The sequence below is a fragment of the Chanos chanos genome, chromosome 8 (assembly GCF_902362185.1).
Source record: "Chanos chanos chromosome 8, fChaCha1.1, whole genome shotgun sequence".
NCBI lineage: Eukaryota > Metazoa > Chordata > Actinopteri > Gonorynchiformes > Chanidae > Chanos > Chanos chanos.
Window position 1 is genome coordinate 17,026,974 of NC_044502.1, and position 72,089 is coordinate 17,099,062.

The 72,089-nt window shown below is 41.9% G+C and overlaps 2 protein-coding genes across 2 annotated transcripts; one reads left to right on the plus strand and one right to left on the minus strand.

Moving 5' to 3' along the window:
* The first annotated feature begins 9,409 nt into the window (after window positions 1-9,409).
* Window positions 9,410-29,690, plus strand: LOC115818800 (N-lysine methyltransferase SMYD2-like). Its single transcript, XM_030782286.1, has 12 exons — window positions 9,410-9,582; window positions 13,824-13,887; window positions 15,460-15,570; window positions 16,829-16,889; window positions 19,091-19,215; window positions 19,967-20,034; window positions 21,419-21,521; window positions 23,443-23,553; window positions 27,935-28,055; window positions 28,942-29,116; window positions 29,317-29,425; window positions 29,600-29,690. Exons 1-12 carry the CDS (start codon window positions 9,410-9,412, stop codon window positions 29,684-29,686), a joined length of 1,308 nt encoding a protein of 435 aa, XP_030638146.1. The 3' UTR covers window positions 29,687-29,690.
* Window positions 29,691-34,008: 4,318 nt separating this feature from the next.
* LOC115818625 (tyrosine-protein phosphatase non-receptor type 14-like) lies at window positions 34,009-57,378 on the minus strand. Its single transcript, XM_030782047.1, has 19 exons — window positions 57,202-57,378; window positions 54,218-54,387; window positions 49,183-49,280; window positions 48,465-48,532; window positions 47,379-47,449; window positions 47,093-47,180; window positions 46,857-46,945; window positions 46,322-46,409; window positions 45,209-45,291; window positions 44,697-44,748; window positions 43,962-44,040; window positions 42,071-43,071; window positions 41,465-41,980; window positions 39,725-39,871; window positions 36,509-36,727; window positions 35,215-35,343; window positions 34,724-34,958; window positions 34,452-34,615; window positions 34,009-34,228 (listed from the first exon to the last, which is right to left on the minus strand). Exons 1-19 carry the CDS (start codon window positions 57,376-57,378, stop codon window positions 34,100-34,102), a joined length of 3,603 nt encoding a protein of 1,200 aa, XP_030637907.1. The 3' UTR covers window positions 34,009-34,099.
* Window positions 57,379-72,089: the final 14,711 nt, after the last annotated feature.

Consider the following 72,089-nt stretch of genomic DNA (forward strand, 5'->3'; position numbering starts at 1 on the left):
TAAGGCAGATGATGATACCAAAATATATTACCAGCTACCTCAGAAACTACCGGTAGTTAACCACTTAATCTGATATATCATTTTTACTGTGTAGGCTGTTCCAACCAGAATTGGCTACACTGTTTTCTAATTAAAGGCTGATAAATTATGCCTTTAACTGTATTCATACTTTGCACTAGGCTATTGCATTGAAAATAAAGTAATGAAAGGACTGTGATGTTTGTATTTTTATGTGGTAGATTGGGGAATTTGAAGTTTTACAGAGTAAATCAAAAGTAAAGTAATGAGTAGTGTAATTGCTTTTCAGAAGGAGTAAGTAAAGTAATCCCGTTACAATTTAAAGAAGTAAGAAGTAATTAGTAACTTATAACTAATTGCTTTTTTTGAATAATTGCCCCAACACTGCACATGACCTACTTAACCAGTCACATCTGCATATGTATTAGCTAGAACATTAACCTCTTAAGCTAAATCTTTTACAAGCTCTTTCTACCCCCCCCCCCCCACACTTTTTTTTGGTCTTTTTCAGGCATCAAGCAACATCTAATTAGCTAATGAGAGAAAGTCCTAATATAGATGCCTTTCTGATGGATTTGCAGGAGCAGCATAGACGTTTCAAACACGTATGTGTGTTGTCTGGGTGGTACATCATTCACACACCTGGGGGTGTCGGCTGAGAATCAGGCAACGTTGTGCCAATGAACAACTGACATGACATAGACGCTTTGACGATGGATTTGCCAAAGACGTCTCAACCAGGCCCGGCATCTGGGGGGGACAACCAGTGAAGTTGTCCCGGACCCAGCCCAGGGGGGGGGAAGGGGGGCGTCAGGAGAGAGAGTGATCCTCACTCATCGGGGTTGGGGCGGGGGGCCCATTGAAATAATTTTGTCCCTGGCCCAGGCATCATGCACACCGGCCCTGGTCTGAACGATGTCAGTTCAGTGTCAGGCAATGATGTCTCGGTGATATTGTGTCAGTAAGCAAACGGTCCGCTGAGGCCCCATTTCCAATTTGCAAGCCTCACGGAGACGTCTGCATATATGGTGCAGTGAGATTTTGTGTCGATTTTTGATGCTAAATTCTGACCAGCCAACGTTACTCTGCTATTTAAGGAATGCTGTTTTGACGTTGTAGCGATGTAATGGAGATGACTGTCCTTCTCTCTTTTTAAATCGATTGTGCAATTGCTAGACTACTTTCAAAAACAGAAAGCGATGTTGTGATGGACGACATTTTTGCTGTTCTGCTGATGTCTCTGGGACGTACCTGTGCTGTCTGAGAATGCATGAATAGAGGTTCAGACCACTTGTGTTCTGTAAGAGTAATGGTTTGTGAAGCATTTAGAAATACCTGCGTCACTCATAGGTTATGTCCTATCTGACAAAGATTTCCTCCTAGCAATAAGACAACTGAAACATTTTAACAGATCAAATCAAGAAGATTATGGAACAATAGTGGAGATACGCCTGAACATAAGTGTAGATGATGAATTCTTAATACATCTCTATGAAGAACAGTAGTCTGAAAGATCATAAAAGCGAGGGAAGTTTAATCTGGATAGTGTTTTTTTCCTTCCCAGTCCTCTCTCAAGAAGATTACCTTGACCATTTTAAAACGGGGCTGAACAGAGGGAGTGTTCTCAGTAATACGGCAGTAAAACATTAATACAATAAGCATGCAGAAATAATGTAAGGATGTTTTCATAAACTTAATCCACCCAGATGAAGCAGACTCAACCTGCGGGGCGTAATCCCAAGGAAGTCTCCAGGGTTTGCGTAACACACTCTATTCAATCTCTGACCACTTTTATTAAAGCAACATGCTAAGTACGCAAGAGTGTGTTGTCACTTAATCAAATCTCTATCCGTGACCTTTTAACCACAAAATGACTTATAATAACTGAGAGAGAGAGAGAGAGAGAGAGAGAGGGAGAGAGAGGGAGAGACGGGTGGGGGTGGTTGGGGGGGGGGGGCTTCATTCCTCTAATTAATTTCCAGTAGAGAGGATTAAATGGAGAAAGCAAGAGAAATAACCACAGCAGTATGTATCTTGACTCAACAGTGCCTGGACATTTTGGGGTTAAGTTTGAGCAGTTGCCCAGTTTGAAGACAGTCGGTGTGCCCAAGACACAATTTTTCCTTGTGACACATCACGTCTTTCTCCACCGAAAATGTTTATTGTTCCACTTGGTATGTCAAACTGTCCCTAGGCATATGTTACAGCCAACGCTCCAACGTACAGATGTCTCTCTCAATCTCCATTAGAACTGTAATTACAGCAGTAATACGGAATGAGGTAAAAGGCTTTTTATTTTTCAGCTAAAGACAATGTGATCGGTGCCAGTTGGCATAAAGAGGGGGGAGGGGGATGAAAGATGGATTATAACACATCTCTAACCCGTTGCAAGCTGTTACACTCCACGAAAATATCAGTAATGCTCGCATGCCCTTGGCCTCTCCTTCGTTAAACACTCGGAGTGACCAACGGAGCCTCGTGCTGCTGATCTTTCGCCAATAGAAACCTTTCTGTCATCTCCACAACACAATGTGCTCTGGCCTTAGAGTCGTGGATAGATTAGACACACACATACACACACACACACACACACACACACACTCACACACAAATGCACACACGCACGCCCACCTGCCTGCACACACCCACACGCACTCACACACACACATACACACAAACACACACACACACACACACACACACACTAAACACAAAACAGCGCATGAACACAACTGTCAAATATGGGAGCAAAGGGGAAGGAAGGGGAATTTGATGACACTGTTCGTTATAAGTATCAAACTATTTGAGTATTGTGCTCCTCACATATGCGCCCCCCCCCCCCCCAACACAGACACACACACACACACACACACACGTGCCTGACTTTCCTTACTATCTTCTGATGGACAAGTGGAGCGCTGATGGAATTGTTTTCTGCTGGAGGCTGGTGTGAGGTAGTGGAGAGAAGTGGGTAGCGTTTAGATAATATCTCTCATTAGCACAACGTCATATGACTGTAAACAAAACAATGATGGCATAAAAAAAAAAACCACACACAAATTGCCCTCCTCATTGTAGATTGTTAAAAGCTTCAAAAGAATGAGGTCTACCTTTTTTTTTTAGAATAGGCTTCTCAATATGTAAGAGATTAGAGAATGTTTCAAGACATTGACGAAAGCCACTAACAATACTACGATCTTAAAACCTCTTGTTTTGGAATCCTCGCGAAAGCAGCTTCTCAGTTTAGGCGGGCAAAAGCCATGAGCCTTGCGTGCAGACCACGTGTAAACTGCATCTAGTGCGAAACATACGGTGCTTAAGAGCTCAAAGGGAAGCAGCGTAATGCTTCATACACAGAGCGATCTTATAATCAGAGCACTATAGGATGAACTATCAGTTGAGGTCAAAAAATATACACGGTACTGTCAGAGTTCAGACGATTATCTAAAGGAACAGTGTGCACATGGAGCCTTAGGTGATCGTGCCTTTTGAATGGTCCGCTCTGTAGACGGGTCCTTACTTTACTCTGGTGACGCTTCGATCACTGACAATAGATGTTTCACCATCTAAAGTCACAGTAGCATTATGTATTCCTTAGAAGCTCACATTGGCCACTCTGCCAGTGCACGCGCACACACACACACACACACACACGCATTCACATGCCACACTAAACATAGGACAAAGGAAAGTATGTGTATTCTTGGCAGGCCAACTTCCTTTGATTGCTTCACCGTTACAGTAGGAAAAAATGTAAAGGGCCTATTTTTATAACCGGAGGAACAAAAAAAAAAAAAAAAAAAGGAAAAAAGAAAAAAAAAAACTTCCTGTTGAATGGCACCAGAAGCTTAATAGTGAGGTGTCAAAATATTCGGTGCTCGTTGATTGGACCGCATCACATATCTTCCAAAATGCTTTATTTGAAATTGTTTATTCTGTGGAAGTTTTAAAAACCGAAGAATCCTTTCCACGTCCCTCACTATCAACAAATACATTTCTAAAAATAAAAATCATCATTTACAGTTTATTTCATCAGTTCTCTGTACACGAAAGAAATCATTTAGGTGCTGCGCAAAAGAGCCGTATCCTGGCTTATCTCGCAAACTCGTGTTCGTCAGAACGGCTTCTCCAGACCTGAAGAACAACAGAGGGCTGAAGACAATAGCAGTCTATTAAGAGGGCAGAGAAGGGGCGACCTATTGTTGTGTCCCGATATAGGCTCTGAATCAGTCAGGCAACTGTTGTCACGTCTATGTTTAGCTGGCGCTGGGGCCAGTTGTCCGCTCATAAGGAGGCTGTGGAGTTAGGTGTTAAGCCACGCGGTGAAAGCAGAGCTTACCGAACAGGCACAGGGCACTACCCAGCCTACCTAGCCCCAAAGCCAAACCAAAAACAACAGGGATAAGCAGCCCAGAGACCAAGGCCCTCCACTGATCTAAGACAATACTGACACCTGTGTGTGCGTGTGAGAGAGAGAGAGAGAGAGAGTGAGAGAGAGAGAGAGAGTGCATATGTGTGTGTGTGTGTGTGTAATGGGGAGTTTGACCATGAACAGCTGTCGAGGAACAGCTCCAGAGTAAATAGATGGTTAGGCCATTGTCTGTCAGAGGCCTTTGAGTTCACAGGTGAGAGTTCTTGTGTTTTTCTTGTCTGTATATGTCTATGCACACAAACACATAGATTCCTTAAGCATAAAGCTTAAGCACAGCACAGCAGAGGAATTCTTATATGCATGAATAGAAGTTTTGTGAATCAATGAGATGCTGATTGGAAACATAATGAAATGTGTTCGACTTAAATTTATTATGCATTTTGCTCATTTACATTGTCAGGCACCAGACATGAGCTTAAAATAGTGTTAGTCTACTCACCACACACACTCACACACACACACACACACACACACACACACATACATTAATTCCTTTGCCCAGTTTGGCCATCACTCCTGTTAAAACAAGGTGTGGAGAGACAGGCTCTGTGTGTGTGTGTGTGTGTGTGTATGCGTGTGTGTGTGTGTGTGTGCATGCGTGTGCGTGTGCGTGTGCGTGTGCGTGTGTGTGTGTGTGTGCATGTGCATGCGTGTGTGTGTGTGTGTGTGTGTGTGTGTGTGTGTGAAAGAGAGAGAGAGAGAGAGAGAGAGAGAGAGAGAGAGAGAGAGAGAGAGCAACAGTTATCAGATTCTTCATAGCGATGAACCAACACCATTTTTAACCTAGTGAAAGTGTCAGAGGTCAGTCAGTTCAACAACCTGCAATAAAGGCAATAACCAATGAATAAGCACAACAAATAAACATGATCAAATATGATCAAACCAGCATGTGAGCCAGTAAGTCAGAGGTTAAAAAAAGCATACGGATATGCCCTCATTCATTCTGTATTGAGTCCTCCCATCTTCAGTGTAGTATAACAGTTTATTATCTTCTCCTCTCAGGCCATGAGGTTGTCTTTTGACCAAAAGTCTGTGTCACCAGTGCAAAACATTCCCATGAATTAAGGCACCATTTCCTCTGGCAGTTTTTTATTTTTTTAATTTTTTTGTGCCATTCAGACATTTCAAAGATTTTCACAGAAAAAAAATCACCACTAATCAGTGATAAGTCACCAGTGTATTTCACAGAAGCATTGGATTCATATAAAATATTTTCTTCAGGACATAGTTCTACAGGACATATCTAGTTGCTATTCATCATGTTTCAGCATTAGCACTGAAACCTTTATGACTAATACTACTACTACTACTACTACTACTACTACTACTAATATAAATCATTTATTTCCATTATTACTTACAGGTCAGCTTGTGGCTATTCGAAGGGCACTATAGGTTTCAGGTATACACAGAAATGTTTTAATGTTTTATGGGGTTAAATTCATAACATACAAGACTGTTCAGCACAGTCTCATTACTGTCTGATAGAGATTGGGTTGAGCAAATCAAAAAGAATTTTTATGTCCCCTCTGCCCCCCCAAAATCTAAATCTTCTTATAACTCTTATGAATTTCCTTTTAAGAAGACAATAATCCACAAACATCTAATCTTTATCTCTTTTCAGAAATGATTCCTCTGGGTATGTCCCATCTCGTAATAAAAAGATTTCAATTTTTCAGCGGTGGATAAGGAAATTTAATAATACAAAACACAGTAAGAAGGTCTACCGAAGACATCAAATTGATTTAATCAAGACGAGACGATTAAACCGGACAAACAATCAGACGATGAACATTTTTTCCTCCTGTTGCGGCCTGATATTATTAAAAAAAGGGGGGAAGATGAATGCGTCTTTAGATTGACAAAGATTGGAGAAAAAAATGGAATTACTGTAATTCGTGCATCTGGGCCAAGGTAGGATAAAGCTTTCTCTGCTTCAGATACAAGCCAAGACTTATCATCTGCGTGGGAATGAATGACCAAATATGATATTTTCTGTTAGGATCAAGGAGAGGGACAGAACACGTGACGCGACGGATCGAATTTTCATGAAGATAAAAAAATGATTAGAAGAATTCGAAAACAGTTTGGGTCGAGATCAAATTTATCCTGTCCCAAATATTCCCTGTTTTTATTTTTGTCATTGCAAATTTAAAACGCACAGTGATTTTTTTTATCACAAACATTGCAAACAAAACAAACAAACAAAAAGAAAGAGTTCTGGAATACGTTCTATCAATTCCCGAGTAAAGCGAATTCTCTGGACTAATTAAAGGTCGGGTCATGAAAAATGACAGTTAGCATTCTGTCCACGGGAGGGCAGTGTACTGCGGTGAAAGGTGACATATATTTTCTGGAGCGTGTCATTTAGTTTATGGGCAGGTTACCCATATTGTTCAACCTCAAGAGATGATTACTTCCATGCCCTCTGGCTCTGCCCACGGTCATGAGTAGGCTACCTATCCTTAGGCTACCTGAGATCCTTAGCCTCAGTGTTCCCTTACACCTCATAATTGCATTACTTGACAATGTCTCTATATTACATACACCCAAACTTCTCAAACCATTCAGATTAATATCACTGACCACTGCCAAAAAGACTATATTACTGAACTGGAAAGACAAAACCAAGATATCCATAGCCCACCAGCTCCGTCTACTAACAGACCACTGGAATCTAAAACAACTCACTGCATCTTTGAAAAACAACATTGTCTGAGAACATCTGGTCCCCTTTTCTACAATAACTTCAATGCTGCTACCTCTTTCCAGAGATAGCCCCTAATTTAATTATAAGTATTACTATCTTTTTCAACTTTTATTTATTTATTTATTTATTTTTTTGTTTTCCTCTTTTTTCTGCTCTAACAAGCCCACAAGAAAGCATGTGCAGTTTGTCCCATCAGCCCATTTTGTCTGGTCTTGTCTGTCTTGTTTCTCATCCTTTATACATCCTTTATACGTATATACAAAGAATGATGTTTTTTTCATTAATTTCATTAATTTGAAATAGAAATAGTTTATTCTCATATATTTTGCATAGTTAAAAAATGATACTATCTTTAACATGATAAATCTGCGTAAACTGTGTTGTGTCAGGAGCTCAAGCTGTCCCATCATTACCAGATCAAACTACTGGTGTCCCATTACACAGTCTGAGGGCAATTGTCACCCGCTTGTTGATGACCGATGCACTTTCCACGGATGACCACTAGAGGGCATTGCACTTTCTGTAAATTGTCACTAGATGTCAGTGTTGTAGAGCAGATAAAGGCTGGGCTGGGTTTTCAGACAGAGAACAGTCCATGATTACATTGTGTACAAATGATATCTCTGTTTTCATTTAGTTTTGCTTCTCTTTCACTGTTATTTTACAGAATATGTTTTTTCAAACCACATTGGATTTGGTGACTAAATACATACAGAGATGAAGATATAATTGATAAAAGTGTACACATACTGTTTCAAGCTAATGGAAACAGCGAGGCATGCATAGGGGTAGAATTATACAAACAAATATGTGTTTTCTGATGTCAGTCCAGGCCATTTTAAACATGTTAAATATCCGTCTCCTCTGATATCAGTAAGGGTCTGGTGTTATGGTCAAACACCATGCCCCACATTTACATGTTCCAAGCTCTCCTGCCTCCTCTCCCCAGTGTACTGTTCAGGGTAGCATAGAGGTCTGAAGCACTGGGCTGCACAATCTAACACACACACACACACACACGCACACACACACACACACACACACACACACAGAGAGACAGACAGACAGACAGACAGAAAGGGGGGAGGAGGTGGCACTGCTTTCCCTATCCAAAGCTTGCCACTTGAACAAGACTTGAATAAGAAGTCAAACTCTGACTGAGCGGCTCACTGGAACAAAGACCATACTGCTTGTTTTAAGGGAGTCAGCAGAGAAGTCTTTTACTGCTTCTCTTATTTGATCTTTTAATCCACAGAGGTTTCAGTTTGTCCTTTTCTGGCATGTAAGTGGAGTGCCAGTTTTTAGAAGTTGCTGAAGTGTGTTTTGACAACTCTTGTACACTGTTTACAGAAGCCTACTGAATCCCCCCTCACACAGTCAGTTGGGTTTACTTTCACTTCTGTGTGAACATGGGCTGGGGAGTTTTATTTGAAATGTGGAGACTGTCCATCTCCTCTCCCCACCTCCCTTCACACCCCCCCCCCCCATGTGCGTGTGTGTGTGTGTGTGTGTGTGTGTTTGTGGAGATAAGGTATCTTTCTTTTGGCCAGTACTGCTGCACATGACACCAGGACAAAATGTGACCAAGCGCAAGACTGACAAATCTTTCTCTCTCTCTGTCTCTCTCTCTCTGTCTTTCTTTCTCTTGTTTCAATTTTTTAATTATTATAATAGCATATAAACGTCATGTAAGTGCAGAATCACACAAAACAGAAGATAAGCAGATCATAAGCTCCCTGAAATGTAATTCCTGATCTTTAAAAGAAGAAGAAGAAGAAGAAGACATTTCCCTTAGCTGCTGCTGTTGACAGTCTTGTAGTTAACACTGCAGAATGTGTAAAATGAGAGAAAATGTTGTGAGAAGGTATTCTAGTATTTATTATCTTTTAAACATTCAGCCCGGACAGAAACTTTGGGTGATAGTCAGTGCACCAGATTACGTAACTAAGACAGGGGCCAATAGCGTCGCTGCGACAAGTTGGTTTTGGATAAACAAATTTTAAGGGCGGACCTTAAGACCATCCGGAATGCGCAAAGGATGCCACGCCAAGGCGAGTCCTACGATGCTACCCGAGTTGTGGAGCGTTATGTAGTGGGGTGGCGCTGTATTTTTTAAGATCTCCTACCAGTAAGTTAGTCCAGTCTCCTCTTTACAGTACAGAAGGTAATTTGCAAGTAGGTATTTTTATTTATTAATTTAATTTTAATTTTCAGCATATTTTCAGCGCCCCATTAAATAAAACAGTAGGATGAAGACAGAGGGCATAGACGGTGTGGAACGGTTCGATAGTCCAGGGAAGGGAAGAGGACTTAGAGTCACCAAAGCTTTCAAAGTTGGAGATCTCCTTTTCGCATCCCCGGCGTATTCATACGTACTGTCAGTCAGCGAGAGAGGCTTTCACTGCGAGTATTGCTTCAAACGGTAGGAAAAGTGCAATCGGAGTGATTTTTTTCTTTGCTTTCCGTCACGGCTGTTTGTTTCATGCGTCATAAACACCGCACGTTAGATGATGCTGTGATACATTCTCACAGCCCAATTTAGTCCGAAGTGTTCGGCTAAAAAAACCCGGCAACGTGGGGACACTTCACGCGACTACGATTTGGCAGCGTATCGGTTAATTGAATTAGCTTCAATGTATTCCCATAATAATTCGCAAATTTTAAATGCAGTCGTGGGCTATTTGAGGGCATTCTCCTGTAGTTTATGTGTTTGACACGTTACATTTCTTTGTTTAACTTTATATTTAATCATTGATTACCCATATTTTTAATGTCTTCCAATGCAACGGTAAGATAGTAGCCTACTGATGTACAGCGTCTTATTTTCTACCATAAAAATATCGGATATATTGGATTGTAGCAGGAAGAGTTCATGCAAGCGTCTTTCAAATAAACAAAATGATAATTGTTTCATAAACTTAATTGCAAAGAGAGATTAATAGCTCCCTAAGAACTTTTTAAAAGACCGTGAAAATCCTATGGCACGCATATTGCAGTTGCATTACTGACCAAAAACAACTGAAACTTGAATTGAACTGAACTCGAACTGAAGCTTCCGTGGAGTTTTGTGGTATAGTTCACATGGTGAGATGTTGGCTCGACAGTTAAAACACCATAATTAGGGTAGTGCTGTACAGAGATCTGTGGGCAGAGGTAGTTGGACGTTTGTTGGTTCTGTGTCTACAGAACAGAATAGAATGTAATATAACAGCGGACGAGTGAGTTTTCATAAAAACTGACAAATGACGAAGGCTAATTTATTCTCTTTTATGGAAAATGCAAAGCATTCAAACACATACAAACATTTTTTTTTCATGACAAGTATTTCTTTGCCTTCTACCGTCCTATTTATTTCAGCCATTAATGATGATGTTGGTCTGTTCTTTTAGCAGATAGCTCATTTTGCAAACACGTAAATGTTAGCTAGTAGCGGCAATGGAGAGTTCGGCTCTTTGTGTCGTAAGTACGGGTACATGTCTTCTTAATGTTCTCTTATACTTTCTCTCTCTCTCTCTCTCTCTCTCTCTCTCTCTCTCACACACACACACACACACAGAGAGAAAGAGAGAGAGAGTTTTATGTTTTACATACATATATTTCCACTTGGGAAATCATATGTGGTCTATACTGTTCCATTCCAGTGGGTATCCTCGGGTGGAATTTTTAATAGCAAGCGCTGTCTGCATTTTTTTGGCTCGACAGCTGTTACTCTCCCGGGTAACTCCTGCCGTATTAATTACCCTCTAGTATTTCTCATTTAATGGTCACCCAAAGAACTTCCTCTTCCGTGCTGTCAGCCCCGTCCCATTCATTCTCAGAGTGGCTTTGAGAAATCACATTAGGTCCTGGTTTGTAATCAGTGACCTGCATACCTGTATAGTAATTCATATGAAATTTTGGATCTCAAATATACTTAATGGCTTCTTGTAAAAGAAAGTAGACACTGCTGCATGCTAATTACAGTTGAGCTTTTTTTTTTTTTTATAAACAAACAAAACAAAACTGTATATTAGCCCCTTAATGGCAAGACAACGTTTAGTCACAGAAAGGTTTAAAAGTCTATTGATATAAATAGGTTATCCCAGTCCTGTCCTGACACTTGACCTTTTTGCGTAATGAGAGGCTCCGCCCTTCAGCTCAGCATTAACAAATAGCCTTAACAAACAAACAACAAAAAATGTTTTATCTGCAATATAAATGAATTTTGAAAGTAGCCTCACTGTTGGCCCTGATCATTAGAACCAGTGTCCATGGCCTACCCCTGCATGCTATAGCTGTGGGAATTTTAGACAGTGTGAGAGATCACTCCACCTAGAGTGGTGCAGTGAACCTCAGAGAGTTTCAGAGAGAGAACAGAGGAAGAGGAGGGGGAGTGAAAATAAGGGGAGAGTGGTGCTGAATTGGGGCGCGGCCATTCCCGCGTCCTTACCTCAGAGCTTCCTCAGGAGGGAACTTGGAGCTTTGTCTTTGAGAGAAAGGATTGCTGCATTGCAGTGCCAACCTAGTTTCCCCCTCCTGCACTTCTCTCTGTTACTCCTTAGACTGCAACAGAACAGCGTAATGTGGGAATCATAGTGTATCCAGCACAACCTCTCTCTGTCTTTGAGTTTGGCTTACAGAAGGACAGAGGACCGTGTCTCCTTCAGGGAGAGGGCTCTTTGTTCCTATTGTTACTGTAAAAAGACAAGTCTCCAGTGACACCTCTGAAAACTTTGGTCTCTGTGACAAGATAAGATCTGGGATATGTCCGACCCACTGAAACAAAGCGGAGATTTGGTTGTACCTTTCACTTTAAGAATCTAAACATGTATCAATGGACTTTTTGTAATCCAGAAATGTAAGTATTTGATTGAATTATTAACCTCAGTGTTTAATGAAGAATAGATAGACTCTTACATGTTCATTCTTCCCATGGGCAGTTCAAAAGCGGTATGTCTGATATGTTCCTAGACCATGGCGATTATTAAAAGCAGCAATGTGAAGCGCCACTACAAGACAAAGCACAAATCTTTTGAGCAAACATATCCACTCAAATCTGAACTGAGGGCGTAGAAAATAGACGATCTAAGTGCCCAATATGATCGATCCACCAGATCCTAACACATTCATTCACTGCCCAACAAAGTGCGATTGGATTTTGGGTCAACATAAAAAAAAACATTTACTGACGGAAAGATTTTCAAGGAGTGCATGAGTGCGGTAGCTTAAATCTTGAGGGAAAACAAAAAGAATAAAGTTAAAAAAAGAGTACGGTAATAGCTGCCATGCAGTTGCCATAACTGTACCTTACCCCTTACAGAAGCATTTATATTGAAATTTTAAGAAAAATGAATATATCGTGATATATACCGTCACCGTCCGTGGTTCAAATTATACCGTGATATAAATTTTAGGCCACACCACCCAGTCAAGTCTGTTATGTTCTTGATGAGGTGTTTAAGTGTTTGGACAGGACACAGGATGTCTTGGACAGTGTTTTCTTCAGGAACGAACTCAGAGACATGGGATTGTAGAAATGTTGAATATTTATTTGTTGAGTTTTAAGTAAACAAGTTTCTGTAAGGAGCTAACACTGTGTGTTCTCAGACTCAATTCTGTCAGGATCTTTGGCTGACATCTTGGTTTGGAACCTTTCTGTCTGTTTCTCTCTCTCTCTCTCTCTCTCTCTCTCTCTCTCTCTCTCTCTCTCTCTCTCTCTCACACACACACAGTCTCTCTCTCTCTATTTCTCTCTCTCTCTATTTCTCTCTCTTTCTCTCTCTCTCTCTCCCCCCCTCTGTTTCTCTCTCACACACACACACACACACTGTTCCTCTATAGCAGATGGTTCTCACACAAAAGGTCATGTCTATTAATACTAGGGAATAGCTTGGAGCTTTGACTACCTTCTGTTAGGTGAAGTAAACATCATAACCAACTGGTGTTTTTGCCCAGCGTCAGTGAATCAGGATCATAAAAGTAACAATGACAAAGCTGTCATCTATCTGATGAAGTTACCAGATGCTCAGTCAGACAGACAAAACTTAAGTCACATTAAACACAACTTTACATGTCAGTCAAGCACAGGGTGAGTCTGAGTGGCTAATGAGAACCAGTGAGTGCATGCATGTATCTGGGGCATTGGCCAATCTCCAAAAGTCATGTAAAAAGAGTCAGGCCTTCACAGAGCCTGCAGTAAGAATATAGAATGAACGAGTGACATCGCAATGATTTTTTGTTTAAACTTTATTCCTCTGATCCAGATCCATCAGTGTGTTTGGTGTTACCATGGTGAAGAGGAAAGGGTTTTATTTCTGATTTTTGGTACAAATGAGAAAGAGGTGAATTTTGCCACCATCCTGTTGAAAAGAGAGCTCTGTGTTCTCATTACGAGCAATCTGTGCTCAGGGCTGTGTGTGTGTGTGTGTGTATGTGTGTGTAAATCTGGCCTCCATGCAGACACATACTGCCATGGGCAAGGAGAGCACCAATTTGCGCGTGCGTGTGTGTGTGTTTGTATGTGTGCGTGTGTGTTTGTGCGTGAGCGTGCGCACGCATGCACTTTTGTCACAGTGGTTGCTTAATGGCTACACTGAGCACGCACGTGTGTGTTTTTGTGTGTGTGTGTGTGTGTGTGTGTGTGCCATATGGCCTCTAGAATGTCTCCTCTCATGTTGTCCACAGGAAGGAGGGTCTAGCTAAGTGTGGGCGATGCAAGAAAGCCTTCTACTGCAATGTGGAGTGTCAGGTAAGATACACACATGCACCCTCTCACTCTCTCTCTGTCTCACACACTCGCACACACACACACAAACACATGAACACACACAGAGCTAAAGATGTGTTCAGATACACAAGCATACGCCCCCACACACAAACACACACACTGTTATGTCCCCGGTGTAGTGTGATGTCTAGGGGTATGTAGAGGGGACGTAGCATAAGGGAAACCCACCACCTGTGTTGGTTTGGGACGGTGCGATGGGGGGAGGAAAGACATGGCCACAGGGAATCAATGTGTAAAAGGTGCGCGATATATTAGGAATATTTACAAAGTGATATTTACAAAAGATTTACAAGTATATAATTACAAACACACACAAAAACACACGAAGATGGGAGAGGACGACAGACGGTGCCAAAGGAAAGAAACTAGGAAAAACAAAAACATCCCTAAATACCAACACCAAAAATAACACACTGCATTACAAAACAAAAAGGTGGCAGAGCCAAAGGAAACCTAACTACACTAGCTATCTAATAACAAAACATACAAGAGTGGCACCCGTCTCTAACCTAACCCTATGCAGCGTTAACACTACCGCGGGGATCCCCTACCTTACCTGTCCTTCTCCCCGCGATAACCAAAACGCCAATGCGCAATGGCAAGTTTGTTATAATAGCAGAAAAACACGAAAAGCACAGAAACAGAACGAGATCAAAATCTGAAACAGTTACACTCGGGCATGTTTAAATCTTGCCGCTCCGCTACTGGTTGGCCAAGCCGAAAAGGGCACTCTGTTCCTGGTTGGCCAGGTTGGCAGGTGGAGGCGGGACGTAACATCAGGCCAGATGGAACTGACAGCCTTTCAGGCCACCGCTGGGTACCTGGGGAGAGAGAGAGAGATACAGACGAAACAAGACACAGAAATAAAACGCACAGTGCGCCACAAGTAACACACACACACTCACACACACTCCCACTCAATAACATTATGTCTGAACTTAAAATAAATGTCCTTAACCTTCCAGCAACAGACTAGACAGACTGATGTGTCAGTGAGTGTGTGTGTGAATATGTACACATGCATGTGTGTGCTCATATTAATGTATATGTGGCCTGGACATGTCCAGGTGTGTATGTCTGTGTGTGTGTGTGTGTGTGTGTGTGTGTGTGTGTGTGTGTGTGTATGTGTGTTCATGTGCATAACATAACCTGCGTTGAGACTCTCTTCTGTGGTCCAATCATGTCATCTGGCCGCCATTGCAGTCTGACTACCGCATTAGGGCTATTTCTGTATGTGTGGCCTGCAGCATCTACACACAGACACACACACACACACACACACACACACACACAGTGGCTTAATACATGTATGTGTATGAGGAGGTACTCTGTGTGAATGTATGTTAGTGTGAGTGATTCTACATGTGCATGGGCAGGTGTGTGTATGTGTGAGCAAGGACACTGGTCCGTAGATTACATATATAAGCTGAAGCACACTTATCTCAATGCAGTATGGTCTCTCCTGTTTTATGTGTGTGTGTGTGTGTGTGTGTGTGTGTGTGTGGGGGGGGGGGGTATTTGTGTGTGTTTCAGAAAGGAGACTGGGCCATGCATAAGCTGGAATGTTCGGCTATGTGTGCCTACGGGGAGAACTGGTGTCCATCAGAGACTGTCCGACTGGTTGCCCGAGTTATTGCCAAAATGGTGAGAGTACACACACACACACACACACCATCCTAACAGCTTTTAGGCTCAGTAGAGCTGTGTGTACTTGAAAGAACATTATAGTTTTATGTATTGTTTTATTACTGTGCACTAGAAACTGAAAGCCTCTTCCAAAGATTAGATCCACAGTCATATACAAGATTTGTCTGAACTATTGAATTGACTGATGATGGAAATTATTGAGCTGATAAGTTTGAATGTCACAGATTTATTGCACATGTATACATTTCCTTTTTTATATATCTCTTTATATTACCTTTATATTTACCTTTTATTGTTTTTATTATTATCTACTTACTACATTGTGCAAGTTGAGCTGGTCCCGAGCCCAAGAATTTCATTGCTGATAGTGATGCCCACATTGTTATCTAGTAAATGACAATAAAATTTGAAACTTGAATGTGTGCACATGCTTTAGCACAACACACAAAAACACATTGTTAGTCTGTAGGGCTGTGTGTGGGTACAGAGAAGATGGACGATATTCTTTCCTTAACTCGAAATGTAGAATGGCAAAGATTCAGCTGACTAAGAGTTGTAAATTTTGGACAATATTACACTAAACTCACTGGTTTACTCACAGGTCTTTGCTTTATTGCTTTAATATATGTTTGTGTGTGGGTGACAGAGAGAGAGAGTGAGACAGACAGGCAGAGAGAGAGAGTGTGTCTGTGTGAGCGAGTTGGTGTGTGTGTGTGTGTGTGTGTGTGAGACCTACCTATCTGTCTTACAGGATAAATGGACTGTGATAATCCTCCCTGATATAGAGCAGAGAGAGAGAGACAGAGAGAGAGAGGGAGAGAGAGTGAGAGAGAGAGAGTAAGAGAGAGAGAGTGAGAGAGAGAGAGTGAGTGACTACTTGACATCCACAGTAAAAGTACAGAAAAAAACAGTTCAGCTCTTACAACATTACTGCCTTGGGCACAGTAAACCAAATCTGTGAGTGTTCATTTTACAGCAGGAGTTGTGAAGTCATTTTTGGGGTTTTCTCTTTCCACTCCTGCAATGTTACAGTTTAAGACTCTGATATGAATACTCACTCATACTCGTAACTGTATTTACGTTTTATACTGAATCAAACTGCCTCTGTTCATTTAACACTGGTGTGTTGTCATGTTCTAAGAGTCTTACTGAGTGTTTTGGGTTTTTTTGTCAATGTTAATCACCCTGATCTCAGTTGTCCCTTCTCTTTTATCTTTGTTTTATATGTGTGTTTGTACACTTGTGGGAATATTAGAAAACCCAGAAAGAGAGAAGTTCGTCGGAAAAGCTGTTGGCGATAAATGATATGGAAGCCCGTGAGTAAACACAAACAACATGTGCGAACAGCAAATGTAAACAGGTTCTAAGATGCTGAGTCGTATTCTAGTACAGTAGTTCTAGTTCTATAATACACCTCGGGGGGTACATGAGAGAATTTTTATAAAAAGGTCAAAAGAGTGTAAAATATTTGGCGTTACGGGGCATTAAGCATTAAGGGTACCACTTTTGTTTATAATTCTTTATTAATGATTTAAAGTATTTACAACCTAATTAATAACCTAATTCTAAACCATTTATAAACCCTTTATGAGGGTAGTCTTATTGTAAAGTGGTACTTGCATTAAGTAATTAAACTGACTAGACTAATTCTAGATGAATGTGCCATGAATATTCCAACACTCCAAACAAAACAGCATAATTCCTTTGCAAAACTCTCCAAAATCATTGCTTTTTGTTGTGACTGCAATCATCACTTCCCTACAGTCAGCTTGGTTTACTATTTAGAATATCAATTATTGTGAACTTTCCTTATACCTGCAAAATTGGAGCTTAGTAAAAGGTTAGCAATAAAGAGCAAAATCAATGCATACCTCTTTCAGTGGTATGCTGTGCAACCCCCCCCCCCCCCCACATCTAGGCTTAATACAATATGTAAGAGCTGTTAGTGATGAAACACAACCAGCCAAGTGTGTACACCATATGTGCTATTTTGCTAAATGTCCCTATAAGATGACATGTTTCACATCAGTATAACCTCAGTAGCTATTTTGGTCACTGGGCATACATCAGTATAAAATCTTGCAGGAGAGGTACACAAACCTGAAAAAGGTCAGGGACCATGGTTCTAGAACATTCTTTCAGTCTCATCGTAAGACTGTTTGATGGAAGATGAGTATTCGCGCTGGAAAACAGAATCCGTTATAGTGGTTTCCTCACATGAGCTTTCAGAGAGAGAGAGACAGGGAAACAGACAAAGGGGGGACTACATAACTGACATAGTGTTGATTAGTCGCCATGCTGGGTGTAACTATAACCACAGAACGATAGGGAACCTTTTCAACACTGCACAGAAGGAAAAAAAAAAAAAATCTGCAAATATTAACCTGTATATCATTGTTTTTTTCTGAACAAGAAATAAAAATACAATGTCACTAGTCGCCCAGTTCTCACTTTACGAATCGACTTCAAAGCATTTCTGACACAGAGACAAAAAAATCTCTTCAGTGTTATCTTGGTAGTCCTCTGTAAGTCTTGTTAATACTAGCCATAACGTGGATATGAACTGAGCAGTCAAATAATGACAGTAGAGCCACTTAAGCTTTTTGTGTCTGCTTCATTTTAGGTAGGTCAGCATTGCTTGTCATATTTTAATTCCTTCTCCACACACACACACACACATGCACACGCACGCACGCAAACACACACACACACACACACACACACACACACACACACACACACACACACCCATTATCTCAGGAGAGAATTCTTTGACTGTGTCCTGTGTCCTAAGAGCTATTAGGAGTCACGTGTGTGTGTATGTGTATGGGTGTTTACGCATGTGTGTGTTTGTGTGTGTGTGTGTATGTGGATATGGATGTGTATGGATGTGTGTGTGTGTACACATGTGTGTGCGTTTGTACGCACATGTGTATGTGTGTGTGTGTGTACATGTCTGTGTGAGACACTGTGACTAAGCCTCTGATTGCTGACACAGAGAAGACCACTCTCCTCTCACTGTAGAGTGACAACGCATGTGGAGGCCAGGGGAGCATAGAGGGAGAGAGAGAGAGAGAGAGAGAGAGAGAGAGAGAGTGTATGTGTGTGTGTGTGTGTGTGTGTTTGCATTTGTGTTTGGCAGTCAGTACAGTAGACCTCAGACTTGGCCCATACATCTCCCCTGGAGGGAAGAGGTTAAGTGAGGTTATGGGCAAGTCTTAATATGTCACTCACTCTGCCAAACCGAGTCTGCATGAGCTTATTTCACTTCACTTCACTTCACTTCACTTCACTTCACTCAACCCAGTACAATTCAGTTCAGATCAAGTGAAGTCGAGTCAAGTCAAGTTTTTCCCCCTTTGGATTACATTGATGTTTGTGCCATTAATTTAAGTTAAATTCAGTTTTACTCTGTTCCTTTCTTTCTTTCTTTCTCTTGGCCTCTCCTTTGGCTCTCCATTCCACTCTATCTCTTTCCCCACATTCCCCTCTCTCTCTCTCTCTCTCTCTCTCCAAGACTTGGATAAGTTGGATAACGAGAAGAGAGAGATGAACGAGACAGACATTGCTGCTCTCCACCACTTCTACTCCAAACATCTTGAATTCCCTGATCACACAGAATTACTCAGAATCTTTTCTCAGGTATGGTTAACAGGCTGCTGCTCACACACACACGTACACACACCAGAAATGTTCATTTTCATTGTCTTGAAAGAGAGAGGCTCCAGAGTCTTGCCCCTTTAAAGGCATTAGGTTTGCTGTTCCATTTAAATGTCGCAAAGACAAATTAAAGTGGCAGAGGAAATGGGAGTGGTCTCACCTGTTTAGTCTTGTTGACAGTTTAGAGAACAAGAGGGGAATTCTCTGACTGTTCAGAGCTGCTCATAGCACCAGAGGACAACAAAGACAGTGGACTAATCCATTTCTACCCAGAGATGGGGGAAGATGAATATGGCATATTAGAATAGTGCACTCATGCCCAGAATGGGGGTGGAGGAGAGGAAACATAGTTGCTGTGGATGCTCTTGCCAGCTGCTTAACCTAAATGGCTGTAGTGCTAAAAAAGGAGCACTGTTCTTTATCATGCTCTCATTCCCTCTTTCTCTCTCTTTTGATCAGTCGGTATAACTCTCTTTCTCTTACCCTTTTTCATGTCGCTCTCTCTCTTTCAATTAATTCAATTCAGTTCAATTCAGATCAGCTCATTTCAGTTCAGTTCAGTTTAGCTCAAACTGGTTTATTAACAAGACCATCACTGACAGTATTGTCAGGTTATTGATGTTAGTTATGCTAATACAGTGTAGTTATGGTCTAATATACAGTGAATTGCTGTGTGAATGTATGTGTTTGGGTGGTGATGTAAAGGCTGTGTGTCTCTGTGATTGATTGACAGGTGAACTGTAATGGATTTACAGTCGAGGATGAGGAACTGTCACATCTGGGCTCTGCCATCTTCCCTGAGTAAGAACCTCCTCCTATTCTTACAGGAACACACACACTCACTTAATCACTTAATTATACAATCACTCACTCACTTATTATTTGTCTCTCTTGCTCTCTTGCTCTTTCTGACCTACACACACACCCACAAACACGCGCGCACACACACACACACACACACACACACAAATACGGACACTTTTCTCAGTTTCCACCAATCTCCAGTCATCCTCAGACTCTCATTCTGAGAGAACTGTCTGTGCCTTTGCAAAGAATCAAAGAGGAGGTTGTAGATCCATTAAAGTGAAGACCTGTTGTAAACGGGGGCATGTGTATATGTGCATATGGGTGTGGAACAGCTGTGTAGGTGGAGTCATAGCCCTCAGCCCAACTGGAGTTGCAAAGATAAGGCTATTTATTCTGTGTTGGGCTTTTGGTAGTAAATCACTCCGAATTCTCCTTAACTGCACGCTGCTCTGTGGGGGTTCTCTCTCACTCTGCCTGCTGTTCAGTCTATTTCCAGCCCTGGACGTAACCTGTCCTACCATATTTATGGGTTCTGCATTAGCTCCCCTAAAGTAGTTTATGGGGTGCTCATGAAGCACAAATGCACAGACGGACAGACACACACACACAGACATCTACCTTGTATGCTAGAGTCTTCAGACCTTCCATTTACTTCCATTATAACAAAAGTAAAGAAAGGCAACCAAACACTAACACTGACCCTGTCCCTAACCTTAATCCTAAACAAACACTTTCGGACCTTTAGTTTTACTTAGAAAAACAATACCTTACAAAACAAAAAAAAATTAAATACAAAACAAAAAACAATATTTTACCAGTGAGGGCTATCATTTTGAATCCAGTTTGCTGATGTTTCACCAGTAGAATAGTGTTCTTTCAAAAAAATGTCTTTCTAAGTTAGCAAAAATAAATACACACACCCACCCACCGACCCACACACACACACACACACACACACACACACACACACACACACACACACACACACTTTGAAAGAAGGTTTAGAAACAGAAGGTCACAGCTGCGTGGAAATGGACTCTTCTGGGAGGTGGAGAATGTGGATTTCTCACCTCTAATCCAGTACGGGGTGATAATGGCAGTGCTGTATGTGTGTGTGTGTGTGTGTGTACGCGTATACGTCGTTTAAACATTTTGGCAGGGCAGTTTGAACATTATGTCTGGTTGCATGTCTGTATGTGTCTGTGTGTTTGAAATGTTGCAAGGGTAGTCTGAGGGGTGGCTGTCCTTTAATTTATTCAGTCTGGCTTTGCTGCGTGCCTGTCGCACCATGCCATTTATAATATATATTTCTCTACTCTTACTCTGTGTCTCACTATTTATTTGCTCTCTCTCTCTCTCTCTCTCTCTCTCTCTCCAGTGTTGCCCTAATGAACCACAGCTGTCACCCTAACGTCATTGTCACATACAGGGGAATCATGGCTGAGGTGCGGGCGGTGCAGGATATCAGTCCAAACGATGAGGTGAGCACTGCAGCTGCCTGCCTCAGGAGTCAGGGGTCAAAGGTCAATGGTCAGATGTCACTGTCTGGGTTAGGGGGGGCACAATTTCCCATTCGGAATGTTTATTCCATGAACGGGGCGGGGGTTGGGGGGAGGAATCCACAGAGACATCAAGGGCTCATCAAGAGATTCATGGCTGGCTAGATGGACAGAGAGACAGAGAGACAGACAGACACATATACATACATATAGATAGATAGTCAGATAGATGGCTGGTATATTGGGTGTGGTTTGATCCAGTATTCGGGTCATATCACATTGTTTCAGTTCAAATAATTCCTTTCAGATAAATCTGTTTTAGCACCTTTGAAAACTTCTGATACTATAACCCTTTATAATTGAACACATAAAGAAATAAGCACACTGACAAACAATCATTTACATGAACAAATTCAATAATAAAAAACAAAGTCAGAGGCTTGTGTAAGGAGTAATGACAGTGGGCGTGACAGTGATCTGACAGGCGGTCTCAAGGCTCTGAGCTGTCACTGAGGTTGAACTCTGAGTAGTGGTAACAGCAGCGTGAAGGGGTGTATGAGGAAGTGAGCATGTGTGAGTGTGTGTGTGTGTGTGTGTGTCACAGTTCTCATGGCTATTTAAAGACCTTTGAACCTACGTGTGTAGCACTGGCAAGGGCAGGAAATCATGCCAGAAAGCTGTGGGCATTAAGCGAGTGAGGCTGTGTGTGTGAAAGGGTGTGTAATATGACGCATTTGGATGACCCAGCCCTGGCCTATTTATTACTATGATATAAGTGGTCATTAAGAAGCTGTGAAACTGTATATGATATTATGTAATGGAGCCTGATGATGTGAATCAGTCAGGGAGCATTTAGAATGACCTATTTACCAGTTCAACACATATACTGTAATATGTTAGATATAACACTGTGTATTAGGCTTAGGCTTGTATTAGGATCTATTTTTTCATACCTTCATACCGTCCTGACATTTCACCGGTATATTACAGTATTTGTGTAATAAAAAAAAAAAATGACATTGCCTAGCCTACAATGCTGTGTGTAATATGCAATTAGCTTACTTAGACAAGTCTTGCTGGGTTTAAATGCTTCTGGCCCATAGAATGATGAATAGATAGGAAATACCGCCCTTTCTTCCATGGATTCAGTATACCTTGCTGGAGGACGCATTGACTCAGCCGCAGTGAATACCAACACATCAGTGGGCTGGATGGAAATGATGTGCAGGTGGTGGTGGCAGACTGGCAGTTGAATAAAATCACATGGCTAATGAACTGCTTTTGTAGTTGGAAGAAGTCATCTCAAGATAGTTATATGTGGCAATATTTTCATGATTCAGTATCTAGTCATATTTAATTGATTAGCTAGGAGACCTATAGAGCAGAAATGACCTAATTTGAGCAAAAGTGCGTTAGCCATCATGCACTGTAAACTCCGGAATCATTCGCGAGTAAACAGGGTCTTCTCCAGTGCGGAAGCTGAGTGCTAGGGAAACACGGAGACAACTTCTTGTTGAATTAGTTAAAAAGATCACCCTTCCTTTATTTCAACAACACTACTCCACCTCCTCGTTGTCGCAGAACAGCCCCTAGGGTGAATGGGAAGCGCAGTTAACCACTAACTACTAACAGTAGCGTGAATGTAAATACATAAGAACATGGGCGAGATTGCTGTGAATTATATTAAATATTAATCCTGTGTGCGTGTGTATTTTTGACAGTATTGACAGTATTTGACAGTATTGTCGGGATCTCTAAATACCTCTGTATACCGTAATACCTTGATACCACCCAATGCTATAGCTATAGATTAACTGTGTGGGTCTATGGTGTGCATAATTTGTATATGCATAGAACGTATGTGTGTAATGTTTGTGTGTGTGGGGGGGTTCTCTTTGTACAGGTATACACCAGCTACATAGATTTGCTGTACCCTACAGAGGACAGGAATGAGAGGCTGAGAGATTCCTACTACTTCAGCTGTGACTGTAGGGAATGCAGAACTAAAGAGAAGGTACATCCATCTATCCATGAGGGTGTCATTTAGAAAATGTTTATATTTGTTCTGTAGCAGCCTCTGACCAATATGGGAGCTACACCCTTACCAACCCATTCTTCACCATGCATTCCTAGTCCTATTCAGTCCTACGCCAACCTATCCCTCTCTCTCATCTCATCCAACCTTATTTTACACTATCATTTACCATCCAATCCCATTCCATCCCAGTCTATCATATCTCATCTACTTCCATCCAATCCCATCCTATCCTATCCTATCCTATCCTATCCTATCCTATCCTATTCTGTGTCATCCAATCCTAACACATTTTATTCCATCCAGTCCTAGTATATCCCAACCTATGCTATCCAGTACCAATAAATCCCATTCTATCCTATCTAATCCCAAACTGTTGCTTTGGATCTCATTCAACCCTCTTCAATCCCTACCTATTTTAGCCAGCCAGCCAGCCCCGATCAATGCTATCATATCCTAACCAGTCCCAATTATATCCTATCCTATCGAGTCCCATTCAGTTCCAGTCTCTCTGATTTGCTCTATCCAATTACATTTTACCCCATCAAATCCAATTCAGTCCCATCCCTTTTTATCCAATCCAGCTCTATCCCATTCTATAGAATTTTGTCCCATCCTATTCTGTTTGATCACATTTTATGCCATCCCATGCCATCCTCTCCCATTTCAATGCCATCCTGTCCCATTAAATCTGAATTTGTCCCATCTAGGGGTGTAATGGTACACAGAAGTCACGGTTCGGTTCACACCATGGTTTGGACATCACTGTTCGGTACAAGTTCGGTGCAATGTGAAAAAAGCAAAATAAAAAAAAAGCATAAGGCTAGGTTTCTTCCATTTATTTTGAACAGACAGTAGTGCAAGTTACAGTTTGTTCCAGCGACTGTTGTATATCCCCCCCTTAGATACTGGTACAGCCTGTTGTGCATTACAGGTGCCACAGAATGGAAATCATGATTTTCCTTGCCCCTTTGAATTCACTGAGATGATTGTGCTATGGAAACATTGTCAAAGTATGAAAACATTCATTCTCCTCTTACAGCCATATGCTCTATGTGAAGAAGACAAGACTTTCTACAGTCCGTTCTGAATACCGTATGTTTGTGACGTGACAACTACACTTGGCCGTCTACAGCGGCATGTAGCCAATCGTAGGCTATTGACAGCCAGCATTACTATCTATTATTCATTAGGAAACACGGTCTGCTTCTTATTACAATGTACCGGTAAATGAAAAGGTCCTTGAAAACATATGTTGTCATTTGTTTGTACCACAATCAGTTCCCAAATCTTAGAGAGAAGAGAAATTTGGTTCCACATTATGTTCATAAATCTTCACACATAGGCCAACGTGTATTCCCTGTACAACTGCATGCACCAAACCGTAATGTCCATACTGTGATGGTTCAGGACGAATACACATACTGTTACGCCCCTAGTCCCATCCTATCCCATCCTGTCGCACTCCATCTCATCCTATCCTATCCCATCCTATCCTATTTTTCTCCATGCTATCTTGTCCAATCTCATTGTATCCACATTTGTTTCCATCAAACCTTAGCCTCTCATTCAGTTCCATCCCCTCACAATCTATCCAATCACATCCCATTTATTCCCAATTTTTCTCATCATATCTCACCTGATTGTAGCCCATGTAATCCCATCCTGTAATATCCCATTTGATCCCAGACTATTCCATCCTATCCCCTACAATCCCATCCTTTGCCATCCTGTCCAATCCCAGTCTACTTTAGTCCATTCAATGCAAATCCCATCCAATCCTGGTTTATTTCATTTAGTCCAGTGCATCCTACTGTTCCATCAAATCCCAGTCTATCCCGTTGTATCCTATTGCACACAATCTCTTTTTATTCTCTCATCTACTCCCTTCCAATCCCATCCTATCCTGTCCTGTCCTGTCCTGTCCTGTCCTGTTCTATTCTATTCTAGTCTGGTCCAATCTGGTCATATCCCATACAGTCTTATCCTCTACCGTCCTTTACCTACCTACCATCCTATCTCATCATCAGTGTAATTCCAATCTATTCTATCCTAGTGTATGCAGTCCTACCCTCTGGTGTGCAATCTCAATTCCATCCTATTTTACCCAGTCGTAGTGTATCTCATCCTAATCCATTTTATCCCATTCTGGCCCATCATATACTACCTTATCCCTTTCTATTCCATGCAATCCCATCCAATTCTAGTCATGCTCATGCTAGGTAGCATACTACGCTATCCAGTGCCATACTGTCCGCATTCTTTTCCATCCAGCCCCAAACAGTATCATCGTATTCTATCTAGTCCCATCCTATCCCATCCCATCCTATCTTATGTAATGGCAAACTATCCTAGCCTAACCTATCCTGTTCTTTCCTATCCAGTCCCCCTCCAATCAGCCAGTCCCATTCAATGCCATTGTGTGCTATCCAATACCAGTGTATCCTATCCCATCCAATCCCAATCTATCCCACCCAGTCGTATCCCACCCAGTCGTATCCAGTCAAATAATATCCCATACTGTCCCATCCAATCCTGAACTCTTCCATCCTATCCCCTTTCATCTTGTCCAATTCCATTCCATCACAGCTGGTCCCATCCCATCCAATCACTGTCCCATCCAATCTCACCTTTTCCCAGATAGCCCCAATTCATGTCCAGTCCATTCCAGCCAGTCCCAATCCAAGTCTGTCCTGTCCTATTCATTTCCATTGCACCTCATCCAGTCCAATACCATCCCATTCAATTTCATTCTATCCTGTTCTGTCCCATCCAATCCCAAACTGTCTCATCTAGTCCTATCCAATGCAATCATATCTCATCCTTTCCCATCCAATCCCACCTTGTCCCTTCTTATCCCATTAAATCCTAGTACAATATTTCGTCCTTCCAACCCCATTCTATCCCATCCTATTTTAACCAGTCACATCCAACACCAGTCTAACAGCATCCTATCCCAGACTATCCAATTCCGTACTATTATATCCTATTCCATCCCATTAACCAACAACCTAACTCATCTGATTTTGAACCATGAAATTTCTATTTATACCACCCTACCTTATCCTTTGCCATCCTCTGCATTCACACTCATTCTGTCTCATCTCATCCCATTCTGTTTTATCCAATTCTATCCTGTCCATGCTGTTTTAACCATTTCCACCCTGTCCATTCTACCTCATCCAGTCCCAGTGTATGCCATCCCATAGTTGTTCTTTGTTTATCCAGTCCAATCTGATCCAATCTGATCCAATCCAATCCAGTACATTCCAATCCAGTGCAATTCAACCTTAATTGCTCCCATTCTGTCCAATCATAACCTACCCCATCCTGTGCTATCCAATTAAATCCTATCAGCTAATCCTATTCTACCCCATCCTATCCCATATTATCCCATCCTATACTATTCCACCCTATGCTATCCAATTAAATCCCATCCTCTCTTTCTGTCCCATCCCAACCCATTCCAGTCAGTCTCATTCCTTCCAATCCCACTGTATCCCATTGTATTTTATTTTGTCCCATTTTATCCCATTCTTTCCCATCAAATCCCAATCCACACCATTCTATATCACTCTCCTATCCTACCCTATCCCATTCTTTGCCATCCTATCCCATCATATCCTATCATACACCATTTTATCCCTTTCCATTCTATCCTGTCCCATCCAATTCTAGTGTATCCCATCCTAACCCATCCTGTCTTATTTCATCTGATCCTGTCACTCAATCCCATTCTATCCCATTCATTCTCTTTCTGTCCTATCCTATCCCACAGTGTCCCACTCTATCTCTTGCTACCCTATCCAGTCCCACTCTCTCATATTGATTCTTTGATATCATAATCTCCCGATCTGTGCTATCATATTTTATCTCATTTAATCACAACCAGTCCCATCCTGTTCCATCCAAACCTGTTTATCCCGTTTTATCCTATCAAATCCCAGTCTGTCCCATTCCATCCCATCCTATTCCATACCATCCCATCCTGCCTCATTCCATTCTGCACCAGCCCATTCCATCCTGTGCCAACCCGTTCTGTCTCATCCCTTCCTATGCAGTTCCACCCATTCCAAGTTTTTCTAGTGCTATATCACCTGGTCCCCCACATCTGATTTTATTTAATTCAGTACCATCCTATGCCAACTAAGGTATGAGTTCAATTTAAGTGAGTTCAATGAGTTCAGTTCACTCCCTCCTCCCCTCACTCACTCTCTCCCTCATTCACTCACTCACTATAACATTCACCCACTTGTTTCATTCATTGACAAGTTATAAAGCAGACAAGGAGAATGACAGAGTGCCATAAGTGTCCATCTCTGGCTGTTGTGTGTGTGTGTGCGTGTGTGTGCCTGTCCAGGACAAGATGAAGCTGAAACTACGGAAACTGAGCGAAGCTCCAAGCCCAAAGGAGGTCAGAGACATGGTGCACTATGCTCGGAACATCATTGAAGATTTCCGCAAGGCAAAACATGAAAAGAATATCCTTTTGAAGGTGTTCCAAGATTCCCATAAAAACAAACTTGTTTTGGGCAGCTGTATCTTATGGCTGCTGCAAAGTGGTATGTCTGTTTTTGTTGTGCCAAGAGACCATAACCCCAATAAGTTTTAAAAAAATCCATCTGGTTGTGTCACATTTGTTGAAAAGAGGCTGGATGCAAATGCAGGTCATTGTTCATGTATTTACAATAAATATAATAAAAGGCTTTCAAAGACTTACAGAATGCAGGTTCAGGAACATCGCAGACAAAGAAATCAACGTGACGTGGACAACTCCAAAAATGCCAGAACAAAGAAACAGGGAAAACCAAGGAGTATATAAACCAAACAACAAGGCAAACTAACTGAAACCAGGGGTTAACAATGATTGAACTAAAGGACTAAACAGGGCTGAACCAAAACTGACCAGAAGAGGGGGGAAACAAGAGAAACAGGGAAACAGAACACAGACTTGACACTAGGGGGAGAACTAATGAAAAGGGGACAGAAAAAAACAGAGGGACCACGGCGTGACAGGTTGTTCCTACTAAAAATGTGTCCAGATAAATTTATTCTAAATTTGGAAAAACACCCTTTTGAGATCTTTTGTTTTGTGTTTACATTTATAATTTTGCTTATTCATCTAGCAGATGCTGTAACTTACAGTTACAGAGCATACATTATTGGCTGAAGACATTTGCAAGCTACAAATGATTTGAATACTTATGTTAGATTTATAAAAGATGGCTAGACCAGGATGACAACTAAATCCTACAGAAATTTTGTCACCAGTGTAGTTAGTGACCCAGCCACATGAACACACACACATACACACAGACACACACAGCTCAATCCTTATGTGTGTTGCTATCCTTGACTCCTGAGCACCCCCTGGTGAGCTGTTGGAAATGTGTGAACTAAGCCTGGATAAAATGGGCTCTGTGTTTGAAGACTCAAATGTGTACATGCTCCACATGATGTACCAGGCCATGGGTGTGTGTTTGTATATGGAGGAATGGGATAGAGCTCTGAGCTACGGAGAGAAGGTCATTAAGCCGTACAGGTTAGAGATGAAAACACACACACACACATGCATGTGGCGTGCTTCCACACACACTTACACACTCAAACATAATTATTTTAACCTGTCCTTCCAAGAACACATGGGTATGGACATCTCAATATAGGAACAGTATAGTAACGCTGAACTTGTGAGACCATCTAATCTTGTCTGATATATGTGTCTATGTCTGTTCTCCACAGTAAACTTTACCCAGCCTACTCTCTCAATGTAGCCTCCATGTACCTGAAACTGGGCAGGCTGTACCTTGGCCTCGAAAGGCCCTCTGCTGGTCACTCAGTCCTAAACAAGGTCTGACATCCACGCTGCACCCATTAGACCTTGCATGTTTTTAACTTGGGCTAAGTAATATCTGTGAGTGCGTTTGTTCTGTGTGATCTGTTTGAGCTCCATTGATGAGTTCTAGTATACTTTAATGCTGGTTACAGTTATAATTCTACATGTGTGTGTTTGTTTTGTATCTAGGCTTTGGCAATCATGGAGGTGGTTCATGGGAAAGACCACACATACGTGACAGATCTGAAGAAGGAGTTAAAGGCCCAGCAGAAATGAGAGAAATCTCTCTCTCTCTCACACACACACACACACACACACTGCTGGCATCACACAGAATAAGTGAAACTCTTCAGTAGGATTATGTATGTAATGTACTTGTATATGTGAATTTGAGAGGGAGAGACATGTAATTAAAGCACAATATAGGTAAATTACAAATACTTTTGTACTGTAAAAAAGATCTTTTATTCTTGTCAAGTGTTCAGTCAAGCATGTTTCATGCCCCCCACCCCATCCCCCTACAAGTGGAGATGGGGCTGACTTTAATCATTATTTAGTGACTGTTACAGAACACAATTAAATAAGAAATAATACATTTTGTATTGTCAACTGGTCAGGAAGCCATGAAATGATAGAATGAGAATGAAATAGTAGGCTTTGTTTTTATGTAAGTGTTATGTATATATAATGTAGCCAGTATCCAGCAATAACACACAGTGACCTTCTCAATGTTAAATTTTGCGGATCAGTATTAACTCTCAGTTAATTTATCACTAGCAAATGTGCTGTGTACTGTAATATTTTATTTAGGACATTCACACATTGTCTTACTCTGTAAATCAGATAACAGGACAATGATAGATGTATAGACATGTCAAGCCAAACCTCAACATTCTACCTGGAATTCTACCCACATTCTCATATTCTTTATTCTAGAACTCTACAGATGTTTGTAACAGCCAATAATACAAAAGTTCTGTCATATACAGTGATAAAGCATACATTGAAATGAACACAAATAATAAAACAAGAGAAGACAGGAATTTCACCCTTGTTTGTTGCTGGAATTATTTGGCCATTGAGGAATTCCAGACTTTTTTGGGAATGGAATGAATTTGCACCGATAGAGATGTGTTTTAGCCACTCAGATGTCAGATATAACCATGTTTACTCAGGAAACGTCTAGTTCTCTGTAGTTGTTCTTTAAAAAGTCACAAGGGTTGCATTGTTTCCTCATTTAGAAACAGGGGAATTTGACCCTGTGAGGAAATGTTGATGAACTAGTCTAAAGGCCTCATCAGTTCAAAGGCTAATCCTAGAATTAGAGATGTGAGGAACCCTATTGTGGGAGTGCATAAACAATACACAATACCCCTCAGTAATGAATTATGACACTGCACCACCATGCTTATGAAAATCAGTGATAATGATGTTTAAGTCACCATCCACTGTCATTTAAACAGTATTTAAAATACAGTGTGTTAAGGTAATAATGAATAATGAATATGGAAGTACAAAACACTTTCTACAAGGTAAAGACTTGGGTTAGCTCTTGTTAGCGTGTGTAGCTGGTGTGTGTCAGAGTGTGATGGATAGCTGCCATGAGTTAAGCCTGTGGATTACAGTGTCAAGCCCCAAATGGCAAATGTTATCCTAAAATATGTTTATGATACTTATTTATGGCCGTATTAATAGAAACATTGTTGTGTTATTGAGGACACTGGACTGAAAACGTAAACATCCTCAAAGCAGACATGGCAGTGACTAGACCAAACTGCTCTGCTGGTTTACTACCTTGGCTTCACTACCATGGTAGTAGGAATAGAACCACTGTTTGAATTATTAGCATTACTAATGGTAATTTTATATTAGTTTATGAATAGATGGCAGATCAGTGATGTCGATAGCTAAGCAGAAGATTCGATCTCATACACTGAACTTACTTCAGGTCAAAGTTTTCCAAAATCTAGTTATCTGAAGATACTAAGGACACAATGGCATGTTTTAGAGAAAATAATGCTTTATTGCGTAATGGGCAAGTATGACAGATTCGTACATTTTTTGGGTTGGAGGGGATAATCCACTTGCAAAGCATATACAAAAATATGTACACAAATGATATTGTGTTTTATCCTAAAACACAGTGGAAGAGAAAGAGGGGAATGACAAGAAAAGGAAGGAATGTGAAGTGAAGTAAAATACTGTCACAAAAGGGAAAATGGAAGTGCAATAAAAAAAAAAAATACACATACAAATGTTTATAACAGAGAAGAAGAAACTTTACCATTTTTGAGTATATGTATGTACACTTTAATATAAAAAAGCATGCATAGTTTTCATTTTTATGGTATTCAAAGGTACCAAGTCAATAAGAACAACAATAGAACATTCGTAGAAACTTCGCATGTCCTGAAAATGAGCCAGTTACACATCAGGCTTTCTCTAAAACATTTTTTTTCTTAGATAGAATTGCCCTAAAAATAATCTCAACATATTTGACTCATAGGTGCACAAGAATCCATTTAGATTCCCGAATTATAAAAATGGCTGCTGACTAGAGGTGGACCAAGTCAAACCCTCCAATAAGGACCCATTATAGATGTGATGGATCTATAGGTGACCAGTTAGAAGGTTTATAATTGTAAGTTAAGGCACTCAGTATAATGGCTGGATGTGTTTGAAATGGTGTGTCAGTACACTAGACTAAAGTGTTTCAGAAATAGTGTACTACAGAGGGAGGATGGAGTCATTTGGGATGCAGTCCACCCACTGCAACCCTGAATAAGCTTCATAAGCTTCACAACAATTTGAAAATCAATAATCTTGGAAAAAAAAAGAAACAATATTTGACATGTTCCATTAAGTATAACAAAACAGACTCACTGGAATCTTTGAGCTCTCCGACCTGATTTGGATTTAACAGTGTATAAGCAATTTCGGTGCTTGTCTTAAAAGACAAGAGGTAATCAATGAAATACATAGTAAAAGGACAAATGTTTCAGTAATACACAAACACTGTTATATGCAACTGGTTTGAATACTGTAACTGCTAAGAGGGTAAGAGCTGCAGCAGTTCTGAACCTTTCTCATAGAATCTCTCATTCCCTGCCTCAGTTACCAAACCATAACACCTTCTGATTATGAAAATTATGATCAGTTACTATCTTACACTGTGAAACATGAGAACATTTTTTGTTTTGTTTTTTTTTAAATGAGCTAAAATCACAAGTCACATTATAATGAATAAACAGTCAAGGACAAAACAATAGTCCTTTAAATAAATCTTATTAAAAATACTCGACAGTTCAAAAATATAAAAGTGGAATAGCTTGAGAATAGCTGCTTATGGTGAGGGAAAAAAAAAACAATGGTTATAACATTTTAACATTTTATCATAGCTTAAATTTGAAATAGGTGAAACTGTGAATGCTGAGCTGGAGAACTCAAACTCAGGTTAAAATTCTCCATCAAACTCAGCGTATACAGCTACATACAAGATAAAGACACAGATGGAAGCAAAGATTAAAGTCACACAACAGAGCAACAATAAATTAAAGGAAAAAAAAAACTCAACAATTTTTAAATATTGAAATGCATTTTTTCTCGCAAATTTGGACAGTGTTTTGCGATTACTGGATAAAGTAAAGCTTCAAGAGGTTTCGAATAATCTAAATGGGCAGTTATAATCTAAGACTCAGTGTCGCATTGTTGTGGTCTACTACTAGATGAGCATTGTCCTGGACAAACATAAATGCAAACAGCTGACCCCAGGTCAGGTCATCTAACCAGACTCCTATCAATGAGTATGAAGACTCAAACAATGCCACTGATCTTGTATTATCCCACTGAAAATCCAGTTCAATCTGCTTTGATCTGAAGGACCTGCACAAAACCACATTTTTGACCAGTTTAACTAATAACAGATGAAGCTAGACCAATCAGAGCTGGTGACAAGTTTGAACAGATGAACCCTGGTTCACAATGACTTAAACTGGAACAAGCTGATTAGTAAATGGCCTTAATGTTGGCTTTTCATATTCAAACTAATTAGGGCTCAAAAACTATGAATTGTTAATACACAACAATGTGAAAACTGTGATTTGAGCAGTTTTCAGTGGGATAATCTGAGGAGGGACAGTAATATATTCTAGTACTGCTGTTTGACAGGAGGAAAACAAATAATATTGGATTCTAAAAATCAGTATAATACAAAAAGACTGTTTGCAAATGCCAACTGCTAGGCATTTCATGTGATACACTACAGAACACATTCAGAGTCAATTCAAATTTTGGTTTCTCATCCACTGATCAAAAATGGGAAGACCTGGTACAATCTGATCATTTGATTTTTTTTAATCTTTCAGTTTATATTTGTACTTAATAATAATAATAATAATAACAATAATAATAATAATAAAGCACAAAACCCAGAATTCCATTTTCTCATGGAGTTGGGCTTCTAGAATGCTGTCCTGCTACATTCCAGAACACTATTGGGTGTCTAAACATTGAATAGAACCACAAAAAGACAAAACACACACACACACACACACACACACACACACACACACACTGGAGTTAAAGGCAAATTAGGAGAGGTGTGAGAAGAAAGAGCACATGCAGCCTTAAAATATAACGTATTTACACTCATAGCCTCATGGACTGCTGTCCTCCCAGGCTCTGTTGGGTTCAAATGAGCCGGGAGTTCTTTAGAAACTGGATCAGAACCTGGTACACAAACTTGTACTGAGACACGGTTTGGACCATCAGCATCCTCTGCTGTCTCAGACGACCCAGCATCACTGGCACCTCCACTTTCTGTGAGAAAGCATCAGAGGAGAACCTAATGTTGGCTACAGTAGCACTGTTCTCCATACACAAACCGTACAGGCAAAGCATAACATTACAGTAAGTACAGGATCATTATAAACCCTGAGGTGAAACAGAGCAATTTCATTAAAAAACTGTTTAAATTACTCAAGGATTTTTCAATATATCTACCCTCTGTCACAAACACACATTCTGAACACACAGTGCTCACCTCGTTGTGTTCCAGGCAGCTAATCATAAGCTCTGTGAGAATCACCACACCGGTTCGGCCCACTCCAGCACTGCAGTGCACCACCACGGGTGGGTTCAGACTCTTCGATGTGTCCAACATACTGTTAGTATGTCGCCGAACTGACTGGATCTCCTCCAGATAGGCTACAGAACCAGACAAAACCGGATACAAACAGTCAGAACTACAGAGAACTGGAGAGAGCCAATCATAACTTCAGAATACACACACACACACACACACAGAACACTCACAGAGGAAACCCTGTACGTATTCGGGGCAGCCATGATCAGGCCAATCCGTATACTGCAGGTGCCAAACCGTCCGCTCCTGACCTGACAACAGGTGCTTAACCTTTAACCCCGTGGTTGCATAACAACCAGAGTCGGTACGGAACTTGGTGGTGACCTTGAATTTCCCATGGGTCGCAGAGTTGTGTTTGGAACCCAGCTTGGGCCAGTACCTGTGACTCTTTGAACGACCGCCCTCCTGAAAATATAAATATGTGTGAGAGACATAGCTTTATTCATTGGGTAAAGCATTATGTAGTCAAGCTTTCACGGTCACCTGGTTTTGCAGTTAAACACATTTCAATCATTTATTTAAATGTTTACATGACAATCACAAGCACACACATAATCTTACTCAATGAATCCCTTTTTCACTCACTCTCTCACACTAAAAGACATGTTTTCCTGATCATATTTTTAACAGGCACAGACTTTCTCTTTATTTTTTACTATACCTCCTCTGCAGTAACCATGGCAATGACGTTGACCCCTTGCTCCCACACCATCTGCCAGAAATCGTGGCAAGTGTTGGGCAGTGGACCCTGTGTGGCTATGTAGTGCCACTCTTCTCCACGGATATTCACCTACACACAAACACAGACACGCGGACACAACGACACAGACACACAACCAGACACAAACACACACACACAGAACATTTGAAATGAGACCACATACATTTAAAGAGGAAACACAAAACACAGTCCTAAAAATGTCAAAATATTACAAAAGCAAAGCCGTATGACATTTGTTGGTTTTCAGCAGGCTATTAGAGTAATACATCACTAGGGGACAGTGTTGCTTTGTAATAAAAGCACAGAGGGAAAGAAAAAGTCCCTGTATGGTAGATCCTCTTTGGCCAGAACATCCACTTGGTGGTCAGTGAGTATTAATTCTTCAGTAAGCCCCCCAAGGGAAACGCCATTATGTAACACTATGCCAGGAGAGCCTTGTGACCAAAACTAACAGTTTAGAGACTGAAGAGCACAAACAAGAGCTGGTTTATTTTCCATATTTTTTTTTTCAACAGGAAAGCTAATAAATAAGAGGGTTATTCCTCATGAATAGAGACTGTGTGTTGCCTTAGCTAGAGCAGAGAGAACAACGCACATGCAAATGTGCACACACACACACACACACACGCGCACGCAAGATCTTAGAGCACCTTCCACAGGAGTTCTAGTCTTACAAGGCTTTGAGCCTTTACTACAGTGATTGTTCTAGAAGTCTAGAAGTATCAGAGGACCATATTAGCTGTGCCCTAGGTGATGATTTGGGTCTTTTGGGTCAACAATATTTATCTAACATTGCTCTTCCTATTAGGAATATTTTTTTAAAATGTTTTATATATACATACATGAAGAATCTAATGGACATATTCCAATTAAAACTATGTATTACACAAAAACTGAACAAAACTGAATTTAAAAAATGTAATTTTGCACTGAGAATGTATTTTGCTGAAAAACAAAGAACAAAAAACACGGAACCATGCAATAGAAATATTCTAGGGACTATTCTAATGAACACAGTTTAATATGAATGACTGATAAAAAGATACAGAACAATTTTAGGGTGTTTATTCGAGAGATGGAGTGGATTTTAAGAGCTCTCATCATTGCATTATCAGTGATGGATTAATTAGATATTAAAAAGCGTTTAAACAACCACACAAACAGCACGACTTTTGGGGTTAATTTAAAAAGTGGTCAATTTCTGTGTGAGTCAGAGAGACAGAGTGGAATCCACCTTTATGTGGGATGCGTTGATGTAGCCTGTGTTGTTCTCCTTATTCGGAACCAGTTCCACACGGTTTTCTTCATATGGAACTACATCCCGGAAACGGTTCCGCTCGGTGTTGTCTGGAAGTGTCGCCGTGGAAACGTTGCAATCTGCCCTCTTCTTTGGAATTTGCTCATATTCAGTGAACAGTCTCTCTTCCTCTAGTCTAAGCTCCAATGTCTTGCACTAAAAGGGAGAGAGAGAGAGAAAGAATGAACAGGGAATCAGTCACTGAGATGTCGCTACTGGATATTTATCAACAACAGAAGTTTACTCAAATATGATTTTTTTTTCATTTTACTATAATAGTTTTACACGCCTCTACTGGGTGGAGGAGCTTGTGTGTTAAGTGTAGAGATGAAGGAGGAATTTATGCATTTGCTGTGGAGATGTTTGGAAGGAGTTTGTGTGTTGGGTGTAGAGATGTTTGAGGGAGTTTGTGTGTTGGGTGTAGAGATGTTTGAGGGGGTTTGTGTGTTGGGTGCAGAGATGTTTGGAAGGAGTTTGTGTGTTGGGTGTATAGATGTTTGAGGGGGTTTGTGTGTTGGGCGTAGAGATGTTTGAGGGGGTTTGTGTGTTGGGCGTAGAGATGTTTGAGGGAGTTTGTGTGTTGGGTGTAGAGATGTTTGAGGGGGTTTGTGTGTTGGGCGTAGAGATGTTTGAGGGGGTTTGTGTGTTGGGTGTAGAGATGTTTGAGGGGGTTTGTGTGTTGGGTGTAGAGATGTTTGAGGGAGTTTGTGTGTTGGGTGTAGAGATGTTTGAGGGGGTTTGTGTGTTGGGTGTAGAGATGTTCGAGAGGGTTTGTGTGTTGGGTGTAGAGATGTTTGAGGGGGTTTGTGTGTTGGGCGTAGAGATGTTTGAGGGGGTTTGTGTGTTGGGCGTAGAGATGTTTGAGGGGGTTTGTGTGTTGGGCGTAGAGATGTTTGAGGGGGTTTGTGTGTTGGGCGTAGAGATGTTTGAGGGAGTTTGTGTGTTGGGTGTAGAGATGTTTGAGGGGGTTTGTGTGTTGGGCGTAGAGATGTTTGAGGGAGTTTGTGTGTTGGGTGTAGAGATGTTTGAGGGGGTTTGTGTGTTGGGCGTAGAGATGTTTGAGGGAGTTTGTGTGTTGGGTGTAGAGATGTTTGAGGGGGTTTGTGTGTTGGGTGTAGAGATGTTTGAGGGGGTTTGTGTGTTGGGTGTAGAGATGTTTGAGGGGGTTTGTGTGTTGGGTGTAGAGATGTTTGAGGGGGTTTGTGTGTTGGGTGTAGAGATGTTTGAGGGGGTTTGTGTGTTGGGCGTAGAGATGTTTGAGGGGGTTTGTGTGTTGGGTGTCGAGATGTTTGAGGGAGTTTGTGTGTTGGGCGTAGAGATGTTTGAGGGAGTTTGTGTGTTGGGTGTAGAGATGTTTGAGGGGGTTTGTGTGTTGGGTGTAGAGATGTTTGAGGGGGTTTGTGTGTTGGGTGTAGAGATGTTTGAGGGGGTTTGTGTGTTGGGTGTAGAGATGTTTGAGGGGGTTTGTGTGTTGGGTGTAGAGATGTTTGAGGGGGTTTGTGTGTTGGGCGTAGAGATGTTTGAGGGGGTTTGTGTGTTGGGTGTCGAGATGTTTGAGGGAGTTTGTGTGTTGGGCGTAGAAATGTTTGAGGGGGTTTGTGTGTTGGGTGTAGAGATGTTTGAGGGGGTTTGTGTGTTGGGTGTAGAGATGTTTGAGGGGGTTTGTGTGTTGGGTGTCGAGATGTTTGAGACAGTTTGTGTGTTGGGTGTAGAGATGTTTGAGGGGGTTTGTGTGTTGGGTGTAGAGATGTTCGAGAGGGTTTGTGTGTTGGGTGTAGAGATGTTTGAGGGGGTTTGTGTGTTGGGTGTAGAGATGTTTGAGGGGGTTTGTGTGTTGGGTGTAGAGATGTTCGAGGGGGTTTGTGTGTTGGAATCAGACTAAGGAATTTTGTTTGTGTGTTGGGTGTAGAGATGTTTGAGGGGGTTTGTGTGAATCAGACTAAGGAATTTTGTTCCTACAGGAACTTCTCTAAGTGGCTCACATTCTTAACATGCCATTCTTTCCATGACTGTAGGCAAACACTCATGCATTTCAACATACACTGCAGGAATTCAGCTTACCACACAATCACACACATACACATACACACAAACACACACACAGACCACATAAAGTCAGCTTACCACTACACAACACACACCTATCCACCCATCCATGTAAATTCGTCTTATCACTACACGACACAAGTGCCACTTTCTCTCAGAGAAACCCATATGGCACATATATTACACAGAAAATCCTAGAGTGTTGATTTTCCAGTGTTAAATGTTGTGGAGTTATTTTATGTTCCATTTATACTTACCGTCTTAAACTCACCTGGGAACCTGTGGTGCATCTTTAGAGAACCTTAGAATTCAATTATGGGCAATTTTCTGAGTGTGACGTGTTCTTTTGTGTATTATTTTATATATTGAGAGTAATAGTATTTTGAAGGGGTCTGTTAGATTGAGTGTACTTTTATTGGGAGTTTATAGTAAACAGTATAATTCAAAAACAGAATACTTCTACATTCTACTCACTCCTCAGAATTCAATCTGGATTACCACTCCAGGACAGTTTACACTAGAAAAAGTGACACTCGCTAACTTCCTAAGAGAGAATGTCTTCATTCATGCTCTCCCAGTTACTGATATTATTAGCACTGGGAAAACCACAGAACTACAGTAGCTACAGGACCTAAGAGAGCCAAAGGATTTTTATATGGGATCGAATATAGTTGAACAAAGATCATTGTTAGTTAAAAAGAGCCTTCATGTTCCTGAGTTTGGTTAGTGTCTGATAAAACATATATGTTAATTTACTTTTCAGTGTATATTTATCGTTTTTCCTTTTGAATGATGTAGACATTAGTAATGTCAATATTCAACAATACCTGTATTAATTTAATGATTAAAAATAACAATAATAGGCAAAATTAATTAAATGTTTCCCTGGTCTTTGTGTAAAATTAATTCTTTCTTTTTCTGTTTTTTTAAATTTAAAATTGATAAAATCTGCCATTTTATCAAACTAGCAACAAATTTGGAACTGCTGTCCAAAAACACTTCTTAATGCCAACCCAACTTTGAGGATGTTTAAATGTGCTGTAAAGGTGTCATTTCAGGTCTGTTTGACTATTTTTTGGGGGTTCTGTTAGGAGTGCTGGGTCTTACCCGCTCATCTGTGTTGGGTTTGGCACAGCTGTGGTCCTCGTGAGGGTTCTCCGGGACGGGCATGCGGGTCACATAGAGTCCGTTTAAAGCTGCCATCATCAGAGGCCTCTTCATCGAATCCACAGACATCTTCTGTTTCTCCAGAGTCTTCATCAGAGAGGAAAAGCCAGCCGTCATGATTCCCACAGAAACACAGGACACAGGAAACCAAAACAACTCCTCAGTGTGTGAGTGTATATGGGTGTGTGTCTTATGCCTATACTGCACACGGACGCATTCAAACACGTGGAGACCCGAGAGCTTACTGACTAAAGGAGAAAAGAGACTAACTGGGCTAGTATAAGAAAGAAACCACCCCCCCCTCTCTCTCTCTCTCTCAGTCTCATATTCCCTACTTCTCTCTCACTCCCTCTCCTCTCGCTTCCAAGACCCTCAGTGTTACCCCCAGGATACCTCCCAAACTCTGACCTACTTCTGCCAGGCTTTGCTTTGGGGATTATGGTGTTAAATCTCAGCTAGTTTTAATCTTTCCCCCAAAACGGGTCCCAACAACACCTGTAAGCAGTGAGGCAAGCTGACAAACACACACACACACACACACACACACACACACACACTGACACACACACACACACTGACACACAGAGGTTGGATGTGCTGTATAGTTCCTAATGGCTATGGATTTGGTACTGATAATGAAAACTGGTCTTGGATCAGCTTTTATAAAATTACCAAATTTAGAGAGCAACTTGTGCTAACAGAGTTGATCTATAGTCTGGGATCTATAGTCTGGAAACGAACATGGAGGAGAAAGTGGTGAGAGTATTAGCGTTTCATTAATAATGTAAACTGAGACAGCACTGGGAGGGGCATATGGGAACACTGGGAGTGGAATTGTTTGAATGGTAGGAGTGGAGGGTATGTGTAGTAATGCATATTAGAATAATGAAGTTGGCATCAACTCTCTATTAGGTTAAAACATTCTCTCTCTCTCTCTCTCTCTCTCTCTCTCTCTCACACACACACACACACACATATCTTATAGAGGATTACATGATTTGCAGTGTCATTAATTAGCACCTGGGGTGTACCGTCCTGTCAAATGTTACTGCCTTAACTTGAAACTCTGCAATCCCAGCACACCCTTGGCTTAATCCTGTGTATTAATGGGGATTAGTACTGACGGAGGGAAACCTAATGTTACCTGTGGGACTCAATCCCAATTTACTGTTTATCAGAAACCGTGAATGTGTGCATTCAAACTGTGCCAAACACTTTGTAACCTGCCCACGCACACACACATACACATACACACACACAGACACACACACACAGATGCAGACTCACTCCCAAAAGCTGTGTGTTCTCCAAGAGGACCTGTGTTTTAGAATGTACCAGCAGCCAGTTGTGGGTCATTTTTACACAGTAGACTAAAGTATGCTGTAGCAATCTCCTCTGATTTATACTGTATAAAATGCTTAAATTCTGCTTAAAATGGTCAAAGTTCAAACACTGCTGCTTAATTAAGCAAATTCTGCACAACGTGTTAGGCTAATCAGTGGAATGTGAGCTAGAAAGCAATTCATAAATTCATTCATATTCACATTCCAATTTGCTCACATAAAAATGGAACAGTAGTTTTAAAGACTATACATAATTATACAATAATGTATTTTGTAAATTAACACCTATGATTAAATTACTCTTTTAACAGCTTTTAAAAACGGAGATTTGTCTCACTCTCTGAGCGATCTCTCGTTCCACAATGCTGTCCTCGATGGAGAACATTTCAGAAACCGGTCTCTCTTTCACTGGCTCTTTTCTCACTCTCTCCTTCACACTGGTCAAATCTGGCTCGGAGATAGATGGGCCGAGCCCAGAACCACTGAGACCAGGCTGTTCATTTCGGGTCAGGGTCCCCCCGCCCTGGTTCTGCTCAGTTCTCACAGCCTCATTCTGAGCGTTTGGGTCCTGGTTGCGGTCGTGTCTGAGTGTGCTGTTGCTGACACATTTGCGGGGACCAGGGTATTCTGGCGGGGGCTTATTTGGGATGTTTGCCAGGGCTGCCTGCAGCTGAGCGCTGATATCCTCGTTGAGGCCGGGAATCTGCACGTCCAAATCGGGTGATTCTTCCTCCTCCTCCTCTTCTTCACTCTCACTGCTGTGGATCAGCATGGTGGCGTTAGAGAGCGTTTTCTGGTGCTGGTAAGCACCTTGTGGTGTCGACGTGGAACCACCTCGTGGCTCTGGAGGAGAAGTTTTTTGCGGAGCTACAGTAATGTCTTTGGGCGGCTGTTGAGGAGGCCCCTGAGGAGGAGGAGGTGGTGGAGGAGGTGCTTGTGACACCTGTTCTCGGAGTGTGTTCCTACGATGAAGAGGAGCATTGATGCCCTTCATCATCAGAGATTCCACGGCGCGTAGCCCTCCAACTACCTCCATGCTGTGGCGTTTGGCCAAGGTAGCACGGTGCTTCACTGTTGTCAGCGGTTCGCTAACCTCTTGCAGGGACTGGTGGACGACGGCACAACTGTCTGGCTGGAATGTTTTTACAGAAAGCTGTACTTTCCGGGTGACCAGTTCTGGACTCGACCCGCCCAGGCATCGGTGACGGTGGCTGCCCAAATCTGGAGTGCTCGTAGCAGGCCGAAATGAAGGGTAGGGAGGGGGTGGACGGGAAAGATGATTTCTCAACATGTTTGCTGTGCTAGTGCCATAACTCGGGGCTCCTGGTCCAGCACCGATTCCCTGCTGTTGGGAATTAGCCAGTTCTGGGGTACTGACCGTGTGAGAGATGGCACTGCCAGCGCCGGGAGAAACTGGACCAGCGCTTTGACCCATGCCAGGGCCCGGGTGTGAAGGCAAGGGTGCCATATGGTGGCCGTAACTGGGCTGTGGTCCCCCATAAGGGCCATGGTAGGGTCCACGTTCCCTCATTTCAGGCTGGCTGTAAACCAGAGCTTCAGGTTGGCGATAAGCGTATGTGTTGCTGATGTTGAGGCTGCGCAGGGATTGGCTGTGGCAGTCAGCGGGCGTGGCCTTGAGGAGGCGTCGTTTCTGACGCATGACAGTGTCATACTCGGGCGTTGGGCGGTAGGAAGGAGGGATTATTGCTGAATGGCGATGGTTGGGAATGTAGTCGGGGCGCATGAGCTCGCTGCCAGGAATGCTGAGGTTGGAAGACATAGGAGAGGAGTGGACGAATGTCTGGGAATGGTTTAACGAGCTCACGCTCGGACTGCTGCACATGCTCCCATTGGGAACGGTCCCATTCCGAAACCCATATTCCAACGGGCACCTGTCCAGGCTCGTCTCTGATTTATAATATGGATCATCATGGAATATACTGTCTGTGGGAGGAGCAGAGAGGGAAAGGTTTGTTCATACAGTACAAAGTGTTTTGATTTTTTTTTTCAGTTTTTTTGAAGAGAGAATACAAACACAAACAATCCTCACATATATCTGAAACCCTACTTTTCTTCTCAAAAAAACAAAAAAACCCCACAAAACCAAAACAAAACAAAACAAAAAAGCAATGTTTGATGTAAGACTTCAAATAAGTCTCAAGTAGTAAAAAAGAGTGCACGTCCCCTCCTTGCCCTTTGGTGGTAGTAATTAAGAGACTTGAGGTTTGAGCTTTATTACAGAGTTAAAGGCAATGAGAGATGGTGCTACCCTGACACAGGCACATGTACTGCCTGAGAGAACACAGACTTGTGCGCACACACATACACACACACACACACACACACATACACGCACACACACACACACACACACACACAGACACACATAGACATACACATACACTCACACACACACACACATACAGACACAGACACTAACACTCCCTAAATCCTATTAAGTCACATTACTTGATGTTGCCTCTGGGACACTCTTTTATCACTATTTGACCTTCATCAAGAGTGAGGAGATGAGAAAGAGTGAGAGAAAGAGAGGGAGAGAGAGAGAGAGAGAGAGAGCAAGAGAGAGCATGACTAGTGCACTGACTAAAGGGCATGAAGATATATTCTGTCAAACATAGGGTCAAACATACATGCTAAAGTCATAAAATATAGAAAAAAAGAGAGAGAGAGAAAAATGTTGCCGAATTCTCGTTATGTTCTAGAATTTACAGCACTGAGCACATTCAGCAATATGAAAAAATGAACTATCTGCTACAGTGTTCTGTTTGTGCACGTGTTAACATAGCAAAATTATTATTACATAATTTTGTTACCCTGAGAACTCTGTGTATCCTGGTAATGATCTGCATACTGAGAGTGCATAGGCTGCAAAATACAGGACTGGGGTCTGGGCTGAGAGAGAGAGAGAAAGAGAGAGAGAGAGAGAGGCACAGAACATTACATCACAGAACAGGCACTGGACTCAGTTTGAATGTTCAATGCAATCATTCAGAACACATACTGTCAGTAGCAGTGCTTAAAATGGCAGTGCAAGTCAATAGTGTGGAAAAGTTCCTATATGACATCACTGGTTACTTAAAACGTACTGGTCCACACACAAATAGAAAAACATACACAGGCACACACACTCTGTGCTTGTTTTAGCCTCATTGTTCATTGCTTAGGGAGTGGTATCATAGGTTGAATTGTAAAGCAAGAAATTAAATTCTCCAGAGCCCATGCAGACATGGACTGGGCATGACAAATGCCCATGGGTGGTACACACACACACACACACACACACACACACACACACACACACACACACACACATGCACACACACCTATATCTCAAGTACACTGGAGTAACAGCCAACCAATCTAAAAATGAACCATGGAAAGTGCGTGTGTCTGAACTTGATGAATAAAACAATACTGTTTTTTGTAGCTGTTGACAGGATAAGGGTGTAGGGATCCTGTGTATGTGTGTGTGTGTATTTTTAGAAAAATGTGTGTGTGTGCGTGTGTGTGCGTGTGTGTGTGTGTGTGAGGGAGAGTGTAAGGCATACCAGTCGGTTCCAGGTTGGTCGTCTCCGGAGGGGTGCAGGTGAATGTGCTGGCCTAAAGGAGCAATCATAACAACAGATGCAGTGACATAGGTCTTCCACAGGGGGGCAGACATATAATGCAGTGGGGGGCAGACATATAATATTTAACACATATAATACAGTGTTATGTTAATTGTTTACTTATTCTACATTTAATGTGATTTGATTTCATTTCACACTGCAGCCCAACTTCAGGGAAAAGTTCATCCAGGCCTGCAATGAGAACAAATCTCCATCTATACAGAGTGAATATAAAAACCAGGCCAACTGGATGGTGTTAACTCATTCACTCTCACAAATGCCAGAAAAAGTCTGTGTAAAGTCATTCTGTTTTTAACCTCCTCTACTGACTGACTCACTGAAATGCATTTTGAGGTTAAGTTTAAGAGATGTGTGTGTCTGTGTGCATGTCTGATATAAGATTACTGCTAATGTGGGTGAAAGGTTTCTTTAAGCATCAGGTAGTCACTCACTCTGCACAGATTTTGTTTTGTTTGTAGAATTTATGCCTGGCTGTAAACAAACGGGCAATGTATTTAGCCATCTCCATATCCTCCTGATGAGAAAGTAAAGAGGACAACAACAACAACAAATAAACAACAAAATAAACAAATTCAACAACAATGAGGGGAGAGCGATGGCAACTTAAACAAATCAAAGAACTGAAATAAGCAAATCAACAACAAAATAAAGAATTTCCATACATGTAACAGTTATGAAATGATGTAATTTCTACTTTCGCACTATACATGTACATGTGTAAATTCACAAACTGGAGCTGAAACATTACTCTTCTGTCACTGACTTCTTTAAAAATCATAATTCGATTGATTCTCTGTTAAAATAGGTATATTGTGATACTGTGTCATACTGTGACGTATCAGTTTTGAGTCTGAATGATTTGGGATGTTGAATGGTCTGATCTGACTCAGTGTGGTATTTAGAGTTCAGAGCTGAAGGTTTCATGCCAGTGTGTTCCCATGGGACAGCCTTGGCGGGTGTGCAGACTCAACACACACAGACACACAGACACAAACTGTTGTAGCCATTTTGTGAATTAATAACTTTGTGTTTTGTAAATATATCTGAACGTTAATATTATTTATGCACCTATGTACCTGTTTGTGCTAAAGTGGAAAAATTACATTCTAGATGATAGTTTATGCTTGTACTTACGGTAGAGCCAGGGCACACTTATGTCACCGAGGGAAAAACCCAGGAGAATGGAATTGGAACTTGGTTTTGGTAAATGCGGATTGAGTGACAGTGGTTGAAAACGATTTTTTGACCACTTTTGATTGACTTCGTGTCGCTTCACATTACAAATCTAAGTTATTTTCGTTTTCTTTTATGTGTTATTGGAATTATCAAGTCTTTTTGGTTGACATCTTTTGTTTCAATAAATGGAATTTCATTGATTTAAAGAAGGACTCGAAAGTGCGTTCAAAACAGCTACCTGCTCATTCATTCCACGGTCTTAATTTGGAAAAGCGAAAACATGGAAAGGCCGAGACACAAACAAACAGACACACACACACAAACAAACAGACACACACACACACACACACACACACACAAGCACGCACCGTATGAAACATGATGGTGTCGTCTTTGCTGGTTATCTCCACGGTGATGGCTGATTTATTGTGCCCGATGTTGCCAATGTCCTTCCACCTAAGAGGAAAAGATGTTACAAATAAACAGAAGCCAAAGGTCAAAGGTTAAATGTCAAGTTTGTCTCTAAACCTGCCATGAGCAAGCTCTAGAAGTGGTGTGTGTGTGTGTGCACGCACGCGTGCGTGTGTGTGTGGGTTGACCCAAGGGCAGCTGACCCAGAGGTTTAGGGGTGAGGAATTTTTCACTGATTGTGTGTGAGGTCTGATCAGAGAGATAATACACAGACTGACAGTAAATTTGTTTCCTGTAGTTTACCCTACCCCTGTCCCTGTCCCTACTGCTACCACACAACCACACACACTAACACACACACACACACACACACACACACACACACACACACACAGAAGAGAGAGAGACACAGAGAGAAATCCAAACTAAAGTGACCCGATACCAGGACAGAGGGCAAGTGTCAGAGGTGAGAAGTCAAACTCAGGCACAGACCTGTGTAGCATGATGGACCTGCCGTTTCTGTGTTTGACAAACACCCCGATGAACGACACACCAATGAAGATATCATTTGTGTAGTTGTCCTGTAAATAAAATACACACATATATCAAACATGCCATCTGCCAACTGACACATACATACAAGGAATGAGCAATATGAGAGGCCTGGATACATATGCATGTGGAAATGTGTGTGTGCGCGTGTGTGTGTGTGTGTGTGTATACTTTACCTTAGCAGCAAAGCTCTCCTGACCAAAGCCATCCAATTTCTCCACCTCTCTGATGTAGAGCAACTCTGCCTCTGCGGGCTGCATCCCACTACACACACACACACACACACATGTGCAGACGCACGCGCACACACACACACACGCACACACACACACACACGCACACAGAGAGGCAGGCAGGCAGAGTGAGATCTAATATATAATATATAATGTATGTAATAGCTGTAGGAGCAGGAGAGCTTAATGGAAAAGAGACAAGTGTATGTATAATGGTTTAAAGACCTACCAGTGACTCTTATGTTCCTCTGCTACCTTCTGAGTCCACTCTTCCAACACCTCATCTACATGAGACCAGCTCTGACAGAGAGAGAATGAGAGAAGATGTGAGCCCAGCTCTGTCAGAGAGAGACAGAGACAGAGGGAACATGCAAGACCAGCTCTGACAGACATGCAGACAGACATAGAGAGAACACATGAGACCAGTTCTAAGAGAGAGAGAGAGAGAAAGAGAGAGAGACAGACAGACAGAGAAAGAACTCATGAGACCAGCTCTGAGAGAAAGACAGAGAGAGAGAACACACATACTTGAGACCAACCCTGAGAGACAGACAGAGAGAACAATACAGAGGGAAAAGGATGGTGCATGACTGAATGAAAAATATACTACATTATATAAAAATGTTTTTTATTTTTTTACTTTTTTTTAACTATTTTGTGGTAGTTTTTGCAAATGGTTTGTCTATAATGTTTGGAATGTGTGTTATTCATTGAGTAAGTACTGAAATATGCTTCACAGTACAGACAGTTTTTTTACTTGTGCCATGTACAGGCAGCTTTTACATGCTCTCTGCTGTCTGAAGTCAGTCCAAGTAAAGTGAGTCAAAAATCAAAGTGTTTCCTTTTTCGCTTTAATTAGTCAAGAGAATTTTACTGAGCTCTGCTCTGCACCTATGATTTAGGCTGTTTTAACATTTAGGGCTGTTCTTTAGGCTATTCTTATATTTTAAGCTGCTCTTTATGCTGCTCTTTAGGCTGTCCTTTAAGTTCTTCTTACAGTCTTTTAACATACTGATACAACTGGGTCCCCAGCCTTAATCAGCCACAACTATTTAGCCAAAATTTTAAACCGGGCTGTTAAGCTTAGATAAGGATTTCTTTTTTAAATTGGACAAGGTTTTGTGTGCTTTATCTGTAGATACATTCACAAATAGCACTTTCTCTCTCACCCTCACTCTCTCTCTCTTTCTTTCTCTGTCTGTGTCACTCAGGTATGCAGTAATAATACAGGGGGAGGAATGTGTGTCCTCAGGCAGTTTTTACACACACACACACACACACACACACACACACACACACACACACACTGACTCACCACGGGGAACAGCACATACTCCCTGAGGAAATCCTGAGAGACAAACTGTGTGTAGTCTCCAAAGTCCGCTATAGAGAGAGAACACAGAGAGAGATCAATACACACACACACTGGCACACATGCACACGCATGCATACTGTAAATTCGTACACAAGCCTGCAAAAAAAAAAAAAACAAGTACACAGAGACTTCAATGAATTGTGTGTGTGTGTGTATGTGTGTGTGTGTGCGAGACTCAGACACAGAGAGAACTATCTCTCCTGCTTAGATAAGAGCAGAGCTGAGGAGGCTAACTCCTCTGTCTGTGATAAGCTAACCCACTGTTTACATTCTACATTACAGAACACAACAGTGTATAATGATAACTGCCCTCTCTCTCTCTGCACTGCCCATATTAGGCCTGGCCTGCTGGGGCTGAGCAGCTGTGTGACTGAGTGACTGTGAGGCTGCTGTTTAGGTCAGCACAGGAGTATGTGTTCTTCCCTTCCTTCATGTCCATGTGTGTCAGACAGTGTGTGTGTGTGCGTGTGTGTGTGTGTGCGTGTGTGTGTGTGTGCATGTGTCTGTGTCTGATTTGGAATTCATTTGTGCACGTTTTACAATTCAACACAAGTCCTGAAACACATAAACACTCACTGTGATGGAGGTGGACAGACATACGTCATATAACTCAACTCAAAACACACACACACACACACACACACACACACACACAGACCCTGTACGGCGAGGCCGGCCAGTCTGATGCCCTGCTCCACACTGCACTGCAGCCGTCCGTCTAGCACCTCCCTCTTCACTTGTAGGTAATACTGATACCTGAGAGAGAGAGACAGAGAAGGAGAGAGAACGACAGGATGAGAAGGACAGTCAGGTGATCAGTGTGCAGTCTTGCAAGTTCAATCACACGTCTCATGACTCAGTCATTCATTCACACACAATGACTTACTGGGATGAAGCAAGAAATTTCATGGTAAAAAGAACAAACCACATTCTCAGATGCATGTTCATACACACGCGCACACGCGCACACGCACACGCACACACACACACACACACACACACACACACACACACACACTCTCTCTTTCTCTCTCTCTCGCGGTTCAAAACACCAAAGTGGAAGTGGATGAATTCTAACCTCATAAATGTTACACACACAAAAAACAGCCCATACTGACTCAACAAACACATGGGCATACACGTGCACACGTGCACACATGCACACGCACACACACACACACACACACACACACACACACACACAATGACTTATTAAGGTTAGATTGAGAATTATCTAGCGGTGATTCACTCAACACACACTTCCCCAACACATATGTGAGCACACACACACACACATACACACACACACACACCTGTACACCTACACACACATAGACACCACAAAGAGTTGTTTGGTATTAAGTGTCATTATAGACACCACAGAGCAGAAGACATAACACATTAGTTTGGTCTACTTCTACACCCCCACTGTCTACTCCCCATCCCCCCACCACCCGCCAAAAATGAAAAAAAAAATCTTTTTTTGGATGAAGGCACCAACATGGCCCTGCCCTCCTGCCCACAGCCTATCATTACACTATGAGAGCCCTTCAGTTTCCACGGAAACCTTTTCATTACCAAATCCCCACCGACTGCTAACATTGGTCAGCTGTGGTTCTGAAGGCGGGCTTCTGGAATGGGTTCACCTGTTAGGCTTGTATTTGGTACATTGTTTAAAGTTATTAAGCTCAGTCCCTCAAGACAGAAACTTGACGGGAGCTTTCTAAGTGAATGAGACAGAAAGATTTCTACTTAAATAAGTGCATTAAAACAGCACCAGTAAAACCAATTTTATAATAATGACAAATTGAATGATTTAATGACACAAGTGATAGGGCTGACATATGCAACTGCATGTTTAAATAGGGGGCGGGGGGTTTCAGACAGTGAAAAACAAAGAGAGAGACAAAAAGTGAAAGAGCGAGGGAGAAGGAGAGAGAGAGAGCGAAGGAGAAGGAAGGAGAGAGGGAGAGAGAGCACGATGGAGAGAAAGAGGGTGAAGGAAAGAAAGGGATTTTTGGGGGTTTTTAGAGTCGTTTTGTTGCTGATTCAGCAAAAGTTGATACGAGTCCATCTGGCCATGGCTGTGTCTTGGCATGTTTGTGTATATGTGTGTGTGTGTGTGTGTGTGTGTGTAAGACAGAGTAAGTGAGTGAGTGTGTGTGTGCACGCGCTTGTGTGTGTACGTGTGTGTATGTGAGTATGTGTTTATGTGTCTGTGTAAGATAGAGAGAGAGAGCGGGAGAGAGTGTGTGTGTGTGTGTGTGTTTATCTGGTATCTGTTTGTATATGTGAAAACAGATGAAACACAACTGTGATTCTGAGGCAGTTATAATCCAAACGGAGACCAGGTGCTCCAGATGGACTTAATCGAAAAGAAAGTAAAGATGATGAAAAAGTTGAACAAATTCTGTTTTTCTTGGAATGGCAGAACACATGGTAGAGGTCTGAAAGACACAGAGAGAAAGACTGATCTATGCAGCCTTTTTTTCCACAGAGAGCTGAATAAACGAAATCAGCAGAACTCTAACACTATTTTACTTTTTTTTTTTTTTACCATTGGACAGTTTTAATGTCCACACAGACTGCTTGTTTACTAAATGTTTCCGCAGTAAACTCAACGCCCAACCTATGCCTACGCTCTGCAAACTAGAGGAACCATTTTATGACATGCCAAGAACCATTTTATGACACCAAACTTAGTCTTTACTTTCTGAAGGTAGAATTTGTTGAGGAACTGGTATGAAGTGCAGATAAGTGACAGAATTAGGAAAGCCTGAGGAGTACTTTGATCCTCCAAGAGAACAAAGTCTGTTCAGAACACCCACAAAATGCTCATAAGGGACAAAACTGTTACATTTATTTTTTAGGGTTTTCACGGGTCAGTGTTAGAACTGGAGCAGAGAGTTGAGTGACAGTCACTCACACACACACACACACACACATGCACACACAGGTCTGAGGTGATTTTCACAGCTGCAGTAGAGAATTCAGTTTTACATCACTCAGATTACCTCTCTCCTGCCTCTTTTCAAACAATGGCATATTATACACACACACCCCAACACACACACCCAACCCTAAACTCTGCCCCCACCCACCTCTGCAAAATACGTTTTTTGACTTTGAAGTCACACCCTCCCACTCTCTGGTCCTTTCTCTCTGTCCCTCTCTTCCCTCCCCCTGTGACAGACCAGGTGCGATGGGAGACAGGAGACCTGACACACATAACCACCTTAACCCAGAAACAGTAGACCAGGCTGTCTCTCTCTCTCTCTCTCTCTCTCTCTCACACACACACACACAACCACACTCACACACACCCGCAGACACACACATACACACATGCATACACGCATGCACGCACCTACACACAGAGCATAATCAGATATTCCCATGCTTAAATAGAAAAGCAACTGCTCCTCACTTCTGCACTTAAATGTGCATTCCCTCAACACCAGCCGTGTGTGTGTGCATCTATGTGTGTGTGTGCATGTGTGTATGAGTGTACACGTGTGTGTTTGTGCGTATGTGTGTGTGTGTGTGTGTGTGTGTGCGCGTGTGTGTGATCACTGGAATGTGGCGTCCTCCTACACTAGTTGACTGTGCCAACGTTCCTGTGTGACTCCTGAGCACAGCCAGGCCTCCAAACACACAGAGCTCTGTGTTTCCTTCACACACACACATACACATACACATACACACACACACACACACACGCACGCGCATGCGCGCACACACTCACATGCACACACAAACACACACACACATACACACACACACACACACGCACGCGCATGCGCGCACACACACATGCACACACAAACACACACACACATACACACACACGCGCGCGCGCAGAGTCTCCTTCATTGTCCCTCTGAAACTTCCAGCACTTTGCCCTGCTAGCCAGACCCCCAGTGAGAAATACCTAGGATACCAACCAACCACACACACACACACACACACACACACACACACACACACACACACACCTTTGTTACTCAGAAATGAAGGTGAAAATGTGTAAAATCCCTAAGAGAAAATGTTTACAGGATTCTGAGATAAAGAACATGTTCATGCATATCCCCTAACAGTCATGTGTCAGAATCCTGTGTGTTTAAGTGCGTTGGTTTGTGTGTGTGTGTTTTAAAGTTTTGGTCCTGATGAAACTCTTTGTATGATAGTGGTATTTTATGATGAAGTGAAAGGGAAGTTAAGGAGGGTGATATAAAGTGTTGAGTGTTGAGATGCTGTATTGTGCGGAGCACTGTGAGGACAGAGCTGAATCTGTACTGCCTCGCTGTCCTCTCCCTGACCTCACACCGACACACTAACATCACACACAAATTCAGCACTGCTACGCAACTCCACTGTATTCTCCCTCTCCCTCTCTCCCTCCCTCTCTCCTTCCCTCTCTCTCTCTCTCTCTCTCTCTCTCTCTCCCTCTCCCTCTCCCCCCTTCTCTGTCTCTTTCTTGGTTGTTAAATTATAGTGTTTTTCCTAGCTCAGTTACCCATAACCACATACACACAGAAACAAACACACTTGTAGAGGGATGGAGTTAGAGAAGGGGAAAGAATTTTTCAGAAATGTGCACAGTGAATCACAGACATGATTCTCTCCAGAGTCAGACATGACGCTTGTGCTGAAAAACGGACTAAAGAGAAAACGGACTAAAGAGAACCAGGCTCGTTTTTCCAGAATTCCAGCCCTGTGCACTTATTTCCATCTCTATCTCTCTTCTTCACAGATCAAGGAGCAAACCTGTTTTGGAGAACTTTTACAGAAATGTAGTCAGATGAGAAAAGAAGATGCAAAGACAGGGAGAAAAAAACTGGAAGAAGAATTAGGGAGGAGGAGAACAGGAAAGAGGCTGTAAGACTGCATGAGGAGGAATTAGGGAGGAGGAGAACAGGAAAGAGGCTGTAAGACTACATAAGGAGGAATGCATCAGAAAATGAATGGTATGTGAAGGAGAAAGCGGAAAAGAGAGAGAGATGGGGCTGGGCTCATAACAGGTCCTACTGGGAGAGGAGTGATAATACACACACACACATGCACACACACATACACACATGCACATATACACACACACACACATGCACACACACACACACACACACACACACACACACACACATGCACGCGCACACATACACACACACACACACACACCCCTCTATCTACATCCACTTTACTAAAAGGGTTCCAGTGATACTGTGTCATCTATGTACTGAAGCTCAAAAATGATTTGTGTTCATTTCAGTATGAATTTTTTACACAAACAGTTCATATCAAGTCATTCAGTATGTGAATAACGGGTCTGTAAGTGAAACTGTGTCGCCTAAATACAGAAATGTTTCCGTACAAACAGTGCCCAGCCTTCACCGCTGCTTTCTGTTTACACACACCAGCAACCCACATCCCTGGACTCACAAATCTGTATATCTAATCTAATCTTCCAGAGATGACCTCTACTACAAAGCCTTTATTGCCCTGTGAGAGTTTCACATTTCTGTAGCTTTGTTGTGTAGGCTTTGTTAAAGTTACATTTCATACTGACAGACTTCAGACTGACCTAATACCGTAATACACACTTCTGATTCATATATACAGCCAGCCAAGTACTTTCTATAGCATGTCGATTGAAAACAGTAAACCTGTGCAGGGTGGGAGTGGGAGAGTCGTACCTGGTGACCTCTTGTTCCAGACGGGACACGTTGGGAACATAGAACATCACCCCAAAGAAGAGCAGGGGTTCATTTCCAAATTTGTCGAGCTGCTTCTTCAGAGCCTTCTCTAGCTCCACCCACCTCTGGACCTGAGCTTTAGTATGGAACCACAGCCCAAAATAATGAGTCTGTCCGAGAGAGAGAGAGAGAGAGAGTGAGAAAGAGAGAGAACTTGATATCATTTTGACTGTCATTTTAACACTATACAGAACAACAAAACACGATCACATCTCAAAAAGACTTGACTGGAAAATGGCAAAGAGGGAGAAAGAGCATGAGAGGGGGCTATGTCTGTATGTGTGTGTGTGTGTGTGACAGATATATATATATATATATATATATATATATATATATATATATATATATATATATATATATATATATATATATATATATATATAGAGAGAGAGAGAGAGAGAGAGAGAGAGAGAGAGAGAGAGAGAGAGAGAGAGAATTTGTCTGTATTTAGAAAAAAGAGTAGCAGTTCAAAACTAGTCTCTAAGATTTTCAGAGAATCAGTATGCATCCCTAGCCTTGCGTTTAAATCCTCCACTAATATTCACACCCCGCTATGTCCAGTCAAAAAGACATTTCAACCATCTGCTCTTACCACTTATCACTGACTGCCAACTCTCACTGTTCCTGACACCCTGTGTGAAACGAAGTGTTCCCTAAGTTTTTACTTCCAAACCAAAGCAATGGTAGTGTTCTCTCTCTCTCTCTCTCTCTCTCTCTCTCTCTTACACACACACACACACACACACACACTCACCCCTACACTGCTGGTACAGCTGATCCCTAAGGATACGACAGAGTCAGCAAACAGGCATTTGTGTTGACGCACATCATACACACACTACATACCGTGAGTAAGTGCAGAGACATCTCACTCACTCACACACACACACAAGCACACACACCAGACCTAGGACTACATGCTCTAATCTAATACAGACCTGGCTGATGCAGACGGAATATTAGTCTGACTTTTTGAGTTTGTTCCCGTCACAGTGATAGATCGTAGGTACAGAGATAGGACAGGCTGCCAAACAACGAGAGGTCTTCTCTGTCTTTCACATCATGCACAGACACACACACGCCCTCTCTCTCAAACACACACACACACACATTAATGTTATTTTTTTGGAATACACAGAAGACAGTGTGTGTATGTGTGTGCTAGTGTGTGTCAGACAGACAGACAGACAGATAGATAGATAGATAGATAGACAGACAGACAGACAGACAGACGGGGGGGCAAAGAGCGAGACAAAGACAAAAAGAGAGAGAGAGAGAGAGAGAGAGAGAGAGAGAGAGAGAGAGAGAGAGAGAGAGCAGAGACAGTTCACGTAACCCATAATGCAATGTGGCAGGGTGGGCGTCCAGCGGTGAAATTTATAGTGTCTCTGAGTGGTCAGGACATTTCACAACACGGCGCAAACACACACCCTGCCGTCTAACATGCCGACTTTAGAGAGTGCCGTGTATGAGTGTGTGACAGCAGCTGAGCGGGACAGACAGAGAAAGACAGTTATCTTACCACACATAAATGAATTTGACTTTACTGGCCTGCCTTTAAAAACATTCCCACCCAGTGGAGAGGAGTGCAGCCCTGAGAGTGAAAAAATAATAAAGCAGGACCTGTAGTCTGACTCTAAACTGAAGGGCTGACACTCTTCATCCTAAATTAACTGCTACTACATAGATGCAGTTCAATGGTTCAAGTTTAATTTGTATCACACCTGCAAAATCTCAAACTTGGTCTCACTTCCTCTCTGTGTCATGTTAAGATTATTGTCTCTCGCTCTAAAAGGGTGATCTGAAGTGTTTCATCTAAATCTAATATCTGCATTAGTCACACTGATGACAGCAGTACAATAATGCAATCTCTAAAATCTGAGATTATGGATTAAAATCTGAGACTCTACCAACAGGTAACAGTGAGTCTAATCTACAGTACTGAGATGCTGAAGGCTGCCTTTTTATAAATTACAGCCTTAATCAATAAATTAGGCTGTGTTTTAATCAGAGGACATCAGAAGTACCTACATGGTCTAATGGACTAAAACAATGTTGACTACGTGTACACACACACACACACACGTGTGCGCGCGTGCACACACACACACACACACACACACACACACACACACAAACACACACACACACACACACACGCACACACAGTTTGGCTCCAGCGAGAGAGAGAGAGCACACAGATAACACATTCATTCAGGTAACACACCTTCTCTTTTCCAACAATAACAAAGCAGCAATACCGTAAGTGTGTGAAATGAATGATTTAATCACTGATTACAGCTGTATTGGCATCTGTTACTGACTTTCTCTCCTTAACTCTGACGCTTTCACACTAATAAAATGTGTTTTGATGATGTTACTGGTAGAATAACTCATCTTTTATGCCTGCAGTCTCTCTGATTAACTGATTAAAGTGTTTATTATTTACCCAGTAAAAGCATCTGTGATGAGTCTGATCTGACAGAGATGTGAGCAGGACAGAGCAAAGTCCAATACAACAACTATGACGATACTGACTGATTCTATCACTGACAATCACACTGATCATAACATTGTCACTGTTAATAGCACTGACTAATGTTGTCCATGTGTGTGTATGTATACAAAGTGTATAATGTTATGTGTGTATTTGATAAATTATTGTAGGGAAGACTGACCTCTCGTAGTTCCAGTCTCTGTATATAACACATAATGTTATGTACGTACACACACACACACACACACATACACACACACACATAAGTACAGATATTATGAATGAACATAATATTCTGGACGTATGTATGCATGTATGTGTGTGTGTGTGTGTGTGTGTATAAAAATACAAACACACACACACACATATATATTTGTAAATATGTATTTATACATATATATTATGAATGAGATTGTGGAAGGCTGACCTCTCTTAGCTCCAGTCTCTGGGCGACAGCCTCCAGACACTCCTGCCCGGTGCTCTCCACAGACAGAGTACACTCTATCACATTATTGTCCAGCAGACGAATCCGCGTCACAAAATAGTTCTTACTCAGGACGTTATAGCGCCGCGTTCGGCCGCGAAGCTTCAGCCGAAACGGCATGGTTCCGAGGAGGGAGGCAGGTCGGGCAGGTCAAAGGTCACAGGTCGGGTCCTACCTCCTATGCCACCCGCCCCACCCAGGGACGGCTGCACCTCCCTTGGAAGAACTGCACGCTGGGAAAGGGTAGTCCCATTCCCGGTCACAGTCGAGGCAAGAAACAGATGAGGAACTCTGGGAAATACAGCGAGAGGGACAAAAAAGAGCCAATCAGGGACAAGTAGAACAGTGAACACGGATTTTCATTCAAATGATTTACTCTCCAAAGCTTCAAACACAACAAAGCACCGAATATTACTAATAGGGTGTGGACTCTATATCACCTCATTCTCTCTCAAACACACACACACAGACGCTGTCAAACACACACACACACACACACTGTCTCTCTAATACACACACATACACACACGTGCACAGCTTCAGAGAGGTTCTTTGAAGTGGAGCCCTGGGTTAGTCATCACTTGCAGCTCTTTCATGTGGATCAGAGAAAGCTCAAACATACACACACACGCACACACACACACACACACGCACGCACGCACGCACACACACACACACACATTTTGAAGTAGAGCAAACAGATCCTATTTCTAAGGTTAAGGTTTAACACTCTCACTCACTCACTCACTCGACTCTTTTTCAAGAAAGAAAAAACAAACAAACAAAAAAACCCATAACAACAGGGAACAAACACAAACCGTCTATCTGCCCTCCAACTATTTGTTTTTGCCACACAAGCACAAAGGAGACAGTAATTTGAAAATACAAGACTCTGTCTGACCAAAACCTCTTCAGATATCACAGCCGGATTTCTACTGACTGTGTGAGAGAGGGCGGAGTGTGAAGGGGAGAGGGGGAGTGGCAGCATGAGGGAGAGAGAGGGGGGGAGAGATAGGAGGTATGGAAGTTGACTTTGGCAAGTTCCAGTTCGACTGAAGGCAACCGAGTGTGAGACAAGCATTCAGAGAGAGAGAGAGAGAGAGAGAGAGAGAGAGAGAGAGAGAGAGAATGTGTTGTTTCTTGTCTGGGCTGTGTGTGTGTGTGTGTGAGTGTGCATGTGTGTTGCGGACTGATAATCATTCTGGATTCCTGCCCAGACTCCTATCCCTACACCAGCAGAAAAGAACACACCTGACTCAAATATGCACCACAACATGTGTGTGTGTGTGTGTGTGTGTGTGTGGAGAAGGAGAGACACAAACATTAAAAAAGTCACAGGTCACAGATCAGCAGTCCTCTGAAAACAGTAGTCAAAGAAGAGCTGGCTCTGGACTCTCTTAAACACAGGGTAAGTCTGGCATGTTAAAAAAGAAAAGGCAAGAGAGAGTTCTCACAGCGGTGTAGAGGAAGAGGAGGAAGATGACAATGTGTAAACAGTCTGAAGACTAAATAACTCATGTGGGTGAAGGCAGAGGCAGAGATTTGACTTTTGGCTTTTGCTGGTGCAGAAAACCAAATCAAGTTTTTAGAGAGTCAGTTCAGTCCTTCAGAGTATTCCCTTTTTCCCCATAATATCCAGTCAGACACTCAGACACACACACACACACACACACACATTGAATCACCATGCAATCAGACACACACCAAAAGATAATGGTGAACAAACAAGATCAGTCACTCTCTCTCTCTCATTCACACTCACACTCACAAACACACATACCACACACACACAAATACACACACACACACACACACGCACACACACACACACACACACACACACACGCACACACACACAAACACTGGGCCGGGTGTAGAGGTTAGCTGAGGAGCAGACCCAACACACAGTCAGTAATTATGGTCATCGTTTGCTTGTGGTGAACAGACACAGACAAACAGTGAATCTTCTCCAAATCCTGCCTTTCTCTCTGAGGCTGGAGCCTGAAACCTACACAAACGTCATTTAAATGCTCCCGCAACGTTCTACAGCCAGAGCTGTCTATTTTCAGCTCACATAAACAGCGTAGAAATTTGCACTTTGCAATTTTGTGGTGCAGAAAATACACAGTGAAGCAGAGGAGTGAAGGAGGGTGTGTGTGTGTGTATGTGTTGTGTTTATGTGTGTGTATGTTTATGTGTGTATGTGTGTGTGTGTGTGTATGTGTGTGTGCGTGTGAGTTTTCTTCTCTATGCCTTTTTCCCTCCGTTCTAGCTGTGAGGTATAAGTGGAGCTTTTCCCTGCTTCTCTCTCTCCCTGTCTCTCTCTTGTCCCTGGTTGGGAAGTTGGAAAAATTCCAGCAGGGTTTGGACGCCAGCTGCTCCAATTGGGAATTTCACTCTATGCAGGGCGACCAGGCAAACAAATGAAAGAAAGGGCTTGTCTTTAAATACAACGTTTACAGTCTGTTTTACTCATCCCATTGTGCTGTCTTTCAAGAGAATCATAGATACAATGTCTCAAATCTTGTGATTTCTTTGAGTGCTTTTCATATAACCTGCTTGTAACTTTGTTTTTTTTTTTAAGTCCACATTTTTTTAAATGTAGACTTTGCATAACTTAGTAAAGTAACTATGTCTTTCTTGTTTGCCTTTCCAGCCTGCAACCTCATACCACATTTGTTTGAAGTGTTTCTTTAATTAGCTTATGATGCTTGTGAACAGGTGAGTTGGGTTTTCTGATTGGTTCATGTTGTTTGTGAGAGGCCAGTTATGTTCTCTTATTGGTCCATGTTGCTTGTGAGAGGCCAGCTGTGTTCTCTGATTGGTCCATGTTGTTTGTGAAAGGCCAGTTGTGTTTCCTATTTGGTTCATGTTTGTGAGACGCCAGTTGTGTTTTCTGATTGGTCCATGTTGTTTGTGAGAGGCCAGTTGTGTTTTGTGATTGGTCCATATTGTTTGTGAGAGGCCAGTTGTCTTTTTTGAGAGCTGTGTGAACCAGAGATTGAATCACACACTGATGTTTATCCAGTCACCTTCTCGCTTGCTGGAGTGTGAACTCAAAACAAGAAGACAACAGAGGCTTAATGTAACAGGACCATAACACCACAACATAACCTAACAGTAAAGGGTCTACACACACACACAAACACACACACACATCCGTGCACACGCCCACGCACGCACACACACACACACACACACACACACAAACTGACTCAACAATTCCACACCATACTCCTGTGGTTTAACTGAAATCTTTCCCTATACATGGCCAGTTATATATTATACTATATATATTATATATTATACAACCAAGATCTATATGTGTAAGACCCAAAGACATCCATCAGATAAGCATCCCTCTCTTTTCACTTTACACTTAATGCATAAGTTAAAAACTATTCAAACACACATACACACACACACACACGCACACATACACACACACACACCTTGGAGAGATCTAGATTTAATCTGATAAAATATCATGAGCCATATGTGGACCCTAAAGCTCCATGGTAGAGGAGGCAGGACTCCTATACAAGCCACAGGCAGGGTGTGTATGTATGAGACCATAAACATGCCATCTGATAAAGATTGCCCACCCTCACACACACACACACACACACACATATCTGTTCACACACAGCGCTGACAAAGGCAGGGTATGAGAGCCCTGAAGGCCAAGAAAATGACACTGCCCACACTAAAGATCTCCTTGGCCAGATGGGACATTATCGATTTTTTGGAGAGGGAGAGAGAAAAAAAAACCCCACCGAACAACGGAAAAGTAGGCGGAACTGTGGAAAGAGGCATCCATATGTTAGAGCTGAAACCTCTGTGAGAGCAGGGTTGTCTTTGTAACATAACCTAATTTAACCTAATTCAAGTAACTCCTTTTAACCTAATCTAACCTACATAATGTCAGCAGATACCTCACACTTCACTGTAAAAATGAAAATACGTTGTATTAGATGAAAATAAAAGGACTCAGTGACTCAACTGGAGAGAAATGACAAACACTATCCTCAGTCTGTATTCAGGTTTCTCTCGCTGTCTCAGAAAATCCAACAGTGCACGACAAACACGCCAATTAATTACACACCATATCACAACAGCATTCCACAATAATACACACCACAGTACAATTCCTCTAGCAAATTCAAAATGGAGCTGGAAAACAAGAAGAACATGACAAATTATACCAACGATGAAAGATCTAAGAAGAAAGATCTAGAACTAAGTTTTAACAAATTTGAAAAAGTGATTTTTTTTTTTGTTGTAAGCTATACATTGGACATTTTTTTCACTTGTGGTACCAGATCTTGTTTTAAATGCATGTGGACAGTCACCTTTCCTTAATAGATCATGTTTTCATTTATGTGTCTATGATGAGTTCTGAAAGCAGTGGATCCACAAAGTTTGACCTCTGGGGAACTCTAGAAATATTACACAAATTAATTTAACATTTTTGGAACAAGAAAACTGACTGACTGGGGGAAAAATTAAAGGAGAGAAAAAAAAAAGATTCAGTCTCCCTGTGGGTTGTTAAATCTTCAACACACCAAACGGAAGTGACCCAGAAAAAGGCAGAGATGGCAGGAGGGAGGGGGGGGGGGGTGGTATGTGGTGTGTATGCAGCTGTGTAACAGTCCAGTGTGTGAGGGGGTGTCATGCCAAATCCTGACTGACTGAAGTTCTTGAATGTTCTCTGTACAGAGAACACACTGTCTCCAGGGCATGTGTACCCTGAGCCCAGACAGACAAAGGCACCTCTCTCTCTATCTGTCTCTGTCTCTATCTCTCTGTCTCTCCTTCTGTCTTTCTTTCTCTCGCTCCCTCTCTTCTTTGACAGTATAAGGACAAAAGTGTAGGTCCAGGGTCAAAAGCGTTTGGTGTTGACTTTAAAGGCTTTTCAGAAGCACAGCGTTCCTTCATCTCAAACTGTCACACACAGCTGCACTCAACTGCTGCGCCCACAACACAATCCACATAAACTAAAACACATCTGATGGTGAGTGTGTGTGTGTGTGTGTGTGTGTGTGTGTGTGTGTGTGTGTGTGTGTGTGTGTGTGTGTGTTACATTGTTTGTGATCCTCCTAACCGGTAACAGGCAGCTGTAAACTATGCCACAGGAAAGCTGATGCCAAGTCTTCATGCATTCTCTAGGCAAAGTAGGGATGAAGAGTTGGATATAATTTATGACTGAAAACATGACTTTTGATATAAACATCTTCTAATAAAAGTCATACCCTCAAATCAAATTCTTAAAGATCATTACATCATTGAATGCTGTGATATTCACACGCAACTGAGTATCTCAAAACAACTTCAATTACAAATCACATATTCTTTCCAAATGACCTCTTTATGCTGAAGATCAGCACTATATTTACCAAACAGCCCAACAGTTTCTCTGTCATTCCTTTTTGGAGCAGTGCCAGATCACTGGAAAGTGAAAAGTATGAGCATTTAAAAAATAAATAAATAAATAAATAAATAAAAATAATAAGCAGCAATACAAAGTGTGAAACAGTGCATGCTTATATGCTTTATATAAAATCTTCTGGACAAACACATACACACACACACAAAATGCAAGAATGCATGCCGCCCACAGTGGCTTGTATCTGACAGAGAGGGGTATTCACACACACTACGTGAAAGTGTGTGTGGTGTGTTCTCTCCGGAGGGGTCAGAGAAGGGGCCGTTTTCCATTCATATTGATGACAATGGAGGAACAACACAGCACTTTGTCACATTATAACTGTACGGGTAACCCAATCAATCTCATCTCTCTCTCTCTCTCTCTGTCTCTCTCTCTCTCTCTCACACACACACACACACACACACTTTTGGCCTAACACAAATGCACTGATTTATTCTGGTTTCTCAAATTTTTTGGGCACGCTGATCACCCAACCCCCTCTGTGGTCCTCTCTCTCTTCAAACTCCTGAATCTACCCAGAGGCATGTGTCTGAGAGCTGCGTTAGAACCCTTCCACACTCAATAGCCTACTCTTCACTCAGTATCACTTTCATGGTTTGTTGTTTTTTTTTTCTTCACCAATGTCTGGTCTGTTTGTGTATAAGGGCTATAGGCTAATGTGTGTGCATGCAAGTCTTACAGCCCATCTGAAACTTTCTGTAATGCAACCACATTCTAAATTTTTCAAGGGCAACTCACTCTCTCTCTTTCTCTCTCTCTGCCCACAATGCCTTAGCATACCAAATTCCTCACGGACATGCTCCGCCCACCGCCTAAGCTGTTTTTCCCAAACAAACACAGACTAGCCTCACAAACACTGTGTCTAAACACACATTCACACAACACTGACTAACCTCACAAACACTGAACCCAAACACACACTCACACAACACTGACTACCCTCACAAACACTGAACCCAAACACACACTCACACAACACCGACTAACCTCACAAACACTGAACCCAAACACACACTCACACAACACCGACTACCCTCACAAACACTGAACCCAAACACACACTCACACAACACCGACTACCCTCACAAACACTGAACCCAAACACACACTCACACAACACCGACTAACCTCACAAACACTGAACCCAAACACACACTCACACAACACCGACTACCCTCACAAACACTGAGTCTAAGCACACACTTACACAACACCGACTACCCTCACAAACACTGAACCCAAACACACACTCACACAACACCGACTAACCTCACAAACACTGAACCCAAACACACACTCACACAACACCGACTACCCTCACAAACACTGAGTCTAAGCACACACTTACACAACACCGACTACCCTCACAAACACTGAGTCTAAGCACACACTTACACAACACCGACTACCCTCACATTCTATCTGCATTTGATAAAACACAACCCACTCAAGGCCAGGTGTTAACTCACAGAACAGTTCCTCACATGGTGTAATTTTGAACCTTCTTTAATATAACCATCCAGAAGAGAAACGGCTCCCCATTCTTAAGTCTTGGTTGCTCTCAGTGTTTCTTCCTTTTTTATAACCAAAGCGATTTCTTCCCCTTTTCTCACCAAGCATTTTAGGCCTTGGATCCCATAATACCGTTCTGTGACATCATCTGTTGCAGACACTGATTTTTTTTTTTGGTTTTCCTATTCCAAGGTTCCCACACCTCTGCAGGAACCTGGGGTTAGCAGGAACCTGGGGTTAAGCATCTTAGGCAGAGTTGCATCAGCAGAGAGCCCTCATGTTCAGGAATCTAGCTTTCCACCAGAGGGGTCTAGTGTAGAAACTACTCATTACATCTTTATTACTGAATTTCTTCTCTTGAGCAGTGCTATCAGAGGGACCAATGTGTGATATAACTGGCCATGTATAGGGAAAGATTTAAAAAAATATATAGAACAAACGACACACAATGTCATATCTCATACCTGTATTATTCACACTTCACCCTAAAACAGGAATAGAGAGAGAGAAAGCAAAACACACACACACATGCAGCTTTCATTTGCTCTGTCTACATGTTGGTCTGTCAGTCACAGATTGAGCCCAGGGCAAGGGGGGGGGGGGTTGGGGGGGGTTGTGGTCCAGGGTACAGAGTCAGTCAGAAGTGTGTACGGTGTGTAGACATTTTCTGCTTGGCAAAGACTTCAGTTCACACCACTCTGAAAGTTCACATCAAGTTTTTCAGAGAGAGAGAGAGAAAAAAAATGACAGCTAAGGAGAGTGAAGGACAGTGAACGCTCCATATATCAGCATGTGAGCGTCAGTCAGACAGCGCTGGAGCCAGACACACAGACAGTACATTGGCTAACGAGTCTTATTTAATATCACTGTCTGCTCTAGCGCAGATCACATTATCTGCTGAATCAGCTCCAGACAGGGTAGGAGGTAACTCAAGGTCTGATTGGCTACATAATCACCACTCAGCATCAAACTGACCTGCCAGACACATTCCCAATAAGAAGAATATGAGCAAACAGTGGTTACGAAGCTTGACTGAACATCTCAGTCTTCCAAAAAACAAGTCCCAAGACTTAGATGCATAAACAATTTCAATAAAGTGACAGTTTGGTAACAGTTTGATAGTTATGCCACATGACACAACATATGACAGGTAAACCAGGCTGAACCACACATATTGTGCTGAGCTGACATTGTTCATTTGTGTCAGCATCTCTGAAGCTTCTCATTTGAGTCATCTGTCCTGAGCTTGTTCATTTGAGTCATCTGTCCTGAGCTTGTTCATCTGAGTCATTTGTCCTGATCCAGTTCATCTGAGTCATTTGTCTTGAATTTAGCGATCTGACTCAGCAGCCTTGAGACTATTAATTTGAGTCAGTTGATTTTTCAGCTTGTTCGCTGGGGGAAATCCAGGCTTTGGGCTGCTTGACTGGATGGTGTAGATAAAATCCTGCAGATGGAAACTTTGGGGGAGTGGGGGTGGAGAAAACACCCCGGGGTATCAGCATGACAGAATACTCTGGGACTTTAAACAGACAAAACCTGATGAGATCCAGAACAGAACGGAGACAGAGGAGAGAGAGAACAGAGGAGAGAGTGAGAGAGAGAGAGAGAGAGAGAGAGAGAGAGAGAGCAGATCCCAGTTTTCCATGGCTTGGGCCGGACTCATCCGGAGCCAAAGGAAGCTGCACTGGAAAAACTCCCTCAAAGCAGCCAATCAGACCGTACTAGCTGAACAACCATTTCTTTTTCTGTTTTCTCTCTTCTCTTTTAAATCACTGTCTCTATTTCTCTTTCCTACCATTTCAAAGCATATTTCTTCTCAAAACTTAAATACCATTTTCACTTGAACACTCCTTTTTATTTCCATGTCATACTAACAATCTCTCTCCCTCTCTCTCTTTTATCAGCTAGTCACAGTTGAGGGAGAGGAGTTTATGGGAAAAAAGAGACAGGAAATGAAAATACAGACACATGTTATGTTCCCATGTTTTTCTGCTATCTTCATACACTGTGAGGTGTGCTCTCTCTCTCTCTCTCTCTCTAACACACACACACACTCAAGCTGTGTTTCCCACTCCTGATAACCACTCTATCAAATGAACTCACAAAAATTCGGTGCGCCCACACAGATTAGTCCAAACACACACAAACAGACACAGACAAAAATATGACCTGTGCCTACACACACCAAAAGCCATTCCAATGTCAAACCACATGTGTGCACATGTACGCACACACTCACACAAGGACACACACAAACACAAGGACACACACACACACACATACAAGTGTGCCCAGCCCAGTGGAAAGCCACTGGCTGTACATTTGCATGCCAAGCACAAAAACAGCATAATTCTGAGGCAGGTCCTGTCACCACAACTCTTTATAATCCTAAAATTTCTATTGAGCACAAAGAATGCAATTCAGCGGCAAAATAAACCAACAAAGCCATTAGAAGGCCGGGTTTAACAGCCCAGTCAGCCAATCAGACCAGCCGATGGGGAGTGACTGACAGCTTGAACACCTGGTAAAATGCCGAGGAGGAATGGGCAGGTCTGGACACGCTCCTAAAGTCTTGTTGTCGTGCCTTCAGTGCCTTTACACACACACACACACACACACACACACACACACACACACACACACACACTGAAAGAGCAGGGCAAAAGTCAGGTGTCCTGTGGAGATGTTTACGTTCTCGTTGTTGCTTACTGATCACACTGTTTCAGGATTAACTGCTGCATCACTGAAAAGCACATTCTGGGATTTAAATCTTTAAGAGAACACTAATATACTGCCACATGGGTGAAAAACAGAGAATGAATTTTTCTTTCATTGTAAACAGACTAGAGGAAAAAAAAATCTCCAAGTATTCATCCTTTCATCACAGTGTCATTTCTTTCAAACTATTCTATAGCTGGATATTTGATAAATTCCACAGGCTGGTAACGAGAGGCATCACTCACTACTGTTTGTTTTCAGATGCTAACTGTTAGCATGGCCAGCTATCACAACTAGTCATATGCCATGGCAAACAAAGCCATGTTCACAAAAATACTCTTCAAATGTTAAAGTCTGTTGGGGTTTGACCTCTTCAAACATTTATTTTATGTGTGATGCTTTTGACTTTTTCTTATATCTGTGTGTGGCAGGTTTTGATATTCTGTGTCTATGTGTGTGTATGTGTTTGAAAGAGAGAGAGAGAACTTGTGTTCTGTGTGGTAGGTTTTGACATTGTGTGTGTGTGTGTGTGTGTGTGTGTGTGTGTGTGTGTGTGTGTGTGTGTGCGTGCCTGTGTGAGTGAGAATTTGAGCGTGTGTTTTACAAGAATCACAGCTGCAGCTTCTGTCCCTCATGCCTGTTAACTACTAAACAAAGTCAACAGGCTCATAAAAACCATGTAGGCCTCCCTCTCTGCCTGCATCCCTCCTTCTCTCCCTCTCTCTCCTTCTGTGAAGAACAGATGTAGGGAACTGAGTAGGCCAGAGGAGTGCAGCTGCCAGACACCCTTCAATCACCCATAATGCACTGCAGCAGGGCACAGCCCAGCCGACGAGAACTGTGGAGGAACTGTTTTCCCTGGAGAAACTTTGATGTGGTCGAGCCATATGTCTCTGGCCCTTCCCTCTCTCTCTCTCTTTCTCTCTTTCTCTCTCTCTCTCTCTCTCACTCACTCACTCTATGAAGATTTGGTCAAACCATATTCACACCACCACTGTAACTTCCATTCCACCACACTACAGCTGCCCCTTGTTTCTAGCTAGCTTTCTTTTTGTCTCTCTGGACAATGGCATAAAGTCTTAGATGAGAGCAAAGCCAGCCTTCCTGCACTGAAGTCCTTGTATCAGGTAGGCCAGGTTTTCAGCACAGAGTATACAGCCGTGTGTGTGTGTGCTAGGGAGGAAATGACTAATTATAGAGAAGGTGCTTGACTGGGGTTAGAGTCAGGTAAAGAAATGGAAATGGAGTACAGTTCCACCCCTTCGTAAGATCAGTTCTAATCTGCCTCTGTTTCATTCGTCCATTTCATAACAACAGCGACGAGGACGACATGTTTAAACAAATCCACCTGATGCACCGGTCTAAACAGAGCCAGTCTTAGAATGCCACTACTACTGCACCGCACCGGAGCACACACAGACACACAAACACACACACACACACTCCTACGCAATAAACCATAAAGACACAAATACACTCTCTCTCTCTCTCTCTAACACACACACACCATACAATCCTACCCAATAAAACATAAAGACACAAATACAGACTCTCATGCACACACACACACACACACACACACACAACCACTTTGAACATACACACAAACACATTCCTATGCACCGCATTCAAACATTTGGTGTAAACATCTAAGCAGGCACTCTACAACACCACAATGATTCACTAAATACAGACAATGATATGCTTGGTAAAATGTTCTCCCTCTCAGTCTGCCTCTCACTCTGTAACATGGACACACACCCACACATACACATACACACACACCCTGTGTGAATCTGTAGGTCTAAGCTGCTATCTGTGGTCATTCAGGACATCCTTGTATTGTCTTTCTTATCTATGACAGAGAGGGAAAGCCTTTCTCTTCGGAAACTATGAGCCCAAATAAGCATCTGTGTCTGTATCTTGCTGTACGTGTGTGTGTGTGTGTGTGTGTGTGTGTGTGTGTGTGTGTGTGCGTGATGATACAGACTACATGTCTAGTTAGTAGAGCTATATGTGTATGGCAGATAGCAGAATTACCTGATAGGTGTGTGTGTGTGTGTGTGGGAGGGGGGGCACAAACGAGGTCTGTCGCATGACATGTGTGCATGTGTGTGTGTGAAAGATACAAAAACTGTCACATAGATGTCATTGTGTGTGTGTAAAAGAGAGAGAGAGAAAGAGAGAGAGAGAGAGTGTTTCAGAGAGCAGATAGAGGTTAAAGTCAGTGGTTATAGAGTGGTTAAGGGCAAATCCCTCTACTCTGAGGTCAGTGTGTTATAGCTTAGTGTTAAATTTCTCATTTAGGAAACAAAAAAACAAAAACAAAAAAACAAAACAAAACAAACAAAAAACAACAACAACAATAAAACAACATCTCCCGGAAAGTGAATGTACATTAGCAGCCTGATACAGGGCCTGCTGTTACATGAGACAATAGCATAATTAAGTTTATTAATGTCCTGTCTATTTAGAGAGCCGTGACTTAAATGCAGTCATTAAAGGGTACATATGCAAGCCGTCCAAATACAATCTGTTGCATTCCAATCTCATCCTTGATATAAATCGGCAAAAGTGTCACAGTTAACCGTGGTTTCAGACAGTCAGTTAGTTTTAATGTATAGGCAAAACTTCCAACTGGATGGTAGTATTCTATTTTGTGTTCAAATAAGACAACTCTCTCTAGTCACAAATAAGCATCGAAAAGAAACGACTACAAAGGAACAGTTTATGTTAAACATACCCTCTACAAAGCAGACTAAATCCCGTTGAAGAGTATTACCTCTTAGTGTCAAAAAAACGTGAGTAAGGCATTTAAGCCGCTTAGCACAAACTTGGACATATTGTCCCGTCTGAAAACACCAATAAATTTAAGCTGAAGGCGTCTCGAAAAACTGCCTCAGGGTACGGCCAATGCAATTACGTTTTACCAGACAAAAATAAAAAATTCTAACTCCTAAATTCGTCTTATAATTGCACCAATAAATTAAATTCGTAATATTAGACCAATTTAAAAGGCCGCAGCTATGTGTTGTATTTGCTACGCGAACGTAAATGTATAAACACAAAACCCGTCTCCAACAGGCTGTAACTTGCCCTAGACCCTGCCGTGAGACCCCCTGGAATGTTGGCGTTTGAGTGAAGGGGGAAAAAACAAGGTAGCTAGACTATACGTGGACGACTAGGCTGACTGGCCTTTACTTAGTCTTGTAACAAAGAGTCTAAGCCACTTTGTTGTTGTTTCCACGATGTGATTTTTTTAAATCACACCTTCGTTTATGCATACAGCCATTAAGGAACACCAAGAGGCCGAGAACAAAAAGCTATTTCTGAGTTTGGGATAGGCATCGCTCCAAAGGGTCACTCACCAGATTTGCTTTCCTACATGCCGAGGAAAAGTTACTTTTCTTTTGTGAAACAGATTTTGAGTGACGAGGTTTTTTTCCTCTCTCTTCACAGAATAGACTCCACAAAAGCTCAAAACAATCTGGTAATCCTCAGTGAAATCTTAGGTTTCGTCGCCTTGTGAAGAAAAGCATTCTTTCTGAAAGAAACTCAAGACTTCACACACTTCGCGAGCGTAGCGGATGGAAAAACAGAGCGAGCGCTGGTTCTTCTTCGACTGGTTGAAAAGATGTGGGTGAATCTTCCAAAATGAAAGTCGAGTGTTTCCAGCTACACCGAGAATACAAACTTTTTGGTTATTCCGTTGAAGCATAAACAAAAAAAAGTATTCCCTAAAGCTTTCTTTCAGAGGAATGTGACTACGGTACCCCTGACTTCACATGGAAGCCTAGCCTCTCTGGGGAAACGCAGGACGCATAGATTCAGATACGTATGGCCCGGCCCTTCTGACATCAGAAATGTGGAATTTCAGGAATGCGAGACTAACGGTGGAGAAGTCGTGACCGTGCCATTAATGGTTTCCAAGGGCTTGAAATTAAACGACTAAACGCTGCACAGAACTCGTACCGTTTAATTACATCTTTCCCCTCTCATAGTTTTTCCCCCATGTGCTTGAAACATCAGCTCCTCCAAAATCATACAGAGACTCAATCCAGTGAAACATTTTAGTGAGGTGTATATGTGTATTACAGGCGTACTTTAATTGCGTGATATTTGGACTTTAGGGAAGACCTTGGAGAATTGATCATTCCCCTGTTTGACCGTTGTTAATTCAGCTTGTTCACACATTTCTTTACTAATTAACCATTAAGAATTAAACATACAGATAGGCATAGATAGGCCTATAAATCGCAAACGATGGTGGCCTACGTCACGTGAACATTCTTCACCCAACTGGTAAATTCTTGCCTGGCTTTCCTCTGTGTTCTCCTTGATTATAAAGGTGTGAAAACTGCTGTTTTGCGAAAGGCCCTCAAACACTGGGAAAATGCTCTCTTCCGTTCGAGGCTAGATAAATATATAGGCAGTTTTACGGATAAAATGTTGGTTTTAGATGAGTATCAACACGCTTTAGACGTGTGAAAACATTTCAGCTTGTAATAATATTGTAACAAGCCTCATTCATTAACTCAGTATATTTTAATGGCATATTAGTTAAGGTCGGAGATCGCCGCAGGGACCATATATTAAAAGATATCTACTTGTTGATTTTAACATTGCTGCATTAATATCTGAACCTAAGTGCCGCCTTGTATTTTCTGACAAACAACGAATCCTAGTGTTAGACTTTTGAACATACCAATTTAAAACCCTTTTAAAGATTATTTGAGAGACTATATATCACCAGCAGAGGGCGGCAGACAATAAGAAACTTTCGACAGTGTCTCCTGATGTGCAGTTTGAAAGAAATTAGAAATTAAATCGCAGCTATAAGAGAATCATCATAGGTTTTTTTTAATCACACTGTAATGTAAGACATTATAAAGAAATTGATATTACTGATGATGACCATGGCATATACAGAAAAACAATCATGAAACTCGCATTGAATCTCCAGAAGGAAATGCTGCCTTTTACTGGTCATTTCTGTACCAAAATTTGGTGAACGTAAGTCTATGGAAAACCAAGCAGCTTATGCAGTGTACAAGCTTACTGAATAGTAAAGTAGTGATTAGGAGCACTAACACAATAAACTGAGTGATGGGGACAGAGATAGAGAGATAAATAAAGATATAACATAACA

Excerpts from the sequence above, each read along its gene's own strand:
- LOC115818625 (XM_030782047.1), bottom strand. The coding sequence starts at position 57,378 with ATGCCGTTTCGGCTGAAGCTTCGCGGCCGAACGCGGCGCTATAACGTC. Across the intron at positions 49,281-54,217 it reads CTGGAACAAGAGGTCACCAG|GTATCAGTATTACCTACAAG; the intron begins GTACGACTCTCC and ends TCTCTCTCTCAG. Across the intron at positions 36,728-39,724 it reads AACCCAACACAGATGAGCGG|TGCAAGACATTGGAGCTTAG; the intron begins GTAAGACCCAGC and ends TCTCCCTTTTAG.
- LOC115818800 (XM_030782286.1), top strand. The coding sequence starts at position 9,410 with ATGAAGACAGAGGGCATAGACGGTGTGGAACGGTTCGATAGTCCAGGG. Across the intron at positions 19,216-19,966 it reads TACTCAGAATCTTTTCTCAG|GTGAACTGTAATGGATTTAC; the intron begins GTATGGTTAACA and ends ATTGATTGACAG. Across the intron at positions 28,056-28,941 it reads CAAGGCAAAACATGAAAAGA|CCCCTGGTGAGCTGTTGGAA; the intron begins ATATCCTTTTGA and ends ACTCCTGAGCAC.